The sequence below is a fragment of the Anabrus simplex genome, chromosome 1 (assembly GCF_040414725.1).
Source record: "Anabrus simplex isolate iqAnaSimp1 chromosome 1, ASM4041472v1, whole genome shotgun sequence".
Lineage (NCBI taxonomy): Eukaryota > Metazoa > Arthropoda > Insecta > Orthoptera > Tettigoniidae > Anabrus > Anabrus simplex.
The window spans coordinates 858,253,211-858,325,299 of NC_090265.1; the positions used below are offsets into that span (position 1 = coordinate 858,253,211).

Here is a 72,089-nt window from a genome sequence, read left to right on the forward strand (position 1 = left end):
TATAGACGTGTTCGATTCTCGATATCTAACCGGAGTTACCTTATCCATTTCTTTTCTATCTCCCACCCGGTCTAGTGGTTTCGATACCTTTATTTCTCCCCTCGGTGTTGACCCGGTCTGTTTGTGATTAGTAGAAAGCACTGCCTGCTCGATCTGCATCCGACGGTTGCTTATACTGCCTGCTCATTGCAACATTTTAACATGGCACTAAATGAAACACTTCGTTTACAAATACCCACATCAGGTGGCAGCACCAACCGGCTCCTGAACTGTCGGAATGAAATAGCGGAAAATAGGGTAGTACTGTATTTGTTTACAGTGAAAATGGTCTACTGCTGCGTGCCTTTCTGCAAATCAAAGAAAGGGAAACCAGAATGCCGTGGTATTTCATTCCATGACACGGGCTTTTTCAGGAGATCCAGTTGAAGCCATGTTTAGTTCTATAAGAATGGGCGGAGGGTGCAATGACATGACTGACTCTCGGGCTACTCAGAATTCTGTGAAGAGAATTCTGAAATCCGGTATGTTAATATCCACCGATGGTGCTAACGTTATCCATAAGCAAAATTCAAAATTTTCTGCCTCAGTATCCTCTCCCGGACTTGACGAACCAGAACCAGTGATGCCCGCTGTGTATGTACTTGATTTACTGGAAGATGTTCGTGAGCCCCCTGAGTCGGTGTGTGTCACTTTGGAAACTGCTTCCCATGCATTAGTGTGTGGTTATTTAGTGCATGTAATCGAAAAAAAAAAAACAATGCAGCACGTGCTTGAGTAACGTTTCCCCCTCAGTTAATGCATCCCCATTGATGATCTTAATCAGACAGTCTGTCAGAGGAGGCCTGCGCTATCCCCAGCAAGGATTTATTGGCCTAATTATGGGGCTACAGAATTTGTTGAGGCAGCTCTACCGTACTGCAAGAAATCTGCAAGTCTGCTCCAGACTATAAAAAACTATGTTCTACCCTCTTTAAATAATAATAATGTTATTTATTTTACGTCCCACTAACTACTTTTACGGTCTTCGGAGACGCCGAGGTGCCGGAATTTAGTCCCGCAGGAGTTCTTTTACGTGCCAGTAAATCTACCGACACGAGACTGTCGTATTTGAGCACCTTCAAATACCACCGGACTGAGCCAGGATCGAACCTGCCAAGTTGGGGTTAGAAGGCCAGCGCCTTAACAGTCTGAGCCACTCAGCCCGGCTCTACCCTCTTTGTGCTACTGTAAGATTTTAAAGTGTATTAGTAACAATAAGCACCAGGAACTTGTGTCAGAAACTGTGGTGGCCAAATTCGTGAAACCTCTACTTAGTAATGTAGGGAAGTAGGCCTACCATACAGACAAAGATTACAGGTTTTCTTATTCGTCGAAATCTCTTTCTCGAAAAGTCCTGAAGCTATCACTCTCTAGAGCACCACTTTATGCATACAATTCTTTAATTTTTCTGTTACTTTCAGATTTAAAACTTTGCTTGTATGCTTATCTAGCTGTATTCAGGCGATAACTGGGTACGTCTGGTGCTGCGATCTAGCGGCAGTTTGTAAGTCGTGTTACACGTTTGAATATGGAATGAGCAGGCAGTATAAGCAGCCATCGGATGCAGATCGAGCAGGCAGTGGTAGAAAGTCGCCAAGTATCGGTCGCTTTGGCGTGAAGATTAGTCCAAGGATCATATAAGAGAAATAGATCCGTCACTCCTGTATAATACAGTGGCTGAGAAAACAGGTCATGGAAGCTACAGTGGCCACTTTCTCTCTGCCAACATCAGGAAATAAATCCCACGATAGTACCTCGTAGTAAACACGATGATGATAGTTGTTACTTTGTTAAAATTTTAATTGTGATAGAGATAATGATTGCATTTCGGTAGGAAAGTTGTATCTAAAGCTTCACTCGTGTTTTTTACTTGAAAAGTAAATTGCAATTACCGTATTTGTATGTTGGCAATACTGTTATAACGCTAGCTTTTATCGTTGTTTCATCGTTCGCATTTTAATGTAAGTTTACATCTATTAAGTGATAAATGCAACATTGATTACTGAAAATGTTAATGCAATTCATATAAAACCCCAAAACGCCCATACTTGCCTAAATCACGATCTAAACATAACCTCATTCTTTCGTTCGTTGAACCCTTCCCACGACTTTTATGTATGGGAATGGAAAACACGAGAAGGAAAGGATGAAAGTAAAACACAGCATAATGCACACAGTTTATATTTTGAATTCATTTATTTATTTATTCCAAACAGCCGGTAAGAAGCACAATCACACAGACGTTTACTCGCAACAGCTAGGTAGTTCAATGTGAAGTACGTTCATGATCATAATACTATTTCTTCACACTAAGAACGCGCATAATTATAATTTCACACCATACTCTCAAAAAACTGGATCAAAAATCTCGTTCAATGCGAAAGAATCTCAACAAATTTTCGTCTAACAAGTACTATTACATACCGTACGACGAAGGTCCCTTCGCGCGCAACGATAACGGTGTTGTATTTTGAATTTGCTGTACCACGCAACTGAATGTGTAATGCCAACCTCTGCCTTCTAAATTAACCCTCTAAAAGAGAATTTTAGTTTTCATTAGTTGGCGGAGATTGATTGGCCCATCTCAGAACTGCTTCGGACGCTCCCTATGAAGTGTCACCACTTGAGTCTCGTCTGCGACATCGTCCTGTACGCTTCGTTGTGTTCGAGGTTCCGTGTTCGGTGTCTGACATTTCTAGAACTTACTCGTGCGTTCCGGTGCTAGCTTGCGTGTGATTGTGCAGTGGTGGCATGAGTTCTGATAGTGGAGGTACTCGGGACTTTCATCCCGCGTCCAATAGTAATGTTGAACGAGAAGAAGTAGTGAAAATGGATACAACCGTGAATGTTAATTCTACTCCTACCCCTTCGTTGCAAACTGCGACTCAATGCAATCCTAACCCTCCCCCTCCTGCTCAACCTCCTAATACTAGTGCATGTAATTTATACCCATTAAACCACCCAGGACCATATCTTGTTTTTGTTTCATCCAAACAAGGTAATAATATTGGCAATCTACACCCTATGGCTATAGGGCGTCTACTCCATGAAAGGAAATTTCCTATTAAATCCATCCAGTATAAAGGCCGTAACAGGATTCAGGTTAACTTTCACTCTCCTCATCATGCTAATGACTTTCTGCAGAATAAGTTCCTTGAGACACAAAAGTTGCATGCCTTTATTCCTCACTCAAATATCTTCCGCGTAGGCATTATACGCGGTGTTGAGAAAGATCTAACTGAATCCGATATTCTTACTTTACTTCAGAGTGACGTCAAAGTTCATTCTGTTCATCGCCTACGCCGTAAATCCCTCCAAGATGGTCAGACAGTATATCTACCTACTGGCTCCATCAAGATTGTTTTTTGCTCAAAAACGTTGCCCAAATATGTTTCAATCTATCATGTAATGTTAGAAGTCACTCCCTTTATATTTTACCCCATTATTTGTTCCAAATGCCAGCGTTATGGACACACCCTCCGCAATTGCCAGTCCACTAACTTTCGCTGTCGCAACTGTGGTATGAACCATTCTACCTCTGACTGCCTTGCTAATGTCAAGTTATGTGTGCATTGCAATCAGGAACACGAAACGGGTTCATCAGACTGTGCTGTTCATCAGAAGCAAGTGGAAATCAAAAAACTTATGTGCACTGATAACATTTCTTTCTCAGAAGCTTCTGCTCGACTATTTCCACCTACTTATTCGGAGTATCATAACGTTCACCAATTTCCTCCCCTACCCTCTCAACATCCTTCTCCATTACCAGACGCCCCTCGCAAACGCAAATTCACACAAGTGGTTGTTAAGGATTTGCCACCTAAACCTTCTCCCGGCTATGATAGAGCTGCATATCTCCAGCTAGTGCAATCCACTACATCCTCGCACCCCTCTCAATCTCTGAGTTCTCAATACCCCATTCAACCCAGTCAGCCCACTCCCTCAACATCGAGCCCGTCAATGCCTCTGCAACCCGCACAGCATCCGCAAACAGGTACTACACTTCCTCAGCGAGAACATGTTCATCAGTGTGTTCTCCACATTCTCATGCAGCTTACTCAACTACTTGGCGATCACCCCACTATCTTACCAGTTCTTAGTCAACTTCGCGAAAGTTTACACCTTATCTTTAATAATGGTAGTACGCATCCTTCCATGGAATGCTAGGAGCCTACAAAATAAACACTATTGATGTTCATATCAACACAATGTCGCCCCTCTTCCTCTTTTGTTTACGCTTTCACTGACACTTTACCCTCCCTACATCCCCCATATACGTTGCTCAGATATTTCTTTCCATCTGTCCAAAGTTCTACACTCTCACATATATCCACCCCTCCGTCGTTCCCCTGCCCTCTCCTGTTTGTCCCTTATATGTTGGCCTGGTGTGTATGTATTGTAGAAGTCGCTGAGACGGCCACTCTAGCGTGAAGATTAGTATACCTTGTGTCCCTGTGCTTTTCCTATAACTCCTAGTCTTGTATACGTAATTCCTCACTCTTAATTGTCTCGGCGATACATCTTTTCTTGATCTACTTTCCGCGCTTTGAACCCATTTTGTGAGTCTGCTGTATGGTCTACTTCCCTCAATCTTCAAGTACTTCGTCCTTCGAAAACATTGTCAACTCCATTGGTGTACTACTTTATTGAAAAAGTGTGCGTGTGTCGATTTAGTACAAATATCATACGGTATAGTGTCTGGGTGAAATAACGAGCCCAAATAACCTTCACGAACAGAACAGAACAAGTGTCACCACCCCCCTGGATTAGTCCCCTTGTGTCCTTGTGTTTTCCTGTGTAGTCGTGTTCGTCGTGTTGTTTCATTCCTTAATTTCCCACCTTTTTTTAAACTTTTGACTTTATTTGTCCTCCTCCTCCATACTTTGGTTTCTTTGTTCGGTTACGTGGCTGGCTGGGTATACCGCTCTCAAGCGAAGCCCATTAAATCAAGTAGACAAGACAAGACAATTTGTTCCTTTAAGTGTCAGGACTCAGGACAGGTTAGGATTGGTTTTTTTTTTTTTTTTTTTTGCTTCAAATTTTTAAATAGCCTGTAGTTTAAAAATGGACCTCTACTTGGAGTTGACTAATCAGTCGCAAGGTTTGCCATACATTTCATATTTTAATTCGTATACTGTAATTTCCTTTTTTTCTGTATTAAGTCCTTCGAAAACAAATGTGTTCCAATGAAAAATAAATACAGAAAATGTAATTTTCTTACAGATATCGACATTTAAGGAATGGAGTCTAAATTATCTGCAAACTTTGAAACTGTTTGGTGTCCGCGGGAGAAAAAAGGCATGGTGAGTGTGAGTTGTTCGTGAAAGTATTATATAGTGTTCCAACGACGTGTTATTGGCTGCAAACTGTCTGACTAGTAGGCACAAAATCTGCTGGATGAATACTCTAATTCCTGATGGTGGTTCTACAGGGAACAAAACTGATCAAACATAATAGCAATACCAAGATTAATCGTCTATTTCGTAATTAAGAGCGAGATTAAGGAATACGTTTTTCACTATAATCGTTCTTGCTGCGGTGATTTGTATTGTGACATAAACAAGGGTTCTAGGCCCCTGATCTATTAAGTTTCCTTAATGGGATTCTTGAAGAGATGGGTTATATAGGTATTTTACTTCAGTTTGCAAACAACCTTGTTGAATGGGTTTGTACCTTTTCAGCTTCTTTTCTTTAACTTTCTTCTAATTTCTTTTCTTAGGCAATTGTATCAACAGCTCACGTGTGTCCTCATATGCTTTATTGCAGGTATCTTACGTTATACCATAGTTGGCCTACTTGAAGGAGCAGTTGGGAGCAAACATCTGTGAAATTAAATTTCACTGGTATCGGTGCATTTCTGTCACTAAAGTTCAATTACTTTGGCACGTAGTGTGTTCTGTCATAGATTTCATCTAGAATTTTTGAAGGTTGCAATAATATTATTAGCCTTGTACCGTACTACACCAATACTATTCACACCTTCTTAATGAAACATGAAATATGGAGTGCAAAAAATGGAGGTAAGAGTGTTTTCTCTAAAATCTCCAGTTTGTCCTGTCAATTAAATTTCACTAACAATTTGCTGTAATCATTCGTCATCATCCTTGAGTTATATGATGGGCCTTTGTCAGTCACAGTGTTTGTATGCATTGTGCTGAAACTTCATCACTAACATAGAATCCTGTCAGAGCGGGGGGGGGGGGGGAGTATGGAAGGAACCCGTATAATAGGATGAACACAATGGCAGGTCAGTGTGGGAAGAGGGAGCAACAGAAAAAGGAGACGAGGGCAAACATGGAAACATAAGAGGACAAGGACAATTTCCACATCTTCATATGTTACTTACTTACTGGTCGGCACTACAGTCCATGTAGGTCCTACCTCCATTCGTCTTGGTCCTTGGCTTTCCTCCTCCAGCATTTAACTCCCATCTTTCTAAGGTCATCCTCAACATCATCAATCCATCTCTTTCTGGGCCTTCCTCCCCTCCTTCTTCCTTCTGGTTTTCCTATAAAGACTTTTTTGACAGTACTGTTTTCTGCCATTCTCTGAACATGGCCAGCCCACCGAATTCTTCCCTGCTTAATTTTAACAACAAACAATATCTGGCTGCCCAAACAATCCTTGCAGCTCTGCATTTGTCCTCATTCTCCATCCATCCTGGTCTCTAACTGCTCCAAATACCTTTCTCAATATCTTCTTTTCCCACCGTAACAGCCACTGTTCTTCTCTAGTAGTCATCACCCAGCATTCTGAGCCATACATCACTATAGGTCTTAGTACTGTTGTATATACTTTTATTTTAGTATTCCTACTGAAATTCTTGGATTTAAACATATTTTGCAAAGCGTAAAAGAATCAGTTCCCACTTGTTATCCTTTCCTGTATTTCCATAGAGGTTTTATTGTCTGCAGTTATTATTGAGCCTAGCTATTTGAAAGATGTAACTCTCTGATATTCCTTCTCATGTATTCTCACTGTGGTCCTTTCTCTTGCTCCCTCTGTCTCTCCCATCTTCATATATTTTGTTTTATTTATTCACTTCTAGCCCGAAGTCCCGTGCTTTCTCTTCTAACACAGCATAGTTCTCTTCAAGAGCTCTTTCGTTTCGTGCAATAATTGCCACATCATCAGCATATGCTATCACTTGTGCTAATCTGTTCAGGATGGTTCCCCCTGGGTTGATGGGTAGCTGGCGTATTACTTTTTCCAGTGCTAAATTGAATAGAAGTGTAGAGAGAACATCCCCCTGTCTCAGCCCCTTTTCAACTAAAAATGCCTCTGACAGATCCTGCTCCACTCTCACCTTGCATACTGTTGTTTTCAAGGTCATTTCTGCCAACCTAACCAATTTTCTTGGGATTCCAAACACACTCATAATTTTATATATTTTGGCTCTATGTAGACTGTCGTATGCTTGTTTAAAATCAACGTACAGCTGGTGAAGCTGCTTGTCATACTCATAAAACTTCTCCAATAATTGTCACATTATAAAAATCTGATCCTGTGTAGAACGATTTTTTTGTAAAACCTGCTTGGTAATCCCCTGGTATCCTTTCCATCCATGGTTCCAGTCTTGAGGCTAATATCTTACTGAAAACCTTGCAAGTTCCATCCAGGAAAGTAATTCCTCGGTAATTTCCGCATACTGTCCTATCTCCTTTCTTATGTATTGGACATATTATGCCCAATGTCCAATCCTTGGGCATTTCCTCCTTCACCCAAACCTCCTTTATCAACTCTTGAACAGCCTTCTCTACTCCTCCCTCATATCTCTACAATTCTGTCTCCATCCCATCTTCACCTGGAGCTTTGTTATTCTTTAATGCTTTAATTGCTATCCTGACCTCTTCTATATCTGGCTGCTCTATTGACTTCATTCAAATCTCCCTCTTCCCCATCATCACTGATGTTTTCCTCTTCTCTATCATCCTCATTATTTCCGTTGAGACCCTTGTAAAAATACTCCTGCCATCTTTCGAGCACTTTGCTTTTGTCACCGATGAGGTTTCCATCCTCGTCCTTAAAAAAGACAGCTCTTGGTTGGAATCCTGTCTCATAAAACTTTCGTACCTCATTTCTATCCTTCATTTCATCCTGTTCTTCGATTCTCTTTCTCTCAAAAGCTCTCTTTTTGAATCTACATATCAGCTCTTCTCCGCTTCTCTCTGTACTCTTCCACTGCTTGCCTTGTCCTCCTTTGAAGCATTCTTTTCCTAGCTTCATTCCTCTCTTGAATTAGTGTTAAGCATTCTTCATCAAACCATTCTGCTCTCTCTTTACAAGTTCCTTATTCTCCAAAGTATCATCTGCAACTTCACTGATAATTGTTCTCAGTATCTCCCATTTACTTTCCACTTCTCCTTTCTCCCATAACTCCTGTCTTATTTCCAAAGATTCTACTAGTTTCTTCTTGTATTTCTCTTGCATTTCCTTGTTTTTCAGACCCTCTACATTATGCTTCGTCTTCTTACTTTTTCCGTCCTTGCCAAGTCTATTTTTTATTCTTACAAGATAATGGTCTGAATCAGCATCAGCACCTCTACAACTTCTAACATCCATGATGTCTGATGCATGCCACCTGTCTGTGATAACATAGTCTATTTGGTTCCTTGTTACACCATCTGGTGATATCCCATGTCTCCTTCTTTATGTTTTTCCGTGGGTGCCGAGTACTTTTGATTATCATCTGCTTCCCACTCGCAAAGTCAATAAGTCTCAAACCATTATCATTACCGACTTCGTGCAAGCTTTCTTTCCCTACTATGTGTTTATACACCTCTTCTCTTCCAATCTTTGCGTTTAGATCTCCAAGGATTATTTTCACGTCATGTCTTGGAACTTTGTTAATTTCATCCTCCAATATCCTTCTTCAGTTTGTCTTTCCTATCATATTTCTTAGGTATTTCATTTTGCTGGCTTGAATTTTACTCTCCTTCCTACCTGCCACTGTCCTGGTCTCATCTCCATTTTGTACATTATCTCTTTACACTTTCTTGGTACTTTGTTATTCCAGATAAGGTTTCTTACACTTTGGTAGAATACATTGCCCTGTTGCACCCTCTTGCTAATCTCCATTTCCAGCCTTGTATTCTGCATTAATTCACTCCCTAGGTATTTAAAAGTGTCAACAATTTCAAGGTTTTGACCATCAATTTTCACAGTGCCTTTCCCTTGTCTTTCTCCTCGTGATATCATCATGGTCTTGCTTTTTTCTGTACTGATTTTCATACCATACTTTTCAATTTTCTTGTAAAAGTACAGTTAATAAAATGATCCTCTTGACAGTCTGTAGTCAGGTCAGAATCAAAACTGTATTCTGTAGGAGTTTATTATTATCCTAGATAACATTCTAAATATTCAAACATGAAGAAAGGATGTTTTTATGAAGTTAGTAAACCAAAGAGTTCTGGAATGTACAGCTTGTTAGCAGGAAATTTGCGGTAGTTTCTGCAGTTAAGAGAAATATAGGCAACAAGATCTTACCATCTGTTTACATTAAACATCATGGAGAAGTGGGTGGTTGTCACTGATACAGTTTGGTGTGAAGTTTGCAGGATACAGTTTTTATTACGTTGAAGTCTCATCAATGACAGATGTTTTTAATATGAAGAATTTTAGTTGAATTCAACTCTTGGCTACATTCTCATTGACTGATAATAAATAATGTCATTTTGGCTGCATGCTTCTTTGGAACTCTGTTGGACTTCTCCATTTATTTTCTAAACAGAAGATTCGTCTGAATTTTATTCAAAATTTTGAAGTGACTGCAGACAGCTCTTGAAGCACCTTCAGCAAATAAAGGCAGAGGATGATTCTCCTTCTTCTTCCAATTTATTACGGTATTTCTGTCTTAAGGCAGTATGGTAAAACATCTGTTAACTGAAATAAAGGGGGCTGGGGGCTGATCCCATTTTTGATAAGCAAAATTTTGTATCCTTGGATTCGATTCCTAGCCGGGCCAGGGATTTTATCATTGTCTGGTTATTGCCTTTATAATAATAATACTGTTATTGTTTTTATGTCCCACTAACTTTTTTTTTACTGTTCGCGGAGATGCCGAGGTGCTGTAATTTAGTCCTGCAGGAGTTCTTCTACGTGCCAGTAAATTTACCGACACTAGGCTGACAGTCGCTTATGTGCAGCCAGTATCCAGTATTCGGGAGATAGTGGGTTCGAACCCCACTGTCGGCAGCCCTGAAGATGGTTTTCCATGGTTTCCCATTTTCACACCAGGCAAATGCTGGGGCTGTACCTTAATTAAGGCCACGGCCGCTTCTTTCCCAGTCCTAGCCCTTTCCTGTCTCATCGTCGCCGTAAGACCTATCTGTGTCGGTGCGACATAAAGCCAATAGCAAACTAGGCTGACATATTTGAGCACCTTCAAATACCACCGGACTGAGCCAGGATCGAACCTGCCAAGTTGTGGTCAGAAGACCAGCGCTTCAACCGTCTGAGTCACTCAGCCCGGCGGTTATTTCCATTAGGTTGGGTGCTCGGTGTTTGCACTTGCCTTAATACACATCTTCATTTACATACAACTCATTACACTACAAACCAACACAGAAACACACAGTAGTGAAATATCCCTCCTCATAGTGTTGGTGTCAGGAAAGGCATCTGGCCAAAAGAATGAGCTAAATCCATACAAAGTGCCAACTCCAGGTAACTGGAAAAAGGCCGGGGGCAGCAGCAGCAGCAGCAGCAGCAGCAGCAGGAGAAGAAGAAGAAGAAGAAGAAATGTATACTGACTTCAGAGTTAAAACTTTTAGAAACTGACTTGTGTTTGAAACATATATATTTTTTAAAATGGTGTTGATTTAATGCATGCAGCACAGTATTAAGAAATCTAAAAGTTTATTACTCAAAAAGTCCAAAATTTTCTTTTGGATTTATTTTTGTTCACATATTTTTCTGGTAGCAGTGTCACAACATTATTTAGGAGGACATCTGCTGGTGACTGCTTCTCTCTTTGTTTCGCAAAGCAAAGGCAGGGGGAAACCTGGCAGCTATGTGGGAAGCAAGGGATGCGTTTAGCCAGCTTGCGTGAATAATAGCAAGCATTGTTGACCTTGCTTGCATTTCTAACTTGCTTAGTGGCCTTAATTACTTTTCTTCAGAACTGCTTCAATTTTCCCATTATATTTTGCCCATAAAGTATTGAAATTTAAAATAAACATTTTGTATTTCATAAACTCAGTATATAGAATAATATTTATTTTTTAAAATAAGAAAATTAGTTACAGGTTTCAATTAAACCAATTTTTAATTGACAGAGGTTCAGTTAAGGTTTTACTGTAGATATAGGTGTGCTATAACTGATCCTTGAAAAAGCTGCAGTGATGTTTTGGTAGAGGTGGTGGTGTATGTACACTGCTTCTTCTGATGCCATTATGAATTCTTGCTTCCATTCCTACCAACAGACACCTTATCCATTCCTTTCCCTCTCCCTTAGTGTTTGACAATTATACAGTATATTGAACACTGTCTCCTTCCAGCTCTCTTGTAGCTCCTCTTCTTGTTTTTAGCAGCTATAATTCTCTATGCTGGCATTATTTTAGACCTTATATCAGATGTTTTGCATCTTATTCAGCAATTAAATTCCTTATTTCAGATGGTTGCATTATAAGATTTACCATACCAACCCACAAATTTGTGATAATGTTGATTAAAAGTTGATTTTTTCCTGTCAGGTTTTTTTTTTTTTGTCTTTGTTTTTTAAGTATCTTCATATAACTAAGTACATTATATAATAAAAAATTTCCTGTATCTTAGGTTTTTATTTGTTGCAGGGTTCAGTGGCAGAAGTGGAAACTAATTTGGAGACTGATCCAGCAAGGTTCCTAGATGTTAAAATAGAGCCTCCCGATGAGGATGATATGCAGGTAATAAAAACATTTGGAAATACAAGGTGACTTTTTGATAAGTAATAATTTCTTCCAAATCATCCAGGAACTGTGTTTTCTCATCATCGCTGCATCCTTGCTGAGTGGCATACACTTCGACTAAAACTATTCTTCCCTGAGTTTACTCTGGCTTTCGTTATTCTGTCATTTACAAAGGTAAAATCTGTGACATGTGTGATGTCTGTGGAATACCAAACCTACTCCATTTTGTGCTTCCTTTCTATTACTATGCCAGTATAGTTCGTAACCTCCTCTTAATAATTTTGAATTTGTCCCTTTCCATTTTGTCTCGCTGAATCCTAGTATATGAATCTTCCTTCTTTCCATCATATCTATAATCTCTTCACTCTTGCCTGTCAGAGTTATCACGTTTAGAATTCCTATTCTCAGGTTATGTTTGTATTTTAGTCCAGTCTGAGTATTTGGTCTTTCATTGAAATTACTTCCTGTATTCCTAGGATTATCTTCAAACTCTGGAGAGTTGTCATTCGTTCCAAGGGTATATGGAGTTTGGCTTAAATTTGGTTTATTCTTCCATCCGAGGCTCATTCTTAGATTGAAAGCAACACATAATAACACTCTTCTGCTGACGTGCTAAGCTTTTGTTTCCACTTTCCACTGTGGTAACACAACCGGAGAATGTAGTAGGATACATCTCGGTGTCGAGGGGAGAGGGGCCTTCCTTGGCGCAGGCGCAGTAATACTCGCCTAGCTGTTAGAAGAGCTTCAAAGCCTAACCACTGCATGTAGTTGGTAACAGCTTTGACGGTGGCAATCTGCTAAATAGAGTTCTCGCGACACATCCAGACAAAGAAATAAAAATATTAAATGTTGATATTAAAGAATATTTGATTTTTATATTTTCAAACTGTAACAATGGATACTAGCACGCTTCGCCTTTGGTGTGACCATAGAATAATGTTTAATAACCCACTGCTTTGAAATAAAAAGCTTGTACTAACACAGGTTTTATAAAGAGGGCAATCTGTAATAATACTCTGATATTTTTATTGGCCCCGTGCAATGTTTTCATATTTGTTATGTGGTGTTTTTCACAACTTTCACTGCACTTGTTATTTTATAAACCCCAGCAGAAAAAAATTTAATATTTCTCTCGTGCTTTTCACACCTTTTAATACTTTCCTCTCATCTTTAGATATGGTAGATATAGTTTGCACTACCCATGGATACACGACATAAGGTGCCCTCATGTAGGAAAAACTCTTATTTAGTGTCTCCATATCCCTATTTAGTTTTTATTTGTATATTCAGTAGTACGTTTTTTCGCTTAATAGTTCTCTTTTTTTTTTTGTTCCCTGCAGAAAAATCTTAACAAGCTTTTACTGTATATGTATCTCTTCCTTATTATCTCCCCTTACCCAAAATCATTGACTCCCAACACATCCAGATACATCCTCTTTGCTGACTCAGCCAGTTCAACTTTCTTCCTTCCAGAAGCCCCATTAATACTGATAGCTCCCCATCAAATTCCATTTTGTTCTCCAGGTTGTTTCCAAGGCGTCCCTCGCCTGTCAAATGGGAGTGGAACTCCTTTACTCTCATAGGCCTGAGGCTTGCTTAAAACATTCTGAGCATGCTCAGTGAAAATTCTGTGAAGCAGGATGCTAACCTTACTTACACATAGTCCCAGTGAGTATATTTCCTCTAACGGGTAGGCACCAATGGTGGATTGTATAGTCTTAGCTGCCTGAGCACAAGGAGGGCTATAACTCGGAATATGTCAGAGATGTCCACTCCAATTCCATAGCAACTAGTATCCCGACTCTCAGAACCACTTACTAGGCCTTTCAGCCATTGTGCATGGTTCACGAAGTAGGACATGACTACAGTAACCTATACTACAAACCACATGATTCAGTACACATACATACATACATACATACATACATACATACATACATACATATCCCACGTCGTTCCATCTTAAGTGATGGGTCGGTGAACGAGGCTTCTCCACCACCTGTGGTCTCTGAATTTCTCTCCTTCTTCAATGCTTTCCAAAGTATGTCATTGCTGTTGAATGTCAACCTTCACCATGTCCTTGTACCTGAGTCTTGGTTGCCCTCTTGGTCTTTTGTCTTCAAGTTTTAGATCATACATTTGTTTCGGTAATCTGTTACCTCCTATGTGTCGCATATGTCCATACCATCTCAGTCGCTGCGCTGTTCTTCTGTCCTGCAGTCTTTCAACTTGAGCCTGCGTGTGGATTTCCTCATTACGCATTCTGTCCCTCCATGTTTTACCGATCATGCTACAAACAAATCTCATTTCTGCTGCCTGGATTCTACTAACATCTTTATTTCTCATGGTCCATGTTTCGCAACCATAGGTCAGCATTGGTACGTAATAGGTTTCATATATGATTCTCTTACATTTTGTTGGTATTTTCTTGTTCCGTATTATGTTTTTAACTACTGTATTTTGTAAAAGTTGCTACCTGCGTGAATTATGTGGGAAATTTCCTTGTTTATAGAACCAGTATCAGAGATAACACTTCCAAGTTATTTGAATTGATGGTTCATCTGTAGCTGTTTCCCTTCCATTTCAATATGTCCCATTGGTTCATGACCATAACCTCACTTTCCTCTTGGCTGAAGATGAGTCCGTATCCTTTAGCAGCTTCTGTCCATGAGTTTATTTGTTCTTGAAGGTCGTCTTTAGAGTCTCCCCACAAGCATATATCGTCTACGAACAAGATAACTATGGGCCGATGATCTTCGATGTTAGGCCCCTTTAAACAACAAGCAACAAGCAAGATAACTATCATTTTCTTATCTCCAATGGTTTGGTGAACTTTTCTCTGAATCTTGTTCATCACAGTGATGAAAAGAAGAGGAAACAAAACACCACCCCGTCTTAACCCAGATTTTATATCAAAGGTTTCAGTCATCCCTACAGGTGTTTTGACTTTACTTCCGGTATCTTCACACAAATTCTTAATCCTGTGTATCATATCATCCTGTATTCCAATTTTCTTCAATGTTCCCACACCTTCTCTCTGTTCACAGCATCAAATGCTTTCTTGATATTCAGAAAGGCTAACCACACATGATTCAGTAATTGGAGTAAATAATAAACACTGTTCTCATTGCTAGTTTATGATGCAGTCATATAAGTTCTTATTTGCATTTCCAAATATACTCCTTCGAGGCTGGCTTATGAGTTAATAAGAGAGTCTTTCGTTAAAGATGATTTGAGATCCATGGTGATGTTACCGTCTAATTCGCAAAGCAAAGCAAAGCAATATTGTAAGAGATGAAAGAGAAACTCATTTGGTTGGAATTCTATTCTATGGTGGGTATGGCTTCTGTTGAGTGGACACAGTCAAGATTTGAATTGAGACACACTGTAACATGTTTTGCAGTGCATGGATTTCACCGCAGAATTTGTAACAACAAGAACTTTTATGAACTGTCTACAGAATGTATTTGTGAATGGTGTGAACAATTTTGCGACATTCCACGCATTACAGTTTACAGAGAGGGCATAATCTATTATACAACCATGTAGTGAATGATATTACTTACCGTGTTATGTTAATATTTTCTTTCTTTCTCATATATATGGCCGTTGGCTGTAATAAATAAATATATTTTATGTTTGAGTTTGAAATATTCTTCAACATATCAAAAAATGTTGAGCAACGCAACTTCAAGTTATAGAAAATACAGGTATATAACATGTAAAATGCACAAGATTCTGTCGAGAAGAGAAAATTCCTTCGATATATTGAAAATTTGAGTTACAGACTGTAATCGTTCTATAGTACGCGAAAATTTTCTTGAGCCCTGAGCTCCATAGTGCAGAATGGGAACTAGGGCTCAAGAAAAGGTTCGCATACTGTACATTATACTCTTATATTCAAGTGTAGATATAATCTTGCTATTGATTGAAGTCTAAAATTAATTATCAAATTGGACTCTTTGTTTTTATTTAGTCCCTTTTCCTGCTGCTCATTTTTAACATATTGTCTGATTTGATAAACAACTTTTAATATCCTCTACATTCCTTTCCAATTTGCAGTTTATGAACACAAAATAAATTGTAATTGATTTTCTTGCAGGATGAATTGAAGGTAAAACTTGAATCAGAGGAAGACAGTTTACATCACAAAAATGGCATTGGAATTGAGTAAGTATAATTTCTACCAACTAAAGATATATCTTTCAAGTGTAATGCTAGGATGGACGAATGGATGGACTATAGGAAAAAGGCAAAGGGAAGAAGAGATTTAGAATATTGAAATGCTTGACGAATATAAATTATCTTTCAGCAGTCATTCATCAATGCTCTGCATTTAGGGCTGTCGCCCAGGCAGTAGATTCCCTGTCAATTGTTTACCTAACTTGTTCTTAAATATTTTCAAAGAACTTGGAAATAAATCAATTGTCATCTCCCATGATAAATGATTCCAGCCCCTACTCCTCGTCCTATAAATGAATATTTGCCCCAATTTGTCCTCTTGAATTTCAGTTTTATCTTCATGTTATCATATTTTTAAAAGCTCCCCTCAAGCTTATTCATCTACTAATGTCATTTCATGCCATCTCTCCACTGACAACTTAGAACATACTACTTAGTCAAGCATCTCATCTCCTTACTCCTAGCCCAAAGTTTGCAATATTTTTGTAAGAGTACTCCATTGTCGGAAATCACCCATAACAAATTGTGCTGCTTTCCTTTGGATCTTTTCCAGTTCTCTTATCAAGTATTCCTGGTGTGGGTCCCATACACTGGAACCATACTCTAATTGGAGTCTTACCAGAGACTTATATGCCCTCTCTTTGACATCCTTACTGCTACCCCTAAATACCTGACAACCATGTGAAGAGATGTCTAGCCTTTCTTTACAACCTTGTTAATGTGATTATCCCAATGAAGATCATTCCTTATATTAACACCTAGGTACTTACAGTGATCCCCACAACGTATTATCTCCCCATCAACATAGTAATTAAAACTGAGAGGACTTCTCCCCTTGGTGAAACTTACAACCTGACTTCTTATCCCGTTCACCATCATATCGTTGTCTGCTGTCCATCTTACAACATTGTCTAGGTCTTTTTGCAGTCACTCACAATCCTGTAAATTATTTACTACTCTACACAGTATAACATCATCCACAAACAGTCTTATCTGTGATTCCAGTTCTTTACTCGTATCATTTATACAATGGCAGATCAAATATAAACAGGAATGTGAATGTACTGCTGCTGTTAGTAATAATTCTGAGGCGGAGCTTTGCTAGGATGTAGGTGGGGGTGTCTGGAGAAGGGATTTTCATGCACGAACGATGGTGGAGAGCTGGGCTACTTCAGTACGCCATGAGTGAGCAAGAGGTCCACACGTCTGTTGCGCAATGCATCATTATCAAATTTCTCACAAAAAAGGGCACCACAAAAAAGCCACCAGCAATGCCAATGCATTATGAGAGACTATGGCTTCAAATAGCCTATGCAGTGGCCTCCACGGTGTGCACTCGCCTTGCGTCTTGATAGGTGTGCTAAGTACCAACTGATGAGCCCAACTTGGCACACAAGGGCGAAATGCAGGCAACCAAGAATGAGTTAGCTGGAAAATTTATAATGTCCAATAACGGACCATTATATTAGTATTATAAATTTACTCATTCAGGACAAATCTTTCAGATTCCCTATGGGAATCAGCATCTATATCAAAGAATCCTGCATCGCTACAAGGACGTAGGAGAGGATTTCTTGCATCGTATTGTGACTTGTGATGTAACTTGGGTGCATCATTACATCCCTCAGTCAAAGCAAGCAAGCAAGCATGGAGTGGCAGCAAAGAGACAAAGCAGGTCTGGTCAACCCCAAAACAGGCATTTTGCTGGTGGATTTTCGTCACAAACAAAGGACAATTAATGCAGCCTATTAATGTCGCCTTTTGGATGAAGCAAAAGCTGCATATCGCAACAAGTGGCGTTGGCAACTGATCCAAAACGCCATTCTTCTCCATGACAATGCAAGCCTGCATACTGCCGCTTTAACGTGGGAAAAACTGGACGAAATTCACTGAACATCTTTGGAACACCCTCTGTACAGTTCAGATTTATTGCCCTGTGACTACCATTTGTTTGGACCAGTCAAATAAGACCTAGGAGGACAGCGGTTTGATGATGATGCAAGTGTAGAAGAGTTCGTGCGCAACTGGCTCCGCACACGTCCCTCTTCTTTCTATCAGGACGGCATCAAAAACTCACCAATCTAATGGAGAAAATGTGCACCGTATCCAGGACACTGTAGAAAAGCGATCTCTATATGTGCATTTTCTTAGTTGATGCAATAAATTTTTTAAAATAATTCCCATTCATATTTGATCCGCCCTCGAAGAAAATGTAAAGATCCACTAATACTGCCCTGTGGGACCCCGCTCTTAATCATTACAGGATCAGATAACACTTCACATACTCTAATTCTCTGAATTCTATTTTCCAGAAAGGTAGCCATCAGTAGCAAATTTCCCATACATGCGATTGATGTGTTGCATCCCTTGTACTCGTATTTTCAACGAAAAAAATATTAATTGTTCATTTTTTATATGTCTTTTCGCGAGAGTTTAATCCTGATGTAAACATATAGGTGGAGCACATTGCCTTTGCATGTGGACATGGACATAGTTGATTGGAGAAACAACCGTCGCACTCACTCGACTGTATGCGAGCTCGAAGAAAAGTAGTGCGTATCATTAATTTTATTTTATTTTAGTTTATTACATTTAGGGAGTTTGGAAGATTATGTAATTAAATTAAAATATGGTTGTCATATATACTGGTATATATATGTTTTTTAATATAAAATAGTGATTAAATAACAAGAAATGAAGGCACAAGGCATGGTGTACTACAGGAAGTCTTCTCGTAGTGAGGAAAAGTCCCAAGCTGTACAGCATGGATATAAGGTGTTGCGTCTTGCAGCAGCAGCCAGTGTCAGTATTCATAGTGAGAGAAATGGAGCAAGAGGTAGGACCATCGCGTGTAGTGAAGCACAAAAGAGGAAAACTGCTCGGAAGTGACCATAGGCAGTGCATTGTGAATGTGTTCAATAAACTAAATGAACAGAATCCAGGTTTAGTCGTTTATTCAGAAGTTCAGATCTCCGCACTATTATCGTACGCGATGCGCAGCCCTGTACACCCGAACACGAGACGTTGACGGGGTGGAGGTCGGCACTACACTCCAGCAAATCACAACTCTGTCTTTGGCGGAGACGTGGACATACCATGTTTACATCAGGATTAAACTCTCATGAAAAGACATATAATGGAAGTTATATAAAATTCAAACGCACGGTTATCGATACTCAGAGATGGTTGAACGAGCGTCGCTGGCTAGTGACTGCTACTAATTGCCAAACTGCTCCAGAGATGGCAGTATGAGCATTGGACCCTTGTTGTTTGTTGATCTCTTTCGTGGGGTTGGAATGCGGAACGAAGAGCCACATCCGTCAAGTGGGTGGTGCGGGATGGAACCATGTACTGTAAGTTATCGCGTGTGGCCGGGATTTATTTGCTATTTCGTGAAATACTGGAGTTCTTGCTCGTTAGTAGTTCTTTTCTTTTGCTATAAATTATGATCCATGGCAAATGTATGTAGTTGTAATATAAATGATCAGTTTCGTGTGCTTGTAGTGTAAATATCAAACAAGGAAAATGCAGGAATGATGCAAATTTAAAATATCACACTGATCAGAGAGTAATTCAGTAGGCATGGATGTAGGAGCGCCAGGGTCACACATTTCTACCGCACATTCCGAATAGAATTCTAACATTTATGTAATTGAACAATTATTGAGAGAACCATTTAGTATACTTTCTTTTACGGAGAAAAGCAGAATTATAAATGAAGGACAACCACGTCCAACTCTGAATGTACCTACACAACTTAAGTCGTAAGTTGTGTGTTCATAGTCTGAGTAGAAATGTTTAGAAACAGACCATTGAATTAGTGGATGCGAGATCTTAAATAAACTTTTCTGTTGGCCTTGTTTGTTGTTTTCTCTTGAAAAATGTGTTTGGAATGACGGTCTGTTTGCGTTGATTTTTAAAACTTTTTTTGGTTACATCCCCTAAACCAGAAGTCAGGAGTTGCCACTGGTAGCCATCCATTTGTCTAGAATGGTAAGGACCCATTTTATTATAATAGGGAAATAGAGAGATTAAGGAGGAGGTACAGATTAGAAAGAAATAAGAGGAATGGTTGCAGGAGTAAGATTGAAAGAGCTTACTAGGAAATTGAATTTATCAAAAAGTCAGCTGGGAATAACATGAGGGCAAACATAATTTGGCAGCCATACAAATTTTAGGGAGCAATGGATACTTTATATAATGGATAGATACTTTAAGGCAGAAACAGGATCTAAGAAGGATATTCCAGGGATCATTAATGAATAAGGGGGCTGTATATGTAGGCAGATGTATACAGTCAGCAGTATGTAAAGGTAGTTGGATATAAGATAGACCTTCGTTATAGAAATGCATTGGCATGTTGGCTCCACTGAAATCTATCTAAGGATTAACAATGGTTCCATAGTACAGGTGTACTCCACTAGCTACTCATTGTATATGATACACCCATTCAGAAGAATACATCATTATGATGACTGCAGACATACTGGGTGTCATATTGAAACTTTATATTTAAATTAGTTATTTCGAGGTTGCCTCAGAAGTATTTTCTTATGTTCCGTTTATACGTCCTTAAGTTGCAATGCAACATATAAGGTTTTTTTGTAAAGTTTTGCCTTCTAACTTTAACAATATGTGAGATACGGATACTGGTATAAAAGAAATCTCTGATCAATGACTATCATGATACCTCGTGGTGTACCTCTACATCATGCATTCCTGGAAATGGTGAGAAACGGGTAACGTACATGGACATGAAGTCCAAAGAACATGCTGTTATTGAGTTTGTGGCAAAACCATGTCATCCCTCCGCCACAAGAACATAGAAGGCAGCAGCTGGACCTTGCCACACTAGGCAACGCCGGTGAAAGCATGTAGAGTGCCAGTCGTCTTTATGATTTTCCTGGCAGCATAATATAACAAGATGGCTGACACTTAAGATAAAGGTAGTAACCAAATACTTTGAGTGTCTTTCTATGTAATGTTATCTATGGACTGAATTGTAGGTAAAACAATGTAAAGTTCCGCGTAGAATAAAAATACAGTTCTTTTTAATGTTCTGTTTACTGTAACTAGCAAGTCAATAAGTGTAGTGATCCCCACAAGTTCCTTACTACAGAGGGTTGTGTTCCCATGGATATTAATCAAAGAAGGATGAGCGTTGTCTGTGTCAACAAACATAAGGACCTAAATACTGTGAGTTGAGCTGATTTGCAGTAGTCGACGTGTTAAACACAAAGACTTTGCTATAGCAATTGGGATTTCACTTGAGCGAGTCCATCATAAGTTTGATGAATCGTGGATACATCATTATGACCCAGAAAACTAGCAATAGTCAATGGAGTACATACATAGGACTCACCTGACCCCAAAAGATTCAAAGTCACTGATTCAGCAGGGAAAGTATTATGATTATTTTCTTGGATTTGGGTGGCATAGCAAAACTTGTTCGACATGAGTGCGAGTCTGTAGACAGTAATGACAGCTACATTGAAAAATAATGACTGTCTGATAGAGGGGATTTTAAAGGCTTTAAGCAGACATACAGCTCATGTCAGTATCTCACATATTGTTGAAATTATTGGATTGGAGGTAAAAATTTTAAAAATGCCTTTGTGTAATCATTTACTGTAACACGTAAAGACAAATTGATTTTGCATACTCCGCACCACACATTTTCTGCCATTTTACCATTTTATCTCTTCTCTGTCTCTTTTCCACCCAAATATAATTTCACTTCACTTCATTGCCCAACATCAGATGAGTGGTAGAATTGTCATTCAGCATGCTTCTTACAGTAGATTTAAAAATTGATTTTGGTTGGCATAATATTATCCAGCTTTTAATGTTTTTGTAACACTGCAAATAGTGGATAGACCGACACAGATAATCTTTTTTTAGAATTTGTTTTACATTGCACCGACACACACAGGTCACACGGTGACGATGGGACAGGAAAGGGCTTGGAGTGTTACGAAAGCGGCCTTGGCCTTAATTAAGGTACAGCCCCAGCATTTGCCTGGTGTGAAAATGGGAAAATGTGGAATACCATCTTCAGGGCTGCCGACAGTGGGGTTCGAATCCACTATCTCTCGGACACAAGCATACAGCTGCGCACCCCTAACCACACAGCCAATTCGCCCGGTCGTACCGAGTGTAACCGCCTGCCTGAATATTGGCGAGGAGTAGCTGGGGAGTTAGATAACTTTCTTCTTTAGCATGCCATTCCTCTGGTTCATAAATTTTCTGATACTACTGGTACGTAACACACTGGTTCATCATAGCATTCAATCCCTACACTGAAGCAATGATTGGAATGAGCAGTGTGCATATTTAACGGAATGATGGTAGAGGAGTATTCACGGCTGTCTGCGGCCTGATCATTCCAGCTCTGGAACTTTAGACTGTTAGATCGGCACCGTAGTACTGATACCAATATAAATGGTCCGTTATTGGTCCGTTATTGGACCAAGAATGAGCTAGCTGGAAAATTTATAATGTCCAATAACGGACCATTTATATTGGTAGTATAAATTTGCTCATTCAGGACAAATATTTCAGATTCCCTATGGGAATCAACATCTATATCACCGTAGTACTGTTCGCTAAAAGTGAGAAAATGTGCTGTTTTTCATTTGATCGATTATTTTGTATGATAACATTGCTTTTAATCGTTACATTCCTACTGATGTTTTTGTAATGACCTATGCTGACTTCAGTTAGGAAAACCACAAAGTCGGTTTTTCCGAGAATCCCAAAGCGAAGCACGGGTACATTAGCTAGTTATACATAAAAATGGAAGAAACAATAAGGAAATGAGTGAGGGTGGGAGACAAGTTGATTCCTCAAAAATGTTAGAAGCTTGATGTGGATTAAAAATGTCCCCCTAAACAGCAAGAGAGTGATATACCAGATGTACTATATCACAAAACTGACATATGCTTCAGAAACTTGGGTAATGAATGAGGGTAAGAGAGAATTAGAGGACCCAAGTCAGCGAGATGAAATTTTTAAGAAGTAGTTTACCCCCCCACGGCACTTACGCCCTTGAAAGGGCTTTGGCCTGCGCAGTGACCGCTGCTGATCCCGAAGGCCTGCAGATTACAAGGGTCCGTGTTGTCAGCACGACACATCCTCTCGTTCGTTATTCTGGGCTTTCGAGGCCGGGGCCGCCATCTCACCGTCAGATAGCTCCTCAATTCTAATCATGTAGGCTGAGTGGACCTCAAACCAGCCCTCAGGTCGAGAGAAAAATTCCCGACCTGGCCGGGAATCGAACCTGGGCGAGAGGCAGGCACGCTACCCCTACACCACGGGGCCGGCTCGAGAAGTAGTTTAGGAGCAACAAAAATAGATAAGGAAATGAGAAGGTTAGAAATCTAGTGTTGTACAAGTGGAACCATTGCAGGATAGGATAGAGGGATCAAGGTTTAGATGCTATGGGCACTTGAAGAGAATGGAGAACAGGAGGATACCCAGGGAGATGCATGAGATGAAAGTGGAAGGCAGGAGACCAAGAGCAAGACCAAGGGACAGATGTCTGAAAGGAGTAAAGGAGTAGGTGAATCAAGTAGGGGAGCTCCGGACCAGTGACAGAAAAGTAGATGAGACAGAAGATGATGAAGAGGCTTATATGTGCTTAACAGACTTGGCCATAGGATGGAACTTGTTCAAGATGATGACATGTAGCAAGATAAGGAGACATGTCAGAATAAATACAGTGGCAGGTCATTACAGAAGAAGGGACATGCTTTAAAACACAGAAAGAAAAGGACAGTCCCTGCATTTTCATATAAAGACATTTCACAACCCTAGTTCTACATCACACATGTCAAACTGAGCCTAGGTGACATTGGCCACAGCCATGGCCAGGCTGTTTTACCGTGGCTGGCTTGTCAGACAGCTAACTTGTCAACCGCACAACTAAGCGAAACGTGTGACAAGGTCGCATGTTGTGATGCCTGTGTTTTAAACAATATAAAACCAAACATTCAAAGATTATTGTGAGTCAGAATAATTTTATTTATTATTTATTTATTTATTATAGCTTCTTTCATGTGGCGAAGTTAGGGCACCTGGCTCTCTCTTACACTAAACCACAATACAACAAATAATATTAAGGCTGCCTATTACTAATTATACTACTTATACTATTTCCTAATTAAGCTTAAGTTACACACCCACACAATATGCAGCTTATTAGCTTGTTAAATCAGTCCTCTTTTCTCTCTCACATAGACACTTGCACACACTCATACTTACAATTTACACACTTATCAACTACCCTTACGTTTACATTATATAAAATTAACAGAACCATTTTTAATTTTTCAATTACCAATCACACGTACATATATACGCTTCAATCGGTTACTCTCAACAGGAAGTCTCGGCAAGTTATTTTAAATTTGAGGAAAGAGTCAATGCCCCTGACACTTAGTGGCAGGGAATTCCAAAGCCTGGAACCGGTTACAATAAAGGAATTATACAGAGAAGAGTGGTGAAGAAGAATAGCTAAAGTGGAGCCCGAGCGAGTGTTACGGTTATGGAAGGAAGAGAGGAAATGAAGTTTAGATTAAATATACTGGGAGAGTTACTATGCAGAAGTTTGTGTATTAAGACAAGTATATGATATTCATGTCTCTGATCAGGTTTTAACCAGTTCATTGCTTGATAGTAAGGAGTAATATGTACATCATACCTTAGGTTAAAAATTAATCTAAGGCAGCGATTCATAATACGCTGCAATTTCCTAGTTTGTTCTTTAGTAGCGTCTACCAACAGTAGTCAAAGATAGGAAGAATTAGGATCTGTGTTAGTCTTTGCCACATATTTAGTGGTATAATGTCTCTATTTAATTTCAGTGGGTGTAGAGTAGCAGACACCTTCTGACCTACGTTTTTGATATGTCCTGTCCAGTTTAGAGTTTGTCATAGTCACCCCAAGATTTCTCACTGTTTTACTGTACGGGATTGTGCTATTATTTATTTGTAGAGGAGGAATGATTGAATCGTTGATCTTGTGTATGAGCTTCTGGGAACCGATAATGATAGCCTGCGATTTTGATGGATTTATGAGAAGTCTGTTTGTGAGAGCATATTCACTGAGTTGTTTCATGTCATCATTTATACATTTTACTGTGTTCGGTAATTCGCTTAAACTGCAATGGTAATAGATTTGGAGATCATCGGCATATAGGTGATAATTACACGTTTTTAGAGAAGATGAAATGTCATTGATATACAATGTAAAAAGCAACGGTCCTAAAATACTACCTTGTAATGGAAGATAGGGAACTTAAAAGGGTCCACCTTTTCAATACAAATAAATGTTATATTTTATTTACAACATATATTTACACTTGGAACTAGTTTCGATGCTGTTTGGCATCATCTTCAGCCAAAATGTGGGAAATAGGCTAGCATGTAGACATTTATAGTACAAGGTGTTACATTGGTTTGATTAAATGAGAGAACATGAAGACGCGAAGTACAATGTTAGTTTCAAAGTGGTCCTGAAGGGTGAGTCGAACTTGGATAAGCATGAGATAACATAATCACCCGAACAACAAAACATATAAACTGCAAACAAAACCATGCAGAAGCACAGGATGACTGGCACTGGAGATTCAAATTAGTTCAGACATTCTTCCACCGAATGCTGCCCGCCGTGAGTGCAGCACAAAACATAGGTCATACCTCAACAAACACAATCCTCTCAGAAATGCACACAACACTATAAAACACTTGGGTTGAGGTGAAATTCGGCAATCAGGGATTGAAATCACTCATTTAACAAGCGCCAAATCAAAAGACAGCTGTAAAGGTGAGACAAGAATTGCACAAGCGTGAGCCTGGACTCGACAAATGCAAAAAACACATGAAACGCACTCGAAAATGTAGGCTCGCGATGGAGTTGGCACAAAGGGTCCGCGTCCAATCATCCATTGAATGGCACCGGCGTGAGTGTAGTTCAAATGCAAGTCAGGACTTAAACAGCCTCATAAAGTTGCACGTGAACTCCGAACCCACATTGCGAGATGAAATTGGCAGTGAAGGCTCGAACTGCAGACACTCAGCAATGTCAATTCAAAACAGTCCATGAAGGCGAATGCAAAAGCCATAATTCATGCGAGTTAGGATTCATAAATAAAATTCTCAAGTACAAATAACACATTCAACCTTCCGAGGCACACGGTGAAATTGGCAGTTAAATAATTAAAGCTGGTAGGATTTCTTCGTCAGGCGTCATACAAGTCAAGCACAGCGTAAGCATGAGACAGGGCTCAACATATCCAAACTGGTACAAATGTATATTTGAATCCAAGTGTGAGATGAACATGGTAGGTTGACTGTGCCAGTATTTGTGGTGTATTGTTGCAGCGTTACGTGTAGGGTGGGGGCAGGTTTCTATGATGCTTATTGCGGGACCTAAGGCGGTAAAGCTATGGCGTGAAATGAAGAGGAATAGAGCGTATTGGATAGTTTAGGTCTGGGGAGCGGCCATTGTCGGATTAGGAGGGGAGAGGGAAGGAGCGGTAAGGGAGGAGGACCACTTTGAAACTAACATTGTACTTCGCGTCTTCATGTTCTCTCATTTAATCAAACCAATGTAACACCTTGTAATATAAATGTCTACATGCTAGCCTATTTCCCACATTTTGGCTGAAGATGACGCCAAACAGCGTCGAAACTAGTTCCAAGTGTAAATATATGTTGTAAATAAAATATAACATTCATTTGTATTGAAAAGGTGGACCCTTTTAAGTTCCCTATCTTCCATTCTCAGTTCAATGCGGACAAAAATGAAATTCTTAGATTTAAATACTACCTTGTGGCGTGCCCACTTTCCTTGTACGCAATTTTGAATTTCTTTCGCGAGGTATCACCCGCTGCCTCCGATCTTTCAAATCTCTATATATAAAATAGCTTGTCCTGACTGACTGACTGACTGACTGATTCATCATCGCCGAGCCAAAACTACTGGACATAAAGAAATGAAATTTTGGGGATATATTCATATTATGACGTAGGTGCTCGCTAAGAGAGGATTTTTGGATATTCCTTCGGTAAGGGGGTGAAATTTTAAAATGAGTGTATCTATATCTCAACACTTTAAAAGTTTACAGATGTAAAAATTGGTATTTAGAATCTTCTTTAAAAATAAGGAAACACATATTTTTTTGTTTTCAGAAAATCCCAATATGAGGGATGAAAAAGGGTGAAAATGGAGGAAAATGGGTTGAATGCCTTTAATCAGGATACCGGTACTTATATATCAGAAACTGAAGATATTACAGACCTGAAAATTGGTACTTTTGATCTCTTTTAGAAATAAAAAAGCACGTATTTTTTTGTTTTTGTAAAATCCAACTAATCGGAGGGTGAAAGGGGGGTGAATTTTTAAAATGAGTGAATCTATATCTCCAAACTTTTAAAGTTTGCAGATGTAAAAATTGGTATTTAGAATCTTCATTAAAAATAAAGAAACACGTATTTCTTTGTTTTCGGAAAATCGCAATAGGAGGAGTGAAAAGGGGTTGAAAAATGGGTTGAATGCCTTTAATGAGGCTATTTATATCTCAGAAACTGAAGATATTATAGACCTGAAAATTGGTGTTTGGGATCTCTCTTAAAAATAAAGAAACACTTTTTTTTTGTTTTTCTGGAAAACCCAATTAAGGGGGGTGAAAAGGGGGTAATATTTTAAAATGACTGTATCTATATCTCAAAACTTTTAAAGGTTATAGATGTAAAAAATGGTATTTAGAATCTCCATTAAAAATAAAGGAACACGTATATTTTGTTTTCGGAAAATCGTAATAGGAAGGGTGGTAAAGGTTGAAAAAGGGGTCGAATGCATTTCATGAGTCTACTCATATTTCAGAACCTGAAGATATTTACAGACCTGAAAATTGGTGTTTGGGATCTCCTTTTAAAATAAAGAAACACGTATTTTTGTTTGTGGAAAATCTAATTAATGGGGGGGGGGGGGGGTTGAAAAGGGGGTGATATTTAAAAATGAGTGTATCTATATCTCAAAACTTTTTAAGTTTATAGATGTAAAAATTGGTGTTTAGAATCTCCTTTAAAAATAGAAAAACAGGTATTCTTTTGTTTTCGGAAAATCCCAATATGAAGGGTTTAAAAGGGTGAATAATGGGTTGAATGCCTTTCATGAGGCTACTTATATTTCAGAACCTGAAGATATTACAGACCTGAAAATTGGTATTTTGGATCTACTTTAAAAGTAAAGAAACACATATTTTTTTGTTTTTGGAAAACCCAAATATTGGGGGTGAAAAGAGGGGGTTAATTTTTTAAAATGAGTGTGTCTACAACTTAAAACTTTAAAATTTACAGATGTAAAAATTGGTAGTTAGAATCTCCTCTAAAAATAAAGGAACACATTTTTTTTTTTTTTTTTTTTTTTTTGTTTCCTGTAAATCCTAATAGGAGGGGTGTAAAAGGGTGAAAAATGGGTTGAATGCCTTTAATGAGGATACACATATCTCATAAACGAAATATATTACAGAACTGATAATTTGCATATGGGATCTCCTTTAAAAATAAAGAAACACGTATGTTTTAGTTTTTGGAAAAGCCAATTAATGGCGGTTAAACAGGAGTGACAAATGGGATGAATTTTTTGAAAGACTATATCTACAGAATATCTTGGAAACGTAAAATGTTAGACGTAAAGAGTGGGTGTAAATCTCCTGTAAATGTAAAGAAATATAGGTGATTTGTTTTTGGAAACTCCACTTAAGGGGAACTCAAAAGGGGTGAAATTTTAAAATGAGAATTTTTACAATGTATCTAAAAAAACTTAACATGTTACAGAAGTGAAAAATGGTATTTTTTAATTTCTATTAAACATAAAGAAACGTGTACTTTTAGTTTTCGGAAATCCACTTGGTTGGAGGGAGTGGGGGGGGGGTTAAAAGTGACTGAAAATGGTGATGAATTCTTTTAATTAGGCTACTGATATCTCAAAAATGAAGATGTTACAGACGTGAAATTTTATATTTACAATCTGCTTTAAAAGTAAAGAAACACGTATTCTCGGAAAATCCAGTGAAGGGGGGGGGGGGGGTGAAAGAATTGAAAAATTAATTGACTTAATTGTATGAGAATACATACATCTAATAAGAAATAAAGTTGTTACAGACGTGAAAATTCGTATTTGGACCTCCTTTAAAACAAAGGACGCGTTTTGGTGGGGAAACCATCTTGGAGGGCGGGAGTGTAAAGGAGTTGAATTCCTTTCATGAGGACACATAAATCAAAAACTGAAGAAGTTAGAGTCGTGATAATTGGTATTTAGAAGATCCTTTACTATTAAAGAAACAAGTATTTTTTGCGGGAGAATTCACTTAGGGGAGGGGGGGAAGGAGTGTGAAAGGAAGTGAAAGAAAGTGAATTATTTTTATGGGGATATTTACATCTCAAAACCGAAGGTAATAGACGTGAACATTGGTGTTTGGAATCTCCCTTAAACATAAAGAAACAAGCATTCTTTTAAATTTTTTGGTGGGGGGGTGGCGGTAAATAAACTTAACGGCGGTGGGGTGTAGAAGGAGGTGAGACCAATTGATTTTGCTGTTATTAATGTACTTATAAGGATCCTCCGTTGCTCAGGCGGCAGCGCGCCGGCCTCTCACAGCTGGGTTCCATGGTTCAAATCCCGGTCACTCCATGTGGCATTCGTGCTGGACAAAACGGAGGCGGGACAGGTTTTTCTCCAGATACTCCGGTTTTCCCTGTCATCAGCCATTCCAGCAACACATAATAATAATAATAATAATCCGGACCGTCGTCAAATGCGCGGACCGCGCTGGAAACGGCTCCTGGACGGGTAATGACTAAGAATGCAGTCCGGCCGCGGGTTCAGTGCCACCAAGGCACCCAATATGACACCACGCCGGATCTCCTGAAGGATTTTATCCATATTAAAAATATTATAGGAAAAGATGGCAAAGATTTACGAACCGAACTGACCGGGAGGAATACCTGAGCCTAGCCCGGGAAGTACAAAATCGATTGCGGGAAAGGAAGATTTAAAAATGGGAGGAAACGTGCCGTAAAATCATAGAAAACCAGTCAGATCAGGAATTTTGGTGGATTCTCGCAGAAAACGAGTCAGATCGCGAATTTCGGCGGATTATATATCTAAAACAATAAGCATTCAATTATAAATTTCAGTATAATACCGTAGCGAAGCACGGGTATCTTGCTAGTATGACATAAAAATCTTCAGTACTAAAGAGTCAAACAAGTAATATTCCATTTTCTTAATTAGTAGCTGTAAGTCTATTGTATCAAATGCACCACTGAAATCCAGTAGCATTAGTACTGTAACTTGTCGTTGTTCCATAGGTAGTCTGATGTCTTCTGTCACTTTAAGGAGAACCGTGGCAGTGCTGTACCCTTTCTTAAAGCCCGATTGTAATGGGTCAACGAGAGAATAGTTATTTAAATATTTCATTACTCGATCATACACCAGTCTTTCCAAAGCCTTAGAAAGCACTGGAAGAATAGAAACTGGGCGATAGTCAGAGGTCAGTATAGGATCGTTTATCTTAGGCACTGGGATGACATTAGCTTGTTTCCAGAGTGCGGGAAAAGTTCCATTTCTGAGACAGTAATTGAATATATGTGTGATAATCAGGAGGATAGCGCCTATTATATTATGTACGAAATGCATAGGGATGTCATCTACTCCTACTGCTTTAGATTTAATAGAATATAGTACTTTTTTAATTTGGTTGCTTGTGACCTCTTGGAAGGAAAATTGAGGACGAATAAGGGGAGGGATGGCTGATTGATTCGTATTTAATTCTGCCTGATTGATTTGTTTAAATGTGATTCGTTCTTCAGAGAAATATCTAATAAGCTCTTCTAGGGGAACAGTTGGTTCTCATTGCTGTTGTTAGCCTTTTACAGTACCAAGTGAGCGTAGTTCTTTCCAGGAATTCCTTGCGTTCATTTTACCTGAAAAACAGTTTAAGTACTTAAATTTCTGATTTTTTAATTCTTGCTTAATTCTGTTCCTGAGTGCCCGATAGTTTTCAAAATCGGATTAATTGCGGGTACGTTTATACCGTCGGAGCCATGAATCACGGCGAGCCATTAAATTCTTAATTTCGTCATTTAACCATGGGGGGGGGGCACTCGCTTTCACTTGTCATTTGGGAGCATGTTTGTCATATAGGCTAATAATGAGGGAATTTAATTTGTCTATTTTTGCGTCAATATCATCTAGTAGTAGAATATCATTCCAGGGTAGGTTGTAGGCGTCATACTTCAGGTGATCTAGATTAATATCTCTTATATTCCGACAAGTGGTGAACTTAGGTTTGTATTTGGATATGCGAAGAGAATAAGAGAAATAGACTAGGTCGTGTGTTGAGATTGATGGAACAGGAATTTGGCCGTGATTTAAAACTTTCTGTGGATGTTAGTTATTACTAGATCAATTAGTGAGTGTGAAGTGTGATTATTGCTATATATATATATGGTTGGTGGGATTTAATGGGAGAATCGCAAGGTTACACAAAAATAGTATATCAAGTAGTTTGTTCTTCTGAGCTGATTCTTTCAGTAAGTTTATATTTGTCTCCTAACAGAACGATATGTTCGTAAGTTGATACTAGGTTGAATAAACAAGCTTCCAACTCCATCGTGTTCACTATATCTAGAGGTTTATAAACTACGACGAAGAGGATTTTCATCCCTTTAACGGTGATCTCCACGAACATGAACTCTGGTCTCGGCTGAGTGGCTTTTTGTGATGTGCATATTACTCTACCTCGCAAGTCATTTCTGAAATAAAGAGCTACACCGCCTTCTTTCCTACCATCCATTCTGTCACAGTGGATGAGTTCGTAATTATTAATATTTACCATGGCGGAAGGGATGTTAGGCCTTAGTCAAGTTTCACTAATACAAAAAACATGCATGTCATTGTCGTTAACAATTGTACGTATTTCATCTATGTGAGCAGGGAGAGAGAGCGCGTTCACATGGCAACATTGCAAACCCTGTGGCATGTAGGAGAGAGCCTGTCTCAACAAGAGACTGGTTGCGACAGGGGGTTGCAGACCGGAGCCAGACTCAGGTAGCGGGCGTTAAGCTAACATTACAAGGTGATTATGTTTAACTTTGATTGACAGAAACAATGGGTACTCACCCCTGCCTCCTGCTGAAAGAGAACGCTGACTGTTGCACACACACATTCACACCCACATTTAAAGAAAATATGCACATAACTAACACTATTTGAGTCAAATTTGAAACTCGTGGTAAACAAGAGTCCTATTACATACTTTAAAACTAGCCCTATTATAACACATTCACTCATTGACACTGATTCTGTGCTCCGCTACGCTGCCTGATGATAACTATTAGGTCCCTGGAAGTGATCAGAGTGGTTTTCTTGCCATCTGGTGCAATTACAATCACACGCCCGTTCTGTGTACACACATTCTGCAGTCCAAATGCGTCGCATGCCTTATTCAAAATTCCTTCTCTTGTTGCCGTGAGAGATTCCGTGACCATGATGTTAGTGCCCTTCAGTAATCGCTTCGCCCGCCAGATTTGGTCCCACTGATGGTAACACAGAAACTTCACAATTATTGGCCTGTTCCCAGTGGCCAATACGTTGGCAGTCGTCCTACGCTGGCCCCCTAGTCTATGACATCTATTGATACTGTCCATGCCAATATCTAACTTAAGTCAGTTTTAAATGACGTCTATGACAGTCCCATAGGTGTCCTCCTCAGGTGATTCCTTAACCCCATGTATCAGTAGGCAATTTTGCCTACTATACTGGGCTGTTTCATCAGCCATCTCTTGTTTATCCATCCTCTGATGGATCTCCGCAATGGCCTGCTTCATGTCAGCTATCTCAGCACCCATGGAGTCTCGGAAGTTCTTAAAGTTGGAGCTTAGGCTGGTGAGCAGCTCCTGGGGGTTGGCGGCACTGCTGTCTGCGCTGCGGTCGGAAGCAGTCATGGCTTCCTCCAAGCGAGCTTTTAAATTAGTGCAATCACAATACATGCAAGAGAAAGTTAGTTTTGTGTTAATTTTATTTATTTTTTATTCACTTTTGCAAGGCTAACCCTCTCGTGCATGAGGACCTCATATGAGGTCGTTGGAGTTCTCGTTCATTTTTATGCATTACTTATTACGAGGGCAATTTCAAAACTTATGCACAGAATACATGCGCATCCACAACAGTGGAATGATTCCCCGCATGAAGCGTCAGTTGTGAGCCAGACTTTTCAGCTATCACCATGTGTTTTTGTGTTATGATAATTTGTATTTTGAGGAGAAATTCTGATTTGAAATGCATGGAGAAAATGACTTAAGTCAAATCTCACGTAGTGACCACCGATCTTACGTCAAAATTGTAGGTTTGCAGGCAAATTCCCCTACTGAAATTCACAATACTCTAGTTGAAGTTTGTGGGGATAGTGTATTGGATCAAAGCACAGGGTCACAATGGGATTTCCGTTTCTGCAAAGGCCGGACAAGTACTGAAGACAACCCAAGGGGTGGGCAGCCAGTAACTGCAACAGACTACAATTCCACTGTCGTTATTAATAACATTTTGCAAGAAGATCGACCCAAAACGTGCGAAGAAATTGCAAGTGAAGCAAGCTTGTAACCACTGATGAAGGGAATGGTTGAGATTTCCCGAAACATGTATGGTTTAATTAATAATGTTTCTTTCATTTAATGAGTGTATTGATAAAGGCGGATTTAAGTAAACTATTATAAATAGTTATGTTATACATTCAGACCAGTCAATACGGACCAAACACAATATTAACCTATCATGGTTAAGTTTATTAACAAGGGCGATACTACACGAATTTTCTGCGAAATGTTTGCGGCCAAAAATTTGTCAAAGAAGATCATTGTCACAGCTGTCCGGCTGTATGGCTAAATGGTTAGCGTGCTGTCCTTTGGTCACAGGGGTCCTGGGTTCGATTCCCGGCAGGGTCGGAATTTTAACCATCATTGGTTAATTTCGCTGGGGCTGGGTGCGTGTGTGTCATCTTCATCATTTCATCCTCATCATGACCCGCAGGTCGCCTACGGGTGTCAAATCGAAAGACCTGCACCTAGCGAGCCGAACATGTCCTCGGACACTCCCAGCACCAAAAGCCATGTCATTTCATTTCATTGTCACAGCTGGAGTGCTCATTCTGCATGATAATGCATGACCGTATACTGCCGAACCAATACGCAGAGTTTTTTAAAAATTATGGATGGGAAATCCTTCCCCATCCGTCCTACAGTCCTGACATGAGCCCACCAACTTTGATTTGTTTCCAAAACTCAAGAAACCTCTTTGAGGGAAACGTTTTCAAACCATTGAGGAGGCTTCTGATGCAGTGACCTGAAAATCAGACAGATCAAGATAGATGGCATCCTAATGGGAATGCAAGACTTGCATAAGACCAGTTTCATTGCCAAAATGCTGGGCTGTTGTTATTGAGAAGAATGGAGATTACATTAAGGCCTGTAAAGTCATTTTGTGATGTAAAAAAAAATAATTGAACCATAATTTTACGGTGCGCAAAATTTTCGAAATGACCTTTGTATTTTATTACATTTTCCCTATCGCCTATTCCATACCTGCCAACATTTACTGTTTATCCATAAAATTTACAGATATTGCAGCATTTTACGATTTTACGGATGAACGGTGTCATTTTACGACTTCGTGCACAAAAATTTGAAGTGCTAACATTCGATAACCACCCCACTTCCGTATAATCGGTTGTTTGCGTGGGTTGAAGGCAAGTCCACAATAGTCGATTTTTTAATGCGATTGGTACTTTTAACCGTGTGATGTTTGTATCGTCATTGGAATTGAATATAAAGCCAAGATAACAGTTCTTTCATGTGAATATTAGGTGTTGACAGGCTCTGCTCTGCAAATTCTTTGTTGTGCTCTGTTCGGTTGTTGTGATTTAACCCATATTTTGACTACGTGAATGTTGTTCTTTGCTCATGAAGTTGGCGTTCCTTGAATGTTTGGGCCTTCTAAGGTTATGACATATTTTAACGAAATGTTCAAGTTTTTGTGTTATAACTTCGTGCTTCACAGTTTCCTGTTTTCCTTGGACTAATTATATTCGTTCCACAGGTGTGTGTGTTTTTTACCATATGTATACGCTTTGTTCATGAAGTTGGCATCGTGTTCATTTCTTTGTGTGCTTTGACATTTTTTAATGAAGTGTTTGACTGCCTTGAGAGCTTTTGTTATAATTTGATGTGACGTTCAGTGATCCAGGTTCCTTTCAATCTTCAGTAGATATCGGGACATTTGTTCTTGGACATTTTTATACGTTATATTCCTGTTGTAGGATTCATGAGTAAATCCAACAAGAAACAGTACCTCCTGACATTTAAAGAATCATATTCTGTTGATTTTCCATGCATACTAAAATCAAGAAAGGGAGAAAAATTTGCCTTTTGCACGGTTTGTGGATGTGATATTAATATTGCAAATGGTGGAAGATACTATTTAAGTAATCATGCGAAGTGCGGTAAACACGTAAGTTATGTTAAATCGAAGGAAGATAACAAGAAAATCAACACTTTTTTTTTTTTTCCAAGTCTGGAAACTTTGACAGTGACGTTATTAGGGCTGACTGTAAGTTTACTTCCTTTTTGGTGGAACACAATGCACCCTTAAGTGCGGCTGATCATGCTGGTGCTTTATTTAAGAAGATGTTTTCCACATCAGAAGTTGCAAAGAAATATAGCTGTGGTCACACGAAAACGACCATGCATTGTAAATAAAATGGTAAAAAATGCATCTGAAGTTGTAAAGTGCCTTCTTTGGCAACAGATGGAAGCAATGATATGAAGCCAAGTTGTACCCTATTGTTGTTACATTGTATGATATTCTACGGGAAAAAGTAGTAAGCACTGTGCTATCCATACCAGCGTTAGATGGGGACCCAACAGGGAGAAACATCGGTAACCTGATGTTATCACAGCTGAATTCTCATAACATACCAATTGAAAACTGTGGATTTCTTCTCCGACAATGCTCCTGTTATGATAGGACACAAAAAGGGGGTTTCAGCAGTTCTGAGGGAAGTTCAACCAGGTATTGCCATCATAGGTTGCATTTGCTACCTGATCAATCTATCAGCTGAAAAATGTGCTGGAAGATTACCACTGAAAGTGGATGAGATCCTTGTTGGTATATATTATTTCTTAGAGAGGAGTGTCAAAAGTGAAGAATGCCTTCAGAAATTTCAGAACCTGCACAATAAAGAGGCAAAGAAAATTCTGAAGCATGTATGTACTATGTGATTATCTTTAGGCAGATGTTTGGATAGACTACTGGACCAGTGGGATCCGCATCTTTCTTTCTTCAGGGAGTAAGTAATATTGAAAATGAAAACCTACAACCTGTTTTCCAGTCATTGACCAGGTCAGGGATGGAATGAATGAATCATATATAGGCTATTAGTACGATGGGGGTCGTCATGAGGATGTAATATTATGTACCCAAAACATTTCCACAGACTTGATATCTTTCAGAATACCTAGAGTTGAACAAAGTGGATCCAAAGAGTATCAGAAGAAGATAATTCTTGGTTCTGCTACTACACAAGTCTCTAAAAGAATAGCATATTCTTCCAAATATGACAAACCCACCCTAAAAAGTAAGACTTCTACTACAACACATGAGGAAAACTTGTTTATGTTCCTGTCCTCGAACTTGAACAAGGCCTTTTGCACTTTTCTTCATGCGAGTATTCCTGCATTTGACAAATTCAATGTTACCCATCAGACTTCTTCCCCACAAGTTCACTTTTTATTGGAACTTCTAATGGATTTGCGAAAGGTTGTTCACCAGGTTTAAGCCCAAAATTGTCAAAAGCTCCTCAGTGCTTGCAGTTGAGTACAATTTGATTCAAAATCAAATAAGTGAAGATGAATTAGTTATTGGCATTCAGACTTTGAACATAGTGAATAATCTACAGGATACAGATAAAATACCTTTTCTTTTCATCCTCGAGAAACTACTTTTTTACTGCTTGTGTCTACATCATCAACATGTTTCCACTCAAGGATGATGTGTTAAAGCATTCTCAAGTTGCTAGGTGAGACAAAATTAAAGATGCACAGTTTTCTTCCATTTGTTTATTTTTTTGTTTATTTGGAAATATTTCCTATCATGTTTTGCAAGGAAGAGAATGAAACTACAGATGAGGTGGTGAATGAGGTTCAGAGGCAGTTCACAGCTCTTCAGATAGATGACACTTTAGCTGTAAATCAAGATGCTGCAAGTTGAGTACAAATATCAAGAATTTGTGGAGCCGATGGACTTCTTAAGTATAACTGAATTTCTAGACTAATGCTCTCTATTCTCACCATACCCCATAGCAATGCAGAATGTGAACGTGTTTTCAGCCTTGTGAAGAAAAATAGAACAGAGTTCAGATCATCCATGTCCAATGAATCTCTGGAGTCTTTCTATTTTGAAGACCAGGAGTTCTGGTCCATTTTATGACAAAACATTTTCTCAATACTTTTTGCAGGAAGCTAAAAAAGGCCACAACTATGACTTTAAAGTTGAACTGGCATGTGATTGCAGTGTGTATTATATTATTTCTTGCCTGTGTTACATTAAACAAGTATTTTTGTGTAAAGCCTTTTTCAATTATTGCATACCTGCTTAATTTATCAAGGAAATCCTGTTATGTATGCTCCAAACTAACATTCACCACGCCTGCTGCTGTTTAATATAGATTTCTTCCAGATTGTGATGTTCATCTACAATTCATTGGCCTATGATGTAAGCACCACCCCCTGGCTGTAATGCATACCGTTCTGTGGTTCAGAATGGTGTCGGACAGCCTTTCGATCCTCTCCTGAGGCAAGTTCGTCCACAGTTGTTGCAGCTGTCCCTCCAGATCCCACAGGGACGGAGTTCCCTTCCAATGTCATCCCGCATGTGTTCAATGACGGAGAGGTCCAGGGATCTTGCTGGCCATGGGAGGACCTCAACATCCTCTAGGCAGTCCATAGACACACATGCTGTGTGTGGACATGCATTATCTTGTTGGAACACTGTCCCAGGCTGCTGTACCATAAGGGGTAGGATGTGTGGATGCAGAATGTCTGCGACGTATCACTGTGCCATCAAAGTCTGCCGAAACACTATTAGAAGTGACCTAAATGCATACGCTATGGCTCCCCACACCATAATGCCAGGGATTACGTCTGTGTCTCTTTCCACAATATGGGCAGGATCTGCTCTCGACACCGCCAAACCTGCACGTGATGGTCATTGGAGGTTATGGAGAAGCAAGACTCATCACTGAACATGTGATGCCAGTCGTCGTCTGTCCATGCCTCCCGGCCAAGGCTCCACTCCAAACGCAGGCGTTGGTATTCTGGTGTCAATGGCACTGACGCATGGGGCGGTAGGACCCCGATCCAACAGATGCAAGTCGTCGAGACACTGTGCGGGAACTCATAGGATGTTGCAGAGTCTCCAATGCATGTTTGCTATTGATGGATCCCGAAGTTATGGGATCCCACAATGCTTGCTGCACCATACGACGGTCTTACATGTTTTGCTCTGTTTTGGGGTATCTTCAGGCTATTGTCAATCTTAAGGTCAAGACACAGGTCTTGTCTGAGTGAAACATTTGGAACCAATATCTACAAATATGGCCTCATACTAAGAATCTTCCTATTTTTTACAAAATAAAAAAGGGGGCCTTACTTTAGGTGACATGTACAAAAATTATAAAAATGTGCAACTACAATTAAAACAAAATTTGTTACATAAATAGATTTAAAGTTATCTAACGATTTATAAACTGTACAAAGTAACAATTCGATCTCTTCATCATTGGATGAATCGTTAGGTTGGTAGTTTGTAGAAAGTATGTTCCTCCAAGGTTCTTTATGTTCACATATGCCATTCCGTTTGGCAGCAACATAATAGGAACCACAGAGTGTTGTCGTTCTTGCAAAGCTTGAAATATCCCATGAGGCAAGAAGCATAGTAGGTTGTTACTATTATAAGGAATTAAGCAATTTTTGTGGATCAAACTTCATGTATGTTGGAGTACGTTATCCAATGTCATTCAGTAGTTAGCTGTTCCTCTATGAAGTGTTACTTGGATGCTTTCTAGACTAATGTTATCGGTGTTTCATTGTTCTGCCATGGGATTGTTAATGTATATTGTATTTTCAGTTTGATGTTAGCTGGATTCATTTGTTCCAGTTGCGTCTGAACGACTAATTCCTTGTAATAGTAACAACCTACGATGCTTCTTTCCTCATGGGATATTTCAAGCTTTGCAAGAACAACAAGAAACTATGGTTCCTATTATGTTGCTGCCAAATGAACGGCATAGGTGAACAAAAAGAACCTTGGACGAACATACTTTCTACAAACTACCAACCTAACGATTCATCCAATGATGAAGAGATCCAATTGTTGCTTTGTACGGTTTGTAAATTGTTAGATCATTTTAAATCTATTCATGTAACAAATTTTGTTTTAATTGTAGTTGCACATTTCTTATAATTTTTGTACATATCACCTAAAGTAAGGCCCCCCTTTTTTTTTATTATTTTGTAAGAAATAGGAAGATTCTTAGTATAAGGTCATATTTGTAGATATTGGTTCCAAATGTTTAACTCAGACAAGACCTGGGTCTTGACCTTAATCCCTTGAGCGCCGCGTCGGTTTTCCTACCACTGAGCGCTAAGGCCAGGTTCTGTTTTTGGCAAGCTTTTGTTTGATCACTCACAGTTCAGCTGTTATTGTAGGTAAAAACTTGAAATTTTTGTTATTTTTTTACTAATATGATTGCCTATATAAATAAAGCCTTACTCAGTTCATTTATGACCATTAGTAAACACTTGGCAGCCAAAACCCAAAAATATTAATTAAAAATAAAACAAAACAAAAAATTTAGCAATAAAATTTAGGTAGAACAAAATTTTTTTATACATCGCGAACATATTATTTATTGAATAGTACAACCTATTATGAAGCTATATTGAAAATTTCATTGATTTTGTGCCTAAGATAAATCTGTAGTAAAAATACTGTAATTAATTTATATATCTAAATACAAGTCTAATTACACTCGTTTCGTTTATATATCAATACTTACTAAATATGATACAAATGTCTTTTACATAACACTTACTCATCATACTACAAATAATAATAATAATAAATAATAATAATAATAATAATAATAAATTCAGTACAAGTATATTTTCCAAGACCTCTTAAACACACTTATGTTTTGTCAAGCACAATTTATATATAATCATTTTCACAGCAATAAATGAACAAGTAAAAGATTGAGAGCAACTAGACACAGAACCGACAAGGTGCACGCACAGCTGCGCCAAGTAAAGCATGCCAATAAATATGCCTGCTGATTGGATTAATATACTGAAAGAATGGTCTTGAAAATATATGAAGCTGTTTATGCAAAAATGGTAATCTTTAACTAACTATATTGGGAAATTCTGAAAGGAAATTACTGTTACTTTTAATAATAAAAAATAAATACTATGTGTCCTTTTGAAAGGACGTTGGCATTTTTCAGATGAAAACCAAAGGGGCTTTCAAAAGGACGTTGGCGCTTAGAGGATTAAGATTGACAATAGACTGAAGATACCCAAAAACAGGCCAAAACAGGTACCTATGTAGTGTATACAAATCACTTAGAATTTAATCACCACAAATGGTGAATTGTATTGAATAGATGGCTACAATAAATTTTATTCTAATAGAATCCTACTTATTGTTATCTTCAATACGGAACAAACATGGGGTTAGTTACTTGTAAAATGGTGTTTCTTGGTCGACCCGAACCTGCACAACGTGATTGGGTGCCCTCATGTAGCCATCGAGCCAATGTGACATCTGAATGGTTCACATGTCTGGCAGTTGTACAATACGACCAACTACCCTCATGGAGTCCCACCATGCGGCTTCTGTCAAATGCTGACAATTGGTGGATAGGCTGTCTAGCGCATCTGCGAGGCATCACGGGTGCTTTGTACTGTATGTAATCCTCTTTGCACGTCTTGCTTAACTGTCTGACTCACAGCAGTTGACTGGTAACAACTTATCAACAACAGGACGGTGCCATCACGAACTCTGGTGGGCGTTCTACACATTACAGATCCTTGTGAATCTAATCATTTACTCACACATCAATGGTATGTATGTATACCAAAATGGGATAATATTGGACCACTCCTTTCTGGGTTCTTAACTTTTTTTTTTTTTTTTTTTTTTTTTTTTTTTGTCAGGAAGTGTATATTCCATTATGGCAAACTACATCACATACCAGTATTTTGGTAAATCTGACACTGAATGCAAGTTGAAGTTTGAAGCTTGAAATTGTCGTCACTATGTGCAAATGAAAAATCTGCCTTATTTGTATGATTATTGAAGGCTATTTCTTTATTATTAATTCCTTATTAAGAGAAGAGAAATTAAGAGAAATTCCCCATCTCTTTCTACACAATAGTTTTGAAGTGATTTATTATTTATTTGCATTTGTAATTACTATGAGGAAGAAATATATTCAATAAGGATAGCTGTCATCACAGTTCCCTCCATTATCACATTGTATGAAATCTGTTTAAATGCCAATGAATGCATTGAGAATATATTATTACAGTACATTTCACCGATCAGATTTCTTCACTATATAATTTTATATTTAACTAAAATACATTAATAAATCCTAACATGGACATGGAAGAATGGATTGCTTGCTTGCTTGCTTGCTTCTGCACATTATCAAACAGTCATTTTCTTGTTGTGCCCCTAAACGTCCTTTCACAGGGATGACCCTCCAAAACCTTCTCCAACTCCTTATCAATTCGATACGATTGTCCCATCGAACAAAACTCTTGCTATCTTCTCCATGGACACCAAATCTTAATCTTGGTACAGGCCCCTGAGCTCTGTTTGATTTGGTCTAGATACATTTTGGAAAACATTCCTTTTCTGGGTAATTAAATCTTCTCTCATCTGCTTTACTAATACCCACACCTCAACTCCATAAACACCCACTGCTCGAAGGATAAAAGACCTGCTAGCCAAGAAAGGTTTTGACTGCTACGAAGAGGTGTTTGCTGTTGGCAGTGATGGGTCCTGTGGGCTCAGTGACATCAAATCAAAATCTCTTTATTTGCAAATGAGGTGTCTACAATATTATACAATTTATGCTAACAATTTTTCTATTAAACACACAGCTCATCCTTAATAAATTTATATTGTTTACAAAATTCTACTTATAATATCTCCTGTACTTAAAAATGTAGTCAACTCATATACAGTATGTGGAATTACTTCAAATAATACTATACAACTGGTATAAGATTAAAATTTATATTGCATTTATTTACTTATTTAGTTTTTACCCATTTTGGAACCTAAGTAGCATAACGACCTGCTGCGTCTTAACCAGAGCCCTTTTTGCCACCACTTTTCAGAGTTCCTGAAGGGCCTTCACAGCTACTGTAGCGGTCCCAGGGCCCTCTAAGTCTCCACTGTACTTCACCCCTACAGGCAGTCCCCTACTTTGGCTGTCCAAACTCCTTAGACCAGGGGATGGAATTCATTTAATTCACACACATTTTTTATTTACAATAACCTGCACGGGTCGAATGCCCTCTAACATTTCATTTATTTTCTCTGTTGCTGTTTATTCTCTTCTTGAATATCTGTACAGATTTTGGAAAAGGATCAAACACTACCCCTGGTAAACTGTTCCACTCCTTCACACCACCACTACCACACCCTTCCCAAAGAATGAAAATTTACCCCAATCGCTTCTGCTAAAATTCCTTCTAATTTTATACTTGTGGTCAGTCCTGCCGATATAATTATTTTCCAACTGAAGCCTCTCATGGATATCTCCCCATGCTGCTTCTCCTGTATAGGCTCTATATAATCCTATAAGACTAGTTTTCTCCCTTCTCTTACTTAAAGTTTCCCACCCAAGTTCCTTTAACATTTCTGATACACTACTTTCTCCTGAAATCCCCTGTTAAAAATCTTGCTGCTTTCCTCTGCACACTATCTATTTCTTTTATTAGGTATTCTTGACGAGGATCCCAAACACTGTTTGCATATTCCAATAATGGACGAACCATACTTAGGTAACTTTTCTCTTTTATTTCTTTGTTGCATCCTTTAAGTAGCCTCATTATGGCATGTAACGATCTGTATGCTTTCCGAACAATGTCATCCACATGACCTTTCCAGTGCAAATTACTTTCAAATCTCACACCTAAGTATTTGCACTTGCCATCTTTTGGGATAACTACCTCATCCAAAGTATATTCAAATTCTGTTTTAAAATTCCTGTTTGTAAATGTTGTAACAGTTGATTTGTCTTCATTAACCTTCATATTATTTTCTTCATCCCATTGTTGGATACTCTCAAGGTCCCTTTGTAATTCTGAACAATCCTCAGTGTTCTTTATTTTCCTATAAACAGTTATGTCATCTGCATACAATCTGATTTTTGATGTTATATTATTCCCTAAAACATTTGTGTATGTTAAGAAAAGTAATGGACTGATTATACTACCCTGTGCAATTCCCTTCCTAACTTTCTCTTCCTGCAATACATTATTTCCTACTTTGACTTTCTGAACCCTTGATTTTAGAAATGTTTTTGTCCAATGTGTAACCCTTACGTCCAATCCTATTCCCTCCAATTTCTTTAATTATATTCTATGTTCCGCTCTATCAAAGGCTTTGGAAAGATCTATGGCTATGCAATCTAACTGGCCTCCTGAATCCAACTGATCTGATATGTCCTGCTGAAATCCCACCAGTTGTGCCTCACAAGAAAATTTCTTTCTAAATCCATACTGACATCATGGCATTTAACATGAATGAGTTTCCTAGCCATTATTCTTTCTCAACACCTATCATAATAATAATAATAATAATAATAATCATCATCATCCTCCTAAACCATCTCCAGTTATCGGGTGTGGTATATGAGCCTCCTCCATCTCATCCTCTCCTTGTACCATTCCTCCTCCACCAACTTGTCCCAATCATGACCTCTCAGCAGTACATCGTTCTTAACTAAATCTATCCATTTCTTTTGTGGCCTTCCCACTGGTCATCTTCCTTCTACTTTTCTCAACAAATTAATCTAAAAAGCCACTTAATCGATACTTTATTTCTTTTGCCTTTGGCAAACTTAAAAATACATCAACAAACACAGTACATGTTTCGACCACTTAGTGGTCATCTTCAGCTGTATATAAAAAATCTTAGATGATAACATTTAAAAGCAAGCACATTAGATCTTAAAACTATATCCCATGGGAATCTAAAAACTATTGTTCTAGATGCTTTAAATGAATTGGAAGATGGGGGGGGGGGGGTTGAGGGGTAAGGAGATTTATGTGAATGATACTTAAATTACAGTATCGTTTACAATTGTGTTTAAAAAACTTAAATGATAAAAACATATTTAAAATATTTAAAAGCGTCTATGGTAAAATTCCTTTTGATAAAACTAGGTGGCGTGAATAAAAAGTTCGTGTTTGTAATAATCTTCAGGCATTTGTGAGAAAATAATAACTTCATTAAAATTCGCATCTGTGGTGCTGTTAAACACTTTGTTTTTAATAAACATACTTTAAAATATTTTAAAGTGTCTATGGTAAGGCACTTATACAAAAACACTTGTGCTTGAATGAAAGTTTATGTCAGATGCACCAGTCTTCAGGTATTTATTGTTTATATTTAATAACTTCCTTGAGTGATATTCTTGTGGTTAAAAGGCCGTGTTGACTGCTTAACTTCCGAGAATTGCTCTTCGGAATGTGATAAAAGAAATTGTGTTAATCGTTTAACTTGTTAAAACCCTGTGGTGGCTTCTGTTATACAAAATGGCGATCTGATTCGGGCAGCTTGCCTCGCGATCTTATCTGGCAAATGTTTAATCCGCGTTGCCTTGGAGAACTGCCTTCGTGCACGACCTAGTGTGATAGCTTTATAGTTTTATCAAAAGGAATTTTACCATAGACGCTTTTAAATATTTTAAATATGTTTTTCATCATTTAAGTTTTTTTAAACACAATTGTAAACGATACTGTAATTTAAGTATCATTCACATAAATCTCCTTACGCCCAACCCCCCCCCCCCCATCTTCCAATTCATTTAAAGCATCTAGAACAATAGTTTTTAGATTCCCATGGGATATAGTTTTAAGATCTAATGTGCTTGCTTTTAAATGTTATCATCTAAGATTTTTTATATACAGCTGAAGATGACCACTAAGTGGTCGAAACATGTACTGTGTTTGTTGATGTATTTTTAAGTTTGCCAAAGGCAAAAGAAATAAAGTATCGATTAGGTGGCTTTTTAGATTAATTTGTTGATTAAACTCATCGATACGGCCATGAAGTGGACAGCTTGCAATTCTACTTTTCTGTCAAATTGCTTCCTTGCAGTTCTGTTAACTGGCATCCTCTTCATGTGACCAAACCACTTCAGTCTTGATATCTAAATCTTATTGAGGAGACAATCATCTATTCCTACTTCTCTAATTTTCTCATTCCTAATCTTGTCTTCCTGGTTTTCTGGATCATAGTGTGTAGGAATTTCATTTCAGCTGCCTGGAGTTTGGAATTATCACTATTGGTCAGTGTTGTGGTTTAGAGACTGTATGTAAGAATTGGTGTATAATAGGACTTGTACAATGTCATTTTTGTTTTCATAGGTATTTGCTCATCCCACAGCAGGTGTCTTACCTGGTGGTAAAATTGTGTTGCCTTATTGATTCGATTGTTCACCTCATATTTTGCTAGGTTGTCATTTGATAGAACGCTACCCAAGTATTTGAAAACTGGAACGCTGTCCAGTTGGGCTTCATTTAACATGACTGTTGGTTCTGCTCCTTCCCCATACACTTTCATCACTTAAAGGCATGCATAATAATAATTATGAACCTGAAGCTAATGCTAAGACATCAGAGAATTTGTAGCATACCCCTCACTACAGCAAACATAAGTCCCAGCAGGTGTCTTACCTGGTGGTAAAATTGTGTTGCCTTATTGATTCGATTGTTCACCTCATATTTTGCTAGGTTGTCATTTGATAGAACGCTACCCAAGTATTTGAAAACTGGAACGCTGTCCAGTTGGGCTTCATTTAACATGACTGTTGGTTCTGCTCCTTCCCCATACACTTTCATCACTTAAAGGCATGCATAATAATAATTATGAACCTGAAGCTAATGCTAAGACATCAGAGAATTTGTAGCATACCCCTCACTACAGCGAACATAAGTCCAAGGTGAACACGTAGCAGTATGCAACAAGCTCCCAAACAGAATGTCACCCAACCACAACAGCAGTAAGTACAAATTCACTCTCACACACAACTTCAGGCATTCCTTCAAACTTACAACACTTTACTCATATCATTTTATCTTTCACAGATAACTACAGCACCAGTACACAAATATAGACAAGGAAGAAGTTACCACCAAAAATCTATACTCAACCATATCCAAAAAAAAAACAAGACTTCAACATCTGCTTCTAACTTTTGAAAACAAGTTTACAGCAGAGCCACATATTGTCTCTGTCCACAATATTGGACCATTTAATGACTAGGGTTTTTATTACAAGCATACATGAAGACATCTCTTAGTCAAATAGAACATTCACAAGAACCTACACCACTGTTACGAGCTCAAAATTAATCAACATAAACATAGGTGCACAAGACCCTAACGAGGAAGTCTGAAGAAGGAATACGCAAGACATGAACTTAAATTCACCAAGTGTTTTATATACATGTTTTCGGTGTTTTTAATGTGTTTAATGTGCACGTACAATTAGTTTTAAGCTTAGGTTAAGTTTTTACTACCATATTTTAATCTCAAGAACAATTTTAATCTCACGGAATCACGAACGAAATGATGATAACATTCAACTTATATCCCCATTAGACATCCGGATGTGCTAAAGGATGACATCTGTTTAGATAAGTAACACAAACCAATGCCTAATAGATGTAATATTATGATTTGTCAGCTGATGACCAAATAGAGTCGAAACCTGTAGTGATGTAAGTTTACATTTACAATAAATAGTATTGACAGGTGGAATTTCTTTCTTATCCATATACATGTAATCAGTCAATACAGACATGAAACTCATATATAACAAATATTTAGTCTTTAAAATTTCTTGATTTCAAAAGCCTATACAGTATCATGTCTATAGGAAATAATTCCTTTTCCTTTGGCTTGTTCTTTCTTCAGGGGTCTCATATTGACTTCTTTAATTTTCTTGGTTTCTTTAAATATTATATCTACATTTCAGGTCTGAAAAGGAGACTGAAAAATGGGGCTTTGTAGGAAATGACTCAAGTGTCAAATTTTCTCCTACAAGGGTGAAAACTTTCCACAAATGTCCAGAATGCAGCAAGATCTTCAGTCATCGTGGTGACCTTCGTAAGCATTCCTTCATCCACACTGGGGAGCGGCCGTACTCGTGCACTGTCTGCTCCAAGACATTTACGCAGAGCAGTAACCTACGAACACATCTTAGGACTCATTCTAATGTTCAAACCTCTTATAAGTGCCCTCATTGTGGACAGAACTTCTCACAAAATGAGAGCATGCTTGCACACATGTTATTGCACAATGTTCCTACATCTCACAAATGTGCCTACTGCCCAAAAGTGTATTCTCACAGTAGCAAGCTTCGGAGGCATATGCTGTCTCACTCTGAAGTACTGCATAAGTGTGAGATGTGTGGAAAGCGATTCACAGAGCATGAAAGTCTAATTGCTCACAAGAGGTTGCATACTGGGGAGTGTAAGCATAAGTGTGAACAGTGTGGAAAATATTTCACTCATCGTGGAGATTATCGTAAACACCTCTTGACTCACACTGGAGAGCGTCTCCATCCCTGTCCACATTGTCCAAAGAGTTTCTCTCGGCGTTGCACTCTACGAACCCATTTACGAATACACAGTGGGGAAAAGCCTCATCAGTGCTCTGAATGCAATCGCGGATTTACTCAACTAGCACATTTGCGTAAACATGAGAGGACACACATGAAAATCGATCATAATGTTTCTGTCATGAACGTTACACCTCTTGTTCTTTTGAGAGAAGGTGATTCAGAACGTAGTAGTGAAGAGATATTAGGTCTCAAAGTTGATGATCAAGATACGAAGCATTCTCTTGAAGATGATTGTCCAGAAATTAGGCATTCTAAACCTAATCTAATAAAAGAGGAGCCTCATGAAGTAATTAATTGCCCAGAAACTGGGCATTCTAAACCTAATCTAATAAAAGAGGAGCCTCGTGAAGTAATTGATCAGGAAGATAACTCACAAATAAGTGAAAATAATTTGGACAAAGTGAATAACTATTTGACAGTCAAACAGGAAGCTGTGGATTAAAGCAAACTGGATAGTATTTGTAATGTCTATACCACAGTAAGACCAGAAATGCATTTAGTATGGTGTTCTGTGCTCATGCTTTACAACAGTTTCGGTGGCTGCGAAGGATGTTTAGAAATGTGGGATCTTCCTGATCAGCTGCTTTGCTGGAGGTGGTCTCATGTGGTAAGAGAACCAGAAATATATTCTCATTTCCTTGAAAAATCATAGCATATTCCTAAGATTACTGACTTCATAATTTTATGAACGTGTGTTAGGAAGAGTATGTTAATGATGTTTCCATTTTATGCTGAATTATTGTCTGCTTTTATCCTTCCGTATCAGTGGTGATATTTATTTATTTATTTATTTATTTATTTATTTATTTATTTATTTATTTATTTATTTATTTATTTATTTATTTATTTATTTATTTATTTATTTATTCATTCATTTATTTATTTATCTGTCCTATCTTTACATTTGGTGCTAGTTTCATGTAGTCACTTTGTGACACATTTAGGTGCTACTTAAAGTTAGTGTGCCTATACATAAGTGAGCTTAGATCTAATTATATCTTATGGTTGTGTTTCCACTATGTCCATATGTTTATATACAAAATAGGTTGCAATATGTGACACTAGAGGAGCAAAAGACTAACCGTCTTACTAATAAATGGTGTATAACTTTTATACAAGGTTTATACACCGTTTACGCGAAATTCGTTACTAATAAACCGTGTATAAGCCTCCTGTGTATACATCTGTTATAGTTATTCACTGAATTGCTTATACAGTCCAGGACCCTTGTATAAGTGTTGTATAGCAGCGAGTAGCAGAAAAAAGAAATGAGTGAGCAATTTATTTTCATGGTATTTATTGTCTACAGTAATATAATCATTGTGAAATATTCGACTTATCCATTTAACATTGAACACATGTTGAAAAAATGGATGATAACGTTGATGATCTTCACGATATTTTAAACATAGAAGACATACACCATTCAGAGGTTATGGAAGCTAGACATCTTCGTAAAGTAAAACACTTTAAAGAGACGGAATGACAATGAATATAAAAGAAATGATGGTTGGGCGTATTTTTGTGTAATAATGTGTTACAGCTTAATAGACCTTTGATATTGCGAATTTATTATACACTATCTGCCCCTACAAAGATCTTTCTCAATTGAGTTCCTACCGTATAAAAGGGGACATCATATTCTAGATAAAAAATGGCATAACTTGAAAACCATATGTAATATGATTTCAATACTTTGTAGTTGAATACGCAGAAATATGATGTATAAATGCCTAATAGAAACTTTTTTGATCAAACCTTTCTTTTAAGCTACAAAACAGTTTTTCCTTCTCCTGATAAGTAAGGATTTTGGAATGTGTACCCTTTTCAACTCGCCGATTCAATTACAATTGCTTACGTTTTCCGTACTACCCCAGTTAGGAGCTTTTGATATTTTCTTAAGCTTTTCCATTTCTTTTTTGGCGTCCATTACACAAGCAAGCTGAAGAAATGTTGATATCAATATAAGTCAATTTCCAGCTGTCTCACGGAATGACAATGAATAAACAATAAATGAAATGATGGTTGGGTGTATGTTTGTGTAATAATGTGTTACTGCTTAATAGACTTTAAACTGTGAGTTTATTATACATTATCTGCCTCTACAAAGATCTTAGATCTCTCTCAAATTTAAGTATAAAAAGGGACATATTCTTTGACATAAAAAATGGTATAACTCGAAAACCGTACGAAATATGATTTTTACACTTTGTAGTTGAATACACAGAAATATGATGTATAAATGCCTAACAGAAACTTTTTTGATCAAACCTTTCTTTTAAGCTACAAAACAGTTTTTCCTTTCTCCTGAAAAGTAAGTATTTTGGAATGTGTACACTTTTCAACTCGCCGATTCAATTACAATTGCTTACGTTTTCTGTACTATCCCAGTTAGGAGCTATTGATCTTTTCTTAAGCATTTCCATTTCTTTTTTGGCGTTCATTACACAAGCAAGCTGAAGAAATGTTGATATCAGTATAAGCCAATTTCCAGCTGTCTCAGTGTTGCCACTGCCTTTTCGATATGTCGTGCCACTGTGCGACTTTCCGGAAAGTTTTGCTTGTAGATAACCAGCAGAAGCGATCATAAAGGCGGTGAACGTGCGAAATACGTCAGTGAACTGCAGGAAGAGATTCCTATGCCTTGGAACGAGTGTATACGTTCTGTATAGTAATACAATGCGTATACATCGTTTATTAGTAAGAAAAATGTAAAACGCCGTATAACTATACAAGAGTTAAACAACTGTATAAGGACTTTTTATTAGTAAGACGGTAAGTTTATTCATGTGATTTCAAGCTGAATATTTGCTACATATAGCACACAGTCATTACAGTTTGTATCAGAACAGCATCTTTATAATTTCACTAAAATCTTCTACCAAATTGTTTTTTATGATCTCACTAGGCTGTTAACTGCGTCTTCACTTGCGAGAATTTCATAATTTGATCAAAATCGTTCCTCCGTACTGCATTAAGACAGTATCCAAAACTCCCAAAAGTATAAAAACTCACCAAAAAACTGGATTTCTTTTACCCCAGAACCTCTTTGTACACCACATTTGTGGTATTATTGCCTTTTGGGGCTAAGGTGTCCAGGCTACTGGCAGAGCTAACTCTGGAACATGCGACATAGAACTGTACATGTGAGAAACAGTCCTCTCTCAAGTCTTTAAGAAATACGTGTTTCTTTATTTTTAAAGGAGGTTCCAAATACCTATTTCCACGTCTGTAACATCTTCAATTTTTAAAGTATAAATATCCTCATAAAAAGAATTCAACTCCTTCACTTCTTTTCAACCCCTCCCTACCCCTTAAGTGGATTTTCTGAAAACAAAATAAATGCATGCTTCTTTATTTTTAAAGGAAATTTCAAATACCCATTGTTACATCTGTAACACATTAAGTTTTTGAGATGGAGCCTACACATTTTTAAAACACCCCCTTTTTTTCTTCTTTTCACCTCCCCTTAAGTAAATTTTCCGAAAACAAAAATTTTTTAAATGAGATTCCATGTACCACTTTTTACGTCTTTAACATCTTCAGTTTTAGAGATATAAGTATCCTCATTTAAAAAAGGATTCAACCCCTTTTTCACTTATTTTTACCTCCCTTACGTAGATTTTCCAAAAGCAAAAGAATACGTGTTTATTTTTAAAGGAGATTTCAAATATCAATTTGAGTTCATTTTTTGAGTTATAGATATACTCATTTTAAAATTCATCCCCCTTGTTCACCCCCTTAGCGATGGAATATCCAATATTCCTTACTTAGTGAGCACCTACACTGTAATATAAATGTAACCCCAAAATTTTATTTCTTTATGACTGGTAGTTTTGGCTCGGCAATGATGAATCAGTCAGTCAGTCAGGACATGTTATATATATAGATTTATAATTAAACAGTGATTACTAAGGTTTGTAATTGCCTATTGTTAACAATTTATTGAAAGAAATTTTCAAATACCAATTTTTTATCACTACAGAAATCATTAGTTAAAAAAGATGAGATGATAATTTTATATAATTGGCATATTTCACTATGTTCTCTCTTTTCTGCATCATCATCATCATCATCATCATTTCCCGTTTTCCAGCTGACACCAAGTGGGTGGCAAATATGGTTCGTCTCCACCAGTCCTCATCCAACAGTGTGTTCCAGTGCAGGTTCCGTTGTCCTATGCTGTTCTTCACCGAGTCATCCATCATAATCTTGGTTTCCCTTGTCCTCTCTAACCTGTCATCTGTCTTTCCAATGCTTGTCTTGGTGGTCTTTCTTCTTTCATCTGCTTGACATGTTCAAACCATCTCAGTCTGTTCTGTTCCCATGGGTGCCCATATGACAGTTTGTAGAGGGGGGGGCCTAGACCTGGGGGTATGTATTATTTTTAATATTTTGGAAGATGAATGGTGACTTTGTATTCTGCGGTAGAATGACACCCACAGTACCCCCTGCCTGTTGGTGGGGGCGGTACTTCCACGAAAACCGACTTTTAAATCATTTTCTTGAAAGAAAAACACCTGACTACATGAGACTTTTTTCCCTTTTCCTGCGAGCTAGGGAGGGGAGCGTGGATTCATAATAGGTTGAATGTAATACTTTCTTACATTTCTTCAGGACATCTTGGTTCCACAAAATACCCTTACACTCTGGTAGAAGCTGTTTGCTTGTTGTATTCTTTTCCCAGTTTCCTTGGTTATCTTTCAATCTTCTGTGATCACACTTCCCATACTTGCAACTTTTAACCACTTCCAGAATTTTACCATTCATTTTTATGTCCTCTTCCTTCCTTCCTTCCTTCCTTCCTTCCTTCCTTCCTTCCTTCCTTCCTTCCTTCCTTCCTTCCCCTTGTCATCACTATTGTTTTACTTTTCTCTGTGCTTACTTTCATCCCAAATTTTTCTATCTGTTGATTCCATATATATATATACTTGTTTTTACACTCCCGTTTCATCCTCACCCCCATATCACTATATCATCTGCAAACAACATGGCTTTTGTTGCCTGTCTTCCCAATCTCTGCTTAATGTTCTTATGAATTTCATCTATGACTATGATGAATAGTATGGGGGATAGTACACTTCCCTGTTGGAGTCCACTTTCAACTTCAAACCATTTGGTTTTCCTATACTAGTTTTCACACTACTAACACAATTTTTGTACATAGCTTTTATCGTTTGCACTTCTACTCTGTTAACTTGTTAACTCTCAAATGTGGGTTTTAAATAGCTCTGAAATGTTCTGGAGGACATAATCTAGTAAATTTATCTTCTATTCATCATATTCGTAAAACAACTTTCTTCTGGGAGCCTATGAAACAAAGATGTCACTCTATTTTTCCCCTCCACATTTTTACTGCCCTATAGAAAATATAGTTTTCATCCCATTCACTCTCGTCTTCATAAACATTATCTAGCATATTTTCCAGCCATTGACTGGACGTATTTGGAATATAAGCCTTTCCATTTTCTGCCATTCTATCTGCTCTCTGTCAGCACACTGTTCCATTCTTCTCTACACAGTCCTTTACTCCTTTCAGCCACCTGTCTCTGTCTTCCCCTCGGATTCTTGGCACCTTCTTCCATCTTCTAGGTATCCTTGAGTTGTCATACATTTGACATATCCACACCATCTAACATAAATTTATCTTCTGTCAGCTCCTATTCTTCTCCTCTTCAAGAATTACATCTCGCTTGCCTCATGATGGCATCGGCAGAAGGAGGGAAGTGCCATGAAAGCTGTGATAATGAAAGACTCCATAGGCCTTGCAAACTTCATACTGTCAGGGTGAGAAGAGAAAAAGTCTTCTGAGGGAAGTTGGATAAGAAAGATGATTGTGAGGAGCCTTGAACAAGTGGAAGTGATGTCAGACTTGGCTAGGGGCTTTGTGGTTGGCATCACAGTTTCCCACCTTGAGAACTCCCAGAGGTTCCCTTTCAGTCACCTCTTACAACACGGAGTATATTGGGAGATATATTCTATGCCCCCAGCCACAGGGGAAATGCTGTGTTTTGTCTGTTTATTGATTTTCTTAGAGCCCTCTTTTTTTCCATTAGGACTGATGACTGATGGTAAGGAATGGTAAAGACCCACCTAATTATAATAGAGAAATAAAGAGACTAAGAAGGAGGTGCAGATTGGAAAGAAATAGTTAGAAATGACTGTGAAAGTAAGGAGAAATTGTAGGAACTTACTAGGAAATTGAATCTAACAAAGAAGTCAGCTAAGGATAACATGATGGCAAGCATAATTGGCAGTCATACAAATTTTAGTGAAAAATGGAAGGGTATGTATAGGTACTTTAAGGCAGAAACAGGTTCCAAGAAGGACATTCCAGGAATCATTAATGAACAAGGGAAGTGTGTATGTGAGGATCTTCAAAAGGCAGAAGTATTCAGTCATCAGTATGTAAAGATTGTTGGTTACAAGGATAATGTATAGATAGAAGAGGTGACTAATGCTAAAGAAGTATTAAAATTTACATATGATAACAATAACATTTACAGTAAGATAGAAAAGATGAAAACTAGAAAATCAGCTGGAATTGATAAGAGTTCTGGGGATATACTAAAGTTAATGGGTTGGGATATATTACCATATCTCAAGTTCCTATTTAATTATTGTTTGTATGAAGGAGCTATACCAAATGAATGGAGAGTTGCTGTAGTAGCCCCTGTGTATAAAGGAAAGGGTGATTGACATAAAGCTGAAAATTACAAGCCAGTAAGTTTGACATGCATTGCTTGTAAGCTTTGGGAAGGCATTCTTTCTTATTATATTAGTCATGTTTGCAAAATTAATAACTAGTTCGATGAAAGGCTGTTCAGGTTTAGGAAAGGTTATTCCACTGGAGCTCAAACTTGTAGGATTCCAGCAAGATATACCAGATATCCTGGATTCAGGAGGCCAGATGGACTGAATTGCGATTGACCTGTTTAAACCATTTGATAGGGTGGATCATAGGGGACTGCTGACAAAAATGAGTGCAATTGGACTAGATAAGAGAAACTGAATGGGTTGCTATATTTCTAGAAAATAGATCTCAGAGAATTAGAGAGAGACCAAGCTCGATAGCTGCAGTCACTAAAGTGTGGCCAGTATCCAGTAATCGGGAGATAGTGGGTTCGAACCCCACTGTCGACAGCCCTGAAGATGGTTTTCCGTGGTTTCCCATTTTCCCACCAGGCAAATGCTGGGGCTGTACCTTAATTAAGGTCACAGCTGCTTCCTTCCCATTCCTAGGCCTTTCCTTTCCCATCATCGCCATAAGACATATGTGTCAGTGTGACGTAAACCAAATAGCAAGAAAAAAATAATAATAATAAAGAGAGAATTAGAGTAGGTAAAGCTTTATGTGATCCTGTAATATTTAAGAGGGGAATTCCTCAAGGCATTATTATTGGACCTTTATGTTTTCTTGTAATTATAAATGATATGAGTAAAGAAACGGAATCAGAGATTAGGCTTTTGCAGATTATGTTATTCTGTATAGAGTAATAAATAAGTTACAAGCTTGTGAACAATTGCAAAATGACCTCGAAAATGTTATGAGATGGACAGCAGGCAATGGTATGATGATTAAACGGGGTTAAAAGACAGGTTGCGAGTTTCACAAATAGGAAAAGTCCTCACAGTTTTATTTTATTTTATTTTATTTTTTTTTGCTAGGGGCTTTACGTCGCACCGACACAGATAGGTCTTATGGCGACGATGGGATAGGAGAGGCCTAGGAGTTGGGAGGAAGCAGCCGTGGCCTTAATTAAGGTACAGCCCCAGCATTTGCCTGGTGTGAAAATGGGAAACCACGGAAAACCATCTTCAGGGCTGCCGATAGTGGGATTCGAACCTAGTATCTCCCGGATGCAAGCTCACAGCCGCGCGCCTCTACGCGCACGGCCAACTCGCCCGGTCCTCTCAGTTTTAATTACTGCGTTGATGGGGTGAAAGTTCCTTATGGGGGTCATTGTAAGTATCTCCGTGTTAATATAAGGAAAGATCTTCATTGGGGTAATCACATACATGGGTTTGTAAATAAGGGGTACAGATCTCTGCACATGGTTATGAGAATGTTTAGGGGTTGTAGTAAGGATGTAAAGGAGGGGGCATATAAGTTTCTGGTAAGACCCCAGCTAGAGTATGGTTCCAGTGTAGGGGACCCTCACCAGGATTACTTGATTCGAGAACTGGAAAAAATCCAAAGAAAAGCAGCTCAGTTTGTTCTGGGTGATTTCCAACAAAAGAGTAGCATTACAAAAATGTTGCAAAGCTTGGGCTGGGAAAACTTGGGAGAAAGAAGATGAGCTGCTCCACTAAGTGGTTTGTGATATAGATGTTGATTACCATAGGGAACCTGAAATATTTGTCCCGAATAAGTGGTATGTTCTGAGCTGTCAGCGGAAAGATGGTGTGGAATGACATTAGTAGACGAATAAGTTTGAGTGGTGTCTTTAAAAGTAGGAAAGATCACAATATGAAGATAAAATTTGAGTTCAAGAGGACAAATTGGGGCAAATATTCATTCATAGGAAGAGGAGTTAGGGATTGGAATAACTTAGCAATGGAGATGTTCAATAAATTTCCAATTTCTTTGAAATCTTTTAAGAAAAGGCTAGGAAAACAATAGATAGGGAATCTGCCACCTGGGTGATTGCCCTAATTGCAGATCAGTATTGACTGATTGATTGATTTATGACCTTGCTGTTTGTCCCCTCAAGAAATCGCTATCTTGTTTCCATATATGTAGTGTCTATAAGTTTTCTTGGAAGAGCCTTGTTTCAGTGTTTTTAGTGTCTGATGTAGTTTGTATGTAGTCCATGGAGCACTATTGCTTCTGTTGCTGTGTTGAATTAATTTGAATAATTGCATTGAGAGTCTGAAGTGAACTACTTTCTCGGTAGTAGTTAGCTAATTATTTGAATTAATGTGAGAGAAGCTGGTCTTCATCCTTGTACAAAACTTAAATATGAGATCTTGTATTCTTATTCCTTGGTACTATGATATTATCATTACTATTTTAATCACCTCAAATCATATTTCTGCCAGGGGCCAAATTCTATGACTGCTTGCAGATACATAAGATATTGCAGCTCAGGCACCTTTATTCTCAAAACAAAAATAGTTTAAAATTAATCACTTTAAATATCAGGACTGCACTTTTATGAGCATTCTTTACAAATACAAAGAAGTAAACTTGCTAGATAATTCAGCACCCTAGCCCACTCATTGTCCACTGAACCCAACAGTCCTTTCTCTGTCTCTGAGGGCTAATTCTTAGTGCCTCTGCTGAGCAAGTTGGCCATGCAGTTAAGGTCACACAACTGTGAGCTTGCATTTGGAAAATATTGGATTCAAACCCCACTGTTGGCAGTCCCGAAGATAGTTTTCCATGGTTTCCTATTTTCGCACCAAGCAACTGGGGCTGTACCTTAAATAAGGCCATGGCCAGTTCCTTTCCACTTGTTGCCGTTTCCTATCCCATCATCGCTGTAAGATCCATCTACATAGGTGCGAAGTAAAGCAAAGTGTAAAAAGCCTTATGTATATACAATTTTCCAGGTACCTTATTTTGCTGTAGGATGGGAATGAATGTTAGAGAATAAATTTCTTCCTGATTTTTTTTTGTTGTTTTTGTTTTGTTTTTTGTTTTTGACAGGCTGTACAAAACTGTAGTGATGGGCAGTCTGAGACGAGATCTCAAGATTTCTCAAGACTATCGTGGGCACTATTTCTCGCAAGAAATTTCAAGAGATATTGAGAGCACTGTCCCTGTATTGTGTGGCAAGCAACATGTTGTAGGCCTACAGGTAGACGGAGCTGAATGTTGTTTGTGCCGAGTATGCGAATAGCCAACCACGGGCCTTCACCATTCTGTAAATACATGTCAACAAGGGACTAGGGCATTCATTTATTTCATTTCTACCCAGGTCAATTTTGACACAGTATAACATAATTATAAAGGATATGCATTCTGGCATTGTATGCAGTGGTAAGTACACGAATGAGTAGGCTAAGTACAGAAACTGATGGCTACTGTAGGTACACCTACGTGGATATTAGAAGCATGCATTATTCAAACTCGAGACGGGGCAGTCTAATGTCATATGACCACTGCTTCTCTTTACTGATATTTTGGTGGTGAAGGAAATAATTCCTTACAATGTTATAGAGTATTTGTGTCATAATTAGGTACTTCAGTATATGACAGTGCAGTGTGTAATTGTGTCTAATTGATTGTACGCAACAACTTTAAGACGATGTACGAAGCGCAACATAAGTTGTGGATATCGGTTATTCTGAAGAGGTGCCACATAACACAGCCTGCTGTGTTGTCTCTTCAAAAGAAGTAAAATATGTCCCCAGAAATACTTCTGGGGTGATCCAGAACTTAAACACATAATATCAATGCAGGGGAATCATCACAGAACACCTCCGGCCTGATCTGCATGTCAAGAAGCTACCCTGTCGACAACAATGGCGAGGTATCCAGGAAGGTGTATATGCTATCTACAGTTATCAACAAATAATAAGGATTATTGAGCTAAGATATCCACATGAAATAACTCTTGAACCGTTTAAGATGCTGACATTCTGTTTTCAGGCTCCTTAATGGTATTAAGGAGCCCATAGATCAATATGCAGTGCTTTCCTAGGCTTTTGACAAAATATATCACCACACATTTCCATATAAGAACTGCTATAGTATCAAGCTTGCACCCGTAGTTACTGGGACGTCGCACAGCTCACAGCACAGGAGAATCAGTCTCGAGTGTTGCCCATCCCCACTGTCGAAAGAATTGGAGCAAACTCTGGCATTTTAGATTACACGTTCCACTCATGTGTAGTGGTGGTTGCATATGCAGCAAGGCACATCTTGCCCCTCTTAAGTTCAAATAATGCACGCCTCTAGTATCCAGGTAGGCGTACATCCTATCTAAGTTATTCACGAGTTATACAGGGTTATTCAGCTAAGATGTCCACTTTAAATAAGTCATGAACGGTTTAAGATACTGACATTCTGTTGTCATTTTCGTTAATTGCATTAATGGGTTCATGGTTGAACATTCAGTACTTTTCCAAGCTTTTGACAAAATTTATTGGCTTACACGTTTCCATATGAGAACGTTATTTCACTCGGTAACTGCTTATGGTATGCTATCAAGTTTACACTTGTAGTTACTGGAATGTCGCACAGATCATAGCACAGGAGAATTGGTCTCGAGATTCTCACGGGCGTCTTGAGATCTGTGACATCTCGAGAGAGTTGCCCATCACTACAAAATTGCCCATATGCACCACATAGTGACAGGCAGGGGTAGGAATGTTCAACAAAGGGCAACTACAGTATTTTGTACTTATTTAGCATTATAAAATAATTTCCCCAAGACTTTTGAAATGGTTGAAGGTTGTGGTTTGTATATTTAGAAATTGCATATAGTGGTGGAATGTAATTTATTAAAGGTTGTGATAATGAAATTGAAAGAGATTACTGTAATCCTGAATTTTACTGGTAACTTTAATAATTACATATTTTAAATTATGTTATATTTGCTTATTCATTCATATACATGACAAAAATCAAAGTTGTCAAGTATCGTTGCTGATGCTGTGGCCTTTTGTTATCACACTGCATGAACAAAAAAAAAAAAAATTAAGCACCCACAAAGAGTGGTTCAGTATTATTCCATTTTGGTATACATGCATATCATTGATGTGGGAGTAAATGATTAGATTTACAAGGATCTGTAATATGTAGAATGCCCACCAGAGTGCGTTCGTGAAGGCACCATCCTGTTAAGTTGTTACCAATCAACTGCTGTGAGTCAGACAGTTAAGCAAGACGTGCAGAGAGAACTATGTACAATACGAAGCACCCGCGATGTCTCACAGACGTGGTAGACAGCCTATCCGCCAACTGACAGCATTTGACAGAGGCCGCATTTTGGGACTGTATGAGGCTGGTTGGTCGTATTGTGCAATTGCCTGGCATGTGGGCCATTCAGATGTCGCATTGGCCCGATGCTGGACTCACTGGGTACATCAGGGCACCCAATCATGTCGTGCAGGTATGGATCGACGAAGAAACACCACTCCGAGGGAGGACCATCATATGGTGCACAAAGCATTGCAGGATCCCATTACTTTGGCACCCGCCATCTGCAAACATGTACTGGAGACTCTACAACTTCCTACGAGTTCCTGCACAGTGTTTCTATGACTTGCATCCATCGGATTGGGTCCTACTGTATGCGTTGGTTGCCATTGACACCAGAACACCAATGCCTGCGTTTGGAGTAGTGCCTTGCCCAGGAGGCATAGACGGAGGACGACTGATGAGTCCCGCTTCTCCATAACCTCAGATGACAATCGTATGCGGGTTTGGCGGCGTCGGGGCAGAGGGCAGATCCTGCCCATTTTGTAGAAAGACACAGGCATAATCCCTGGCATCGTGGTGTGGGGAGCCTCAGGATATGCGTTCAGGTCACCTCTTATAGTGCTTTGGCAGACTTTGACGGCACAGCGATACGTCACAGACATTCTGAGTCCGCACGTCCTACCCCTTATGGCACAGCACCTGGGACAGTGCTAAAATAAGGTAATGCACATCCACACACAGCACGTGTGTCTGTGGACTGCCTAGAGCATATTGAGGTCCTCCTGTGGCCAGAAAGATCCCTGGACCTCTCCATCATTGAACTCGTGTGGGATGACAATGGAAAGGGACTCCATCCCAGTACAAACCTGCGGTAACTGGAGGGACAGCTGCAACAACTGTGGGCAAACTTGCCTCAGGAGAGAATCCAAAGGTTGTTTGACACCATACTGAACCACATAAGGGCAAGCACTGCGGCCGGGGACAGTGTGACACCCTAGTGATATGGCACCAACATTCCACCTGTAACTGCCAGCAGCCTTGTCTCTTTCATTCCATATCGTAATCAGTTCAGTATAGGCACATGGTCTTTCAGCACTTTCAACAACTCCTTCTGGGTGCTTAACTTTTTTGTCAGGCAGTGTATAATACGAAGGTTATTTTTTTAATAAGGTCCGTTTTTCAATAAAAGCAAAACTAGTAAAGATATTGTCAAAAATAATTATTTCATTCCTTACACCTTAAGCTACTTTTCTATGTAATTTCCTCCTTTGTTTAAAAAATTATCATAGTGTTCTACTAATTAATTGTAGTTTTCACTTCTTCACCAGTGTCAAACTGCTGACCTGCGAAAAACACTTTCTGGTAGCGGAACAGTTTGTAATTGCGCTGTGCAAGGTCCGGGCTGTATGGTGGGTGGTCCATTTGCTCCCATCCGAAGGATCTGATTAACTCCTGAGTTTGAGCAGCAGAATAAGGTTGTGTATTGACATGCAGCAACAAAACTCCAGATGACATTAGGCTATATAGCTTATTCTGTATGGCGTGCCGAATGTTCCTCAGAATTACGCAGTATGCAGCTGCATTTGTTGTCCCTTGTGATGTAAATCTGTCTAGCAGAAGACCACACCTATCCCAAAACACAGTTGTCATAAACTTCGGTGTTGAAATTGTCTGTTTGGCTTTAATTTTGGTTGAAGAATTCGCGTGTCACCATTCTACGGGCTGCCACTTTGTTTCTGGAGTCATGGGAGACACCCATGTTCCGTCCCCTGTGGCAGTGTGGTCCAAAAGTTCATCTCCTTCCTCACTGTATTGGTCAAAAATTTCAAAGCATTGGTCATTCTCTTTTTAATGTTCCTCAGAAAGCAACCTGAGAACCCATTGGAAACACAATTTTCTGAACTGCATTTTCCAGAAAAGATGATGTGTAAAGCACTGACCTTTAAATTTCTGGAAATTCCAGTGACAAAGTGGAAATCGTCTGTTTTTATGAATTTTTGTGTCAAGTGCGCTAATAGTCTGTGATTACAGGATGGCCTGATCGTGGTTCATCATGAATATTGTCCCATCGGTCCTTTAATGACTTTACTCATTTACGCACTTTGCTGTCACTTATCACATTGGGACCGTTCACCTCACATATCTAGTGGTGAATGTCCACTGCTGATGTGTTCCTTGCGGTCATAAACCAAATCGCAGACCACATTTCACAGCCAGAGGGCCATTCAATTATCTTAAACACTTTAGCCTTACAGTATAACCAGCACAACATGATGCCATGATTGCAAATGGAGTCTGCTTGTGCACATGGCATGCCTGGAGCTGGTGCATGCAAAGTTTACATAGCTGCAGCCAGTCGGGTTTACTTAAAATTAACCCTCATATTATAAAGCTGCAAGGGTAGATAAGAGGTTATAGTTTTTGTTATTTTTTACCTGTGCTGAAAGCTGGTGGAGATCATTCAGATCAAACTATTCCATTTTGGACAAGGAATAACTTACTCTCTGTAGTAAGTTTCTGGTCATTTAACTTTCAGTCTCTTTTCTCCCTTCCCTCCGTGCGTCAGTAAGCATACGTCCAGGTGAGGAATGCACCATTAGCTCTGAGTGAGGCCATATTTCTACTATTTTGTCTAAAAGTTACGTCTTTTAACTTTCTCTAATATACAACATCCTTTTTTGTGGACAAGAATTCTTTACAATAACATTCAGTTCAGCTGTGATCTCTGTTATTAGCTAATCAAAAGCGGATGATATTTGTTTTTTATTTTTTATTATGATTTCATACGAGTTAGCACTATAACGTGTTCATTCATCAAGCAATAAAAATTAGATCTAAACGTAAAATACCTGTTTTAACCTTTACGTAAGAATATCCTTTTTCGTTATCTGGCAATATGCGTTTAATAAGGAAAAAACTTGTCTCTTTTTCATTATTTGCTATTACACAACAAGAGTTACTGAGACATATATACATACAAAAACTTTAAACAGTAGTTCTGCAGTCTCATTGTCCCCATTCTGTTGTTTATGTGTAGCAGGATGAAAATGTAACTTTCAAAAGAACATCCTTGTCTTTTTTTTTTTTTTTTTTTTAAGGCTAGCTGCCAGAATCACATTTACACAATGTGGAAAGATAAGATATTACCTTTGTCCTCCAGAGTATATATGCACAAATATAAACAAATATTTTCCAACTCTCCAGAAATCAAGAATAATTAGGTGATTTAATTTATTATACTTATGTACAGATTAATGTTGTAGAAATAGAATAGGTCCCTTTTTCTTGTACAACTCCATGGTATTCCTGAGTAGAGTACATTGTCTCTAACGTTGAGATAGTTCCATGTCTCAAGAACCTTGTTCTTTGAAAGTTAAGTGTATTCCTTCTGTCTGTTCTCAGAATGATCTCTCTTCCTATGATGATGCTTACCATCTGGGGCTAATGACTGTAATATTAAGCTCCTTAAAATGTCAGTCTTCTTTATTATCTTTTTTGAATAGATTTACTTGCTGTTATGAAAATATACAAGAGAAAATAAAATCATCTAAAAATTATTTTTTACACTAATGTGAGCTAAAGCAAGACTTTCTTAAATTGTTTACAGTGTGCAAAAGGAGACCTTTTTGAACTCTTAAGGAAATGTAAAACAGTTTAATAATTCATGCTCATAGTGAAATATGTTAAATATAGCATAAATAAGTGATAATATAATCTCTTGTATATTCTGTAAGATCATCTTTAATTACTCATGCAAAATTGTAGCACATTGGTTCCAATTTTGTTGTTTAAAAGTTGAATCTCATTCTGCAATGTCTATCTTTTATTAACCTTCCATGTGTGCTTGTAAAATAATTGGCCTTCTGTTAAGGATTATAAACCAGATCTGACCCTGCTACCTAGCAACAACAAAGCATTAGCCCATTGTAAGTCCTCATTATACCTGTAATTTCTTGCTTATATAGAAAAGGATTACTTTACACACTGGTTGCATTAATGACTATAAAATTGCCTCTTTTTAAAATTATCTTTATGCTGCATTATATTTTGTGAAGTACGGTAAGTTTCTTTCTTATTTATTTTCATAAAGTATATTTATATGTTGCAGCACTATCTAAAAAAAAAGTACATGGACTGTGATATTATGGATATTAATGTTTCCATACCTTGTTACTATATGTTCATTTTACTTGTATTAGTTTATTACTATAAAATAAGCAAGAATTTGTAAATTTAGAATGGTTCATGTGGACTGTTGTGTTTAATATATAGAAAGAAAATACTTTTTATATACGAGATACACTTGCCTGAATGACATGCTGTCTTGTTTATTACTTGTTCATTGGTTTAAATTATTTTGCTTTTTATTATGTGTGTTTTATGTTCATTTCATAGGTCTGAAGATAACTTATTTATGTACTTTGCTATGATAAAGATTATATGAGATTCTTTTTTTATAAATATATATTTGTTAAAACGTCATGATTAGGTGTGATGGTTGTAAATATATATTGTACATAAATATAGCTTATTTTGAATTTTTAAATGGATTTTCTTTTATTGCTATATCCACTTTTCCATCAAATATGTTATCCTCTCAGATTTAAAAATAACTTCGAATTATTTTGTTAAATTTTGATGATGATGATGATGATGATTATGGTGATGTTTGTTTTATGTCCCTTCAAAGCCGGATAGAAATACTGTTGGAAGGGCACATACTGGCTAATACAAGAATGGATCTGGATGTAGAAATCAAAACCAGAATCAGCATTTCACAAAGTGTGTTTGTAAAATTAAAACTACCTTTCTGCAACCATGACCACTGATTCATGACTCGTTGGCATGTTGTGAACTGTTCGTTGTTACCAGCTGCTTTATGGTGTCAAAGGATGGGTACTAAAGGCTTCATCATTGAACCAACTGCAGACCTTTGAAATGTGGATGTATTGCAGAGTTTAAAGATTTCATGAGTAGACCAAATTATCAATGAGATACTCCAGCGTACAAGGAAATCATGTGAAAATTTAATCCTTATAAAATGCATAAGAGCAGCCTATTTCCTTCGCATCTTCCAAACTGACAAGTACAACCTGTATGATAGGTTATTGACCCAGAGGGTGGTTAAATCCTCAAATAGCACAACCAAAGTTTATGAGGTTATAGTGAAACTGCAAAAACCAGTGGCAGCACTGAAATAAGGTGTACTAGGCTAGATGAGAAGTGAGATGATTTACTATTTCCTTCCTCACTGTGCCAGGAAGTGTTACTGAAGCACAACTGACCTAAGAGTAACTAACACCTTTCATAACTCACAGATGCACTAGTCGTACTCTCAATGTCATTACTCAACACCACCCATACCTCTGCAGCTTCTATACTGACACAGCCATAAATGAGACTGACACTTGATTGGAAGCTACATTTTGTTAAGGCCTGTGCCAAGAGACAGATACAATAATACTCCATCCATCAAGAAATACCAACTGGCATGAAATATATAGCCTTATACAACTGATCGTAGAAGGGAAATGTGGATGTGGGCAGAGAAGATTCTCCTGGATGTGGGACCTCGGGCAATAGTTCAACATCCTGGGTATGGTAACTCTGGGCTGAGTTTTAATTAATTTTGTCAGGTATGTACCAAATGTATCGCCAGAAATCTTCTGTATGACCATTACCAGTGATAAAGCGCAGGGTCAGCCTCTTGAAAATGTGGGTGTCTACTTACTCGAACCAGTATTCAGTCACGGCCAATTGTAGGTTGCACTATTTCGGGCAAAATCGTTTGAAAATGTTAAGATCCAGATATGCTCGAAGCACAGTGAATAGTGTATGGAAAGAAGTGTTATATAGTCGCTTTAGTGCAGCCAGTATTCGGGAGATAATGAGTTCAAACCCCACTGTTGGCAGTCCTGAAGATGGTTTTCCATGGTTTCTCATTTATACAGTGCTCCCTAAAGTGTTATAGTGTTTCATAAAAAGCATCTGAAAGAATTAATTAATGCTGAGGCTGTACCTTAATTAAGGCCATAGCCGCTTCCTTCCCACTCTTGGCACTTTCCTGTTCCATCGTCTCCGTAAGACTGATGACAGTGATGACTGTGTCGGTGTGACATAAAGCAACTTGTAAAAAAAGAAAAGTGTTATAAACTACATAACAAATGAATCAGTTATTGTGTACTGGTATTAAATGTTCATTGAACTATTGAAAAGGACAGGCAAAACAATATGACAACAACAGGCATTATTAAGTTGAAAGAAGATATATGATGGTTCAACCTTTCAATACTATTAAAATAAGAAATGTAAGTTTTACATTCCCACTTAATTATAATGGGTACCGGTTTCGACCGGTATTGTTGGTCATCATCAGCTGATCACAAATAAGTATAAAAGACAATGCACAGATAAATAAAGTGTGTTTAAATAATTCCGTCAGTCGCTGTTTATGAAGCACTAAAACACTTTAGGGAGCACTGTGTGTTGAAATTGCAACAGATGATGCACAGGTAAACAAAATGTGAAGATTAAATAATTCTTTCAGATGCTTTTTATGAAACACTATAACACTTTAGGGAGCACTGTATAAAAAGTTCAAGTATCAAGCCTTTAATTTCTGATATGAGTGCAATAGTACAATATAGTTGTATATTATTTGTCAAAGGAAATATATCCAAGTTAAAGAAATTTGTATGTTAGATTCTTGTAGTTATTGAAATGCATGACATAGAAAAAACAATAGAGTGGTCTAAATCATTAGAGATATTACAAAATATAATTCAATTAGGAGAGGGGAAAAAAAGAAGGAAGATAAAAAGGAAAGAAAAAGTTGAAGTAGAAAAATAATGAAAAATAGGGAAATAAATGAGGAGATGTAGTAGTTTAAGGTGTATCAGGTGGATGGGTTATAGGAAGTGGAAAATGTCAGTAGGCCTGGAATATTGAATTTGGGTTTGTAAATTTAGCAGTTTTGAAGAAGCGGATAAGGAAGTCAACTAACATATTAGGTTTTTCAGAGATGTCATTTAACTTGAAATTGGCGATGAAGTATTGGTCAAGATGAATAAAACAATTTTCAGTAGTCTTTAGAAGGGGGCCTTTGTTAATAACTTTTAACGATTAGAGTCTTGTATGTGTTGTCTTATGGCAGAGAATCTGTTGTATTTTATGGCATTGATGTGTTCAGACTATCTGATATTAAAGTTACGTCCTGTCTGTCCGATGTACAAAGAGCTATTGCATTGCATTGAAGTTTGTATACTCCAGATTTAGAAAAAAACATTAGATTTATTAATTGAGTTAGAGTTGTGTTATAAATCAAGATTTCTGTTATTGGTTCTAAAAGATATTTTCCATGTTGTGTTTTTTTTTAAGAATGTTGGTGATTTTATAAGCGTTTTGAGAGAAAGTAAAAGTGGAAAATGCAGTGGGTTTGGTTTTACCTCTTGTTAATGTGGTTTTGGGGTGGTGTTTGAATTAATTAATAATACGGTTTATGAAAGAGTTGTTAAAGCCATTTAATTTTGCAATAGTATGGATGGTGTTTAATTCATTATTTTAATCTTTTTTAGACATTGGAGTGTTAAGTACACGAAAAATATTGTTTGTTACAGGAAGCTTGTTTATGTGCTTGTGGGTGTATAGAATCTTGCCGGATAGAAGTTGCTGTTTGGGATGGTTTCCTGAAAATTTTGTAGGTTAAAGAAGAAGGATGTCTGGTAATAGTTAAGTCAAGAAAATGAAGGGTTTTGTTATGTTCAGATTCAAGGGTAAATTTGATGTTAGGGTCAATGTTGTTAAGAAGAAGAAGTGTAGAATCAGCACTGGATGATTCTTCATTTAAAATAACTAAAGTGTCATTGACATATCTAACCCAAAATAAGATGTTGTACCACACATATGGACCATTCCATCTCTGAAATCGTGGAGACACTGGACTTTCAAAGGGCTACTATATCAAGAGTGTACTGCAATTACGTGGATTTGGGTAAAACCAATGCTGCCAAAGTCAACTGTCATGTGCACGACACATTGATGACAGGAGTTGCCATTGGCTAGCTTGGATCATAAGATTGGATAGATGGGCCACATTGCAGCTGATCACCTATAAATTCATAACAACTCACATTGAACAAAGTAACACCACTATTGGATGCTTGAAGCATGGAAAATGGTTGCCTGTACACATAAGTCAAGATACCATTTGGTACACACCGATAGCCAAGTATGAGTGTGTCATCAATCACGTGACACAAGGGATCCCTCTTGCCAGTAGGATACACTTCAGGCTAATAGTGGTGGTATCCTCATATGGGGACTGATTATGTGGGATGAAATGAGACCCCTGATACAGCTGACAATGTTCCTTACTGGCAAACATTACAGGAATCTTCTGACAGATCATGTTCACCCCTTATTCGCCTCCAGGGTGCTGGAAGCAACCTGCACCTACAACAAGACACTACTCCAGTCCATCGCCCCCGAATTATGGCTGACAGGTTTGATGAGTGTTCCACAGATGTGAAGATGATTGCCTGATCCCTGAAGAGCCCCGATCTCAGTCCCATTGAGCACATCTGTGTTGCTGTGGAGACTGCCTTGGACCATGCTCCAACAAGTCTTTATGTATTATGGGAGATTTTACAGTGATCATGGATCAGTATAGCTTCCCCAACACTCCTGGTGTCTTGTGGAGTCCATGCCATGCTGCATCACCACCGTCATCAAAAGAGAGGGGGTGTTACATGCTACTTGCCAGGTCATCGGCGGCAGCAGCTGCTACTTGTTACAGAATACTGTATACAAATTCTCCTGCTTACAGTCCAGTAGCACTCTCTGCTCTTTGCGCTTGTACTTCTGATGACTGAACAAGTCAATTTTAGCATGAAACCTGCATCCACATAGATAGCATTAGATGGATAGGGGAGAATGAGGCTGCATCTGACAGAGTATGCATAATTGTTGTTTAACCTCTTCATGCCTGCGATGCTCTTGCTCAAACAGTTCAACAACAGTAGAGGTGGTTTGGCGCCAAAGTGAGTCATCCTTGGCAAGTATGTCCCAGGTTTTTGAGGGTTGATGTTTGTGATCTTAATAGTTTAAGCTGATCTTTATAATGCTTCAAACAGGCACCACAGGGCCTTGAGCCTGAGAAAAGTTCACCATAAAAGAATTGTGAGGAAACCTGATGTCATCATACGGCACACTTTCCCAGACCACCAAAGCCAATAGCCAAAGATAGAGGCTTCTACACTGTGCATGCGTGCTTTCTCAAAAATTGCAAGATTGGAGACATGATTCTCCCATTTGATATTTAAGATTGAACAAAGATTCTGCTGATGAAAATGTTCAAATTTCTTGATGTCATGGCGGTACAGGGTCCGGGTTTCACATCCATAGAGTAACAATGTAATGGTGACTGCTATATCCACTATGAGTTTCATATGAACTGTTAGGTCTTTATTCCTAAGGACCTGCTTGGATAGCCCACCTAATTCTAAATGAGCAGCACAGTCTGTTTTCCACATCATTTTCTGAGGTGCATCGTTTAAACAAGATGTTCACAGGTATGAGAAGTGATCTACCTGTTCCAGAATGATGTCTGAGACAGAGACATTGAACTCTGCAAAGCTAGTCCCTGGGACAGGTTGGGCAAGGATGTTGTTCTTTGTGCACTGACAGTGAGGCCAGAACAATCATATGCATTCTTGAAACTATTGATCGACTACTGCAGGTCCTCAGGGGTAGGAACAAGTGATTCAGTATCATCAGCATACTGCAGTTCAGTTATTCTGGTCACACAAGGTAAGCGACACGAACAAAGTCTCGTCAAGTTGAAGAGACTTCCATCAAGACAGTCCCTTAAATCAATGCGAGAAGTGTTGATGCATGATGAATCACAAAGAACAGCAGCCACCTACAGAGCAAAGGGTGTTGGGGTAAGTACAGATCCTTGCTTCACTCCAGGTATAATAGGAAAAGCATGAGATATATTTCTGATGGAGAACCTGGCCAGACATACCATCATGGAGTGCTCGAACCAGACCAACAAAGCATTCAGAGCAACCAGAGTATACACATATACACTACCGCTCATTAATTTCAGTACACCCTGGTATTTCAGATTTAAAACACAAATCAAACGTTATTTCTCACAAAAGATAATTATATTAACTTACACATTTATAATACAATCACAAACATTATATTTTACTTTCATCAAAGTCTCCTCCTTTGGATTTAATGACTGCCTCACAAACTCGAGGCATGCGGTCAATCAATTTTTGTAGGTATCGTGAATCTATATGATTCTACACATCCTTAACAATATTCCAGATATGTTCCTTGCTGGATATATTAACTTCCCTGATACGTCTGTCCACTTCATCCCAGACCATTTCAATGGGATTACAATCGGGCCTTTGGGACGGCCATACCATATCTTTCAGTACTTTCTGTCTTTCCTTTGATGCAATGTAGTTCGTACAGTATGCTGACCGATGTTTTGGGTCATTATCCTGTTGTAAGGTGAACCCTTTCCCTATTAAGCGCAATCCACTTGGTACTGCATGATACTGAAGTATGCAGTGGTACTGCTTCTGATCCATACATCCTTCTATTTTCATAATGTTGCCAACTCTATCTCCAGCAAAACATCCCCAAACCATAATAGAACCTCCGCCGTGTTTAACTGTAGGTAGAACACACTGCTGGGATACCATTTCCCCTACAAATCGGCGAACAAATATTCTCCTTCTGGTTCCAAAAATTCTCAAACTTTGATTAATCGGTGAATAACACCTTCGTCCACTTTTCCGATGTCCAATTACGATGTTTTCTAGCCCATTCAAGTCTCTTCTGTTTATTTATGGGCCTTAGAAGGGTTTTCTTGCTATGACACATCCTTTCAAGCCGGCTTCAATCAGTCTCATTTTTACTGTTGCAACATATATTTTTGTCATATTAATTTCTACCAATTCTGCACGAATTTGGGGCGCTGTTTGGAATCTATTCCTCTTACTGGTAATTCTGTTACATTTATCATCACTTTCAGTTGTTTTACGAGGCTGTCCCGGTCGTGGTATGTCCTTATTGCTACCTGTTGTCTTCTGGCGGTGAAGGGTGTATAGGGTGTATTGCACTCTCCTATAGACGCACTACACTGTTTAACAATTTGGCGAATAGATAAACCTGCTTGGCTAAGTGCTACAATTGCAGCACGTTTTTCTATGGATATCTCAACTCGTGGAGCCATACTAGCGATGTGCACACTTCAACTGTCACGAAGGAACTGACATGCAGGAACCACATGTTATGTATTGTAGCAATGTTTGCCGTTCGCTGCAGATATCACATCACTACAGGGAACAACACAGATGCACCAAATGCGGCGTCCGTCGGCAAATAGGTAAACAAACTTATCCGATAGGTACACAACGTTTATGTACTCAACATTGGTTGTTGGGTACTATTGTATCTGGATGACCACAAAAAAAAAAAAAAAAATCATGTCATGTGTACAACTGTTGTACTATTCCTTTTCCTCAACCGTACCCACGGTATTAGACCTTATCTATAGATAAAGAGATGTCAATTATTCGGTGTATTGAAATTAATGAGCGATAGTGTACTATGATCACCTTTCTTGAATATGGAGGAAATACTAACATTCTTGAGGTCACCAGGTACTTGCTGAGTTTCCCAGATTAAAAGGATTAGTGTGAACAGTCTTGTCTTTAAGGATAACCCCTGCTCCCTTTGAATCAGCTCCAATAGAATGTTGTCAGGTCCAGGTGCCTTTCTGGGTTTCAGTTAAGGTCCCCACAGAATTCTTGATATGACAGTGACATTGCCTCCGTGGCTGTGGAAGATGTTGTGACACATCTCAGAAGAAGTCCTCAGGTGTGGTAGAGTTGTTTTTTCCAGCACTCCAAGATGCCCTTGCTATTAGTAAAGGTGGTAGCATTGTTGGCTTATTTCAGAGTTCCTGTTGAAGAACAAACTGGTCCATTTAGTTATTTAATCCATGCATGGAAATTTTGCAGGTCTCCGGC

The 72,089-nt window shown here is 38.4% G+C and overlaps 1 protein-coding gene across 2 annotated transcripts; it reads left to right on the plus strand.

Annotated features, from left to right (window-relative positions):
- Positions 1 to 4,945: 4,945 nt before the first annotated feature.
- Positions 4,946 to 50,405, plus strand: LOC136857640 (zinc finger protein 501). 2 transcript variants are annotated; one of them, XM_067136446.2, is made up of 5 exons: positions 4,946 to 5,039; positions 5,263 to 5,342; positions 11,832 to 11,924; positions 16,030 to 16,097; positions 47,514 to 50,405. In XM_067136446.2, exons 2-5 carry the CDS (start codon positions 5,280 to 5,282, stop codon positions 48,601 to 48,603), a joined length of 1,314 nt encoding a protein of 437 aa, XP_066992547.2. In that variant the 5' UTR covers positions 4,946 to 5,039; positions 5,263 to 5,279; the 3' UTR covers positions 48,604 to 50,405. The 2 variants fall into 2 exon arrangements, with proteins under 2 accessions (XP_066992547.2, XP_066992549.2); XM_067136448.2 differs by lacking the exon at positions 4,946 to 5,039 and adding an exon at positions 5,145 to 5,175.
- Positions 50,406 to 72,089: the final 21,684 nt, after the last annotated feature.

Excerpts from the sequence above, each read along its gene's own strand:
- LOC136857640 (XM_067136446.2), top strand. The coding sequence starts at position 5,280 with ATGGAGTCTAAATTATCTGCAAACTTTGAAACTGTTTGGTGTCCGCGG. Across the intron at positions 5,343-11,831 it reads CGCGGGAGAAAAAAGGCATG|GGTTCAGTGGCAGAAGTGGA; the intron begins GTGAGTGTGAGT and ends TATTTGTTGCAG. Across the intron at positions 11,925-16,029 it reads CCGATGAGGATGATATGCAG|GATGAATTGAAGGTAAAACT; the intron begins GTAATAAAAACA and ends ATTTTCTTGCAG.